Raw genomic sequence first — 72,089 nt, forward strand, 5'->3', positions numbered from 1 at the left:
AAATTACTTGTATTCGTGGTTTAGATGGTATTGTTGTGGACTATGGGATTTTCGATACCCCTATTTATAACCAAATACTTAATGTTATAACAAAATACTTAATGTTTACCTCTTCTATTTATGACCAAATAGTTAATTTTGACCTCTTGATATACCCTGACCTTGAATGTTGTCATAGACCTTAACCCTAACTTTAAACTTTTCCATGCACAAAATCCCCATGAAAGAAAATTTATAATAAAATACACTTGTATTTTTGACAAGTGTAAAACTAATATTTATCTCTTCTTAAAGGATTTAAATATGGATTTAAATCTCCTAACTTATAAGGAAAAATTATAATACCTCTATTACAACCCTTTTTACTCTTTATCTCTTCTTATAGGATTTAAATATGGATTTAAATCACCTAACATATAAGGATAAATTCTAATGCCTCTATTATGATATTTTTTACTTCCATATATAGGTTCACTATGGAGATACTACATTAAAAGAATAATATAACTAAAATCCATTAGGGATACTTTTAGTGAATCTTTAAAACTTGGTATAAATATATGCAAACCCTTATTAAAAGGAATAAAATGTTCCATGCCAATAGAAAGCAAGAACAATTATCTCACCTTTCTAAATTGGATCATAGAACATTTTCAAGGAAAAATTTAATTAATTAAACTGAAGAAAATAATACAATACCCTTGGAGGATTATCTTAAAGTTATTTAGGAATCCTTGACACCTTGGATATTATTTCAATGATTCCTATAGAGTGTTAAATCCTTGAGTTTTGGGTTTAAGCGGGTCATAATTATGAAATCTAAGGACATTGAAGGCTACAAAACTAAAAAATTTAAATAAAAGAGATTATCATGATCCCTCACATCTATAAGTTGATCTCTAAATTGTTGTCGATATTCCACTAGAATGGTCCATCACAATAGATTTGATAAAATAACTAAAATCTATATAATATAGGTTAAATTTTCTTTAGATTTTAGATCCTTTAATAGTTGATTTTCTACTTAAATGAATGAAATAACTTAAATGTGAGAAACAAAGAACATAAAGAAATGCACACACACCATCCACAATTAGTCACAAGTTTTATCTTGTGAAACCATTATAGTAGAAAATCCAACTAGAAGGTGAGGCTAATATACTCTCTTTTATCTGGGTTGGAAACATACAATTATAGAGGAAGAGGCACTCTTTATGGAGTTACCTAAGACCTGTAACCTATAAGGCTACTAAAAAACCTTAAAACCCTATGTTCTACTCTAAAACTTCTCTCTCATAGTTTCTCTACTCAACTATGGAACAAAGTACAATAGCACAAAATGGAATCCCTACTCCTTCTAGTTGCATGATATTTAACATAGGTTGATATCCAATTAAGGGTAAGGTTTGATTCCATCAACCCTTAACTAGAGTTATAATTTTGGACCTTTTAGAGTCTTCTTGAACGTCCACACATGGCTAAGTCCATTTGCATGAGTAATGGGGGTTAACATGGCATTCTCTCGTACCATGGGGATCAACAAAATCAGTCACATGACATTGCAAGATGAATTTAATTTTTACATTTGAACTCCAATTGACATGTGGGAAGGGAATTTGAGTGTAGATAAACATCTTTGGGCTCATTTCTAAAGTGAAAAAATTTTGACACCAAAAATTGCCACCTGATTCCTCAAAATGGGTCAAGAAGGTTTCAGATTCCAACTCTCAAAACAAGGACCCATCATTAAAATGGACCTACAAGCTTATTACTTTGACATTTTTCACTCTAAAAGTATCAACAATAATGAATAATAATATAATTATCAAATTCAAATCACATCTTTAGGGAGATTCTTTATTTTCCAAAATATTTATTGGATAATGTGAGGAAAATTTTCCTCTATCTTCTCCTTAGAGTACCTCTTTGCTTTTCGTAAAAGTTGTCCTTTCAACCCAATCTACCAAAGGTCATGTTACCCCTATCTTGTAGTTATGGAATATTTATGAAAAACTATATCCTCTACTAACTATGTCACATATGTTTCTAAGTCCTATGTGGAAGGTGGGACTCGCTAATATTCCTAATCTAACGTGAAAGTCTCATAGATTTTGATATTCTCAATATTCACTACTTAGTAAATGTGCATTTATGTGGGTATATTGATTCTATAGGCATTATTTCCCAACTTTTCTAATATCTCAAAAGGACCATACAACAAAGTATTAATCTTCTTATCAGGACCCTATAATATTTCCTTATTCAATTGTAACCAAAATCTATCTCCCACTGTAAATGAATTCTCTATTCTATGTTGATCACGGATGGCCTTATATTTTTCCTATGACTTCCTTTGTGTTTCATGTACTTACAAATGGATCTGCCCAATCTTCTCAATATTTTTTTATGTTATTAATGCATATCATATGAGGTCCTCCATCACTCCTCCTTTTTGTCCATATACAACATTGACCAAGCTTGAAGGTGGAAAATATCAAAAGAAAGTTACAGAATATGACTTACCAATAGAAGTGTGTATTTATTTATGATAAACATGTTGTATATAGATCATATTTTCACCGTAGGTCTTCAAATTCTTCTGATTGTGGCCCCTCCGAAGCTAAACCAAAGTCCTATTGACTACTTATGTATTCTAGTTGTTTGTGGTTGAATGTTGTATGCCTATACAAATTTGTGGCCATCTTTTATGATGAAATAGTCCAAAATTCACTAAGAAATATGGTGTCCCTATCTGAAATCATGCTCCTTGGTATCCCAAAGTGCAGCCAAACATGTTGAAAGAATTTTTTTGTTGCTTCTTATCCTTTGATGGTATTTTTACAAGGCATTAAGATTCACATCTTGTTGAACCTATCAATTGCCACAAGTAGGTAGTCATGTCCCTTTATTATTGTTGGTAAACCTCCCACAAATCCATGGAAATGATTTCTAAAGGTCTAGTGGATATTGGTAAGGGATGGTATAAACCTTACTTCATGGTATTGGGATAGTTAGTACAACAAAGTGTGCATATTGTAATGTATAGTGGTATATTTATTTCTTTCTAGGTCAATACACATACATTTATAAGTTGGAAACTATCTTACCAACACCAAACTATCTTCAAACCTCAGAGGTGTAAGCCTCTTTTATAGGATGTAGTTTTTCACTTTTAAGACCACAAATTTTGTCCAATCTGTAGAGTAACCCATTCAGGAGATGATAGTCTGTTATGTTGTCACTAAATTTTACATGACTCTAGCCCTATAGCTACCAAAACACCTCCTTGAAGTCCTCATAGTTTGTCTATTCCATTATGTATACACCATGGGTTAAAGGATCCATGTGCATCAAAGTTACCAAATCAATAATTTTGGATGTAGGTGGCCTTGAAAGCATGTCTGCCAACTTGTTTGTGCTTACCTTCTTATACACGATGACTAGATGAAACTGTTGCAAGAAACCCATCCACTTGTTATGTATGGTCTAATATTGTACCTTACTATGGGTCACCAGATATTATAACCATTGTGGATCTATGTGGATGATGGTCTCCTTTCCCATTAAATAGGGTTTATAATTTTTAACATCTTGTACCAGCGCAGAGCTCCTTGTTATAGGTAGGGTAGTTTAGAACTACCCCATGAAATACTTCAAAAGGATAACATACACACGTAACTCCTTACATCAAGATCACTCCTATGACAGAACTACTTGCATTTTTATCTTCTTTAGAGAACTTATGCAAGTTTGGTAGTGTGAGAACTAATGCTTTCTTAATTTTTATTTTATCTCACCCAAATACTTCTATTGGTTCTTCCGCAACTAGAACCCCTTGATGTTATGGTGTCAAGTGGATCGACTGTTGTTGAAAATCAAGCTATGAAAATTTCTAGGCATTGTAATACCCCAAAAAAACTTCTAATATTGGAGATAATTGTAGGAGCCAACCACTTCATGATGGTATACATATTTCATGATATTTATTTTAATCTCACTTGCACCAAACACATACCCCAAATACACAAAAAATCGACCAAAAAAATTCACGTTTTTTGAGGTTAACTAGCAGTTGGTGCTTTTTCAAAGTCTTTAACACCTACATAATATGTGAGAGATGCTCCTCCAAAGTAGACTATGAACCAATATATCATCCAAATAGACTATAACAAATTAATCTAGATATGAGTCTAATGCATCATTCATCTATCTCATGAACATAGCTAGTGCATTGCATAAATCAAATGGCATGACCAACTATTCATATAAAATTTTCTTGGTTTTGAAGGTGGTATTCCACATGTATTCTTCTTTCATTAAAACTTGGTTGTATCCCATTGAATTTGAGGTCCAAATTGTTGAAGTATTTTTCCTATTACAACCAATCTAGTAAATCATTAATCCTAGGTATAGGGTACCAATTCATGAGTGTAATATTGTTTAATGCTTTGTAGTCGATCAACATTCATGACATCATGTCCTTATTTCATATAATTATGATATGTGACCCAAAAGGTAAGGTGATTGGTAAAATGACACTCTACTCTAACAATTGTTGCAATTTATTCTTCACTTCATTTATTTCTAGAGCATATTGCCATATACAACCTGATTTTCGGCAAAAAAGAGTATAGAAATAGTTGGAATTTTTGCTCCAATTCCCTCTTCGATGGTATTCCTTTAGGCTCATGAAACACTCTTATGATAACTATACAAACTCCTCAAATCGATGCTTCTACTATTTAGAAAACCCCTTTAGGGATGCCCTTGTTCATATTGACTCATCATTGGACTGGTTTACTCTTAATAAAAGTAAAACATATTTCTTACTGGAACTAATTAGCTTATTAGCTTGTCTAGCACTTTCTAGTGATATCTTTAACTTGATTATGTGTGAATTTATGACATTGGGTTTCCATACTTGATTGAGTGGTATTCATTAGTTTTCCACATGAAGATTTCATCCCTCATATACATATAGGGTCTTCCAAGCCATTACTCTACATATGTCAAGGGGTACTATGTTCAATTCCACTTAATAAATATAATCAACGTGTATGACCAATTTAATCTTGCATTTCGTTTTTACCTTGATCTTTGCATCTTTTTTTACCCATCACAATGGATACGGGATAGGATGATCATGAACCTCAAATGTTATGAAACCAGATCACAAAAAGATAGAAAAGATAGATGAACACCTTAGAAATAAGCCTCTTCGAGGGGGAAACCTCCTTTAAATTACACAAATGAACAATTCTTGGATGATACAAATGACAAGACCTCCTTTCTATAAATAGGAGTCTAAGGGATCATAATATAATTAGAGCTGACATAACAATAATAATATAAAGGCACAATAATAACAATAGTGGGCTTCTATGGGGCACAATAATAAAAATATGGGGACTACATGGGCACAACAATATAATAAGGGGGTTGTACTAATAACAATAAGGGGTTACACTAGTAGTATAGGGACCTAACATGCCCCTCTCCTTCAAAAAGTGTTGTCCTCAATGCTTGAGTAGTTCTTGATGCTTCTATATAAATTCTTGTTCTCCCATGTGGAATCTTCAGCGGGTAAGTTCTTCCACTTGATGAGATACTATGAAATTGATCTATTTCATAGCTTTCAATTTCTCGGTTCTGTGACTACTTCAGGTTCCAATATGATTTTTCCTTCCTTGTCAAGTTCTCGCAATACTGTTTGAACTCGGATCTTCTGCAACTTTTGAATGAGTTCCCACTCCTTTGGGTATATGGATATATGTAAGGCCTGATGTTTGGAGGAACACTTCGTGGAATCAAATGAATAGCATGATCATGATCACGAATAGGTGGGACACCTTTAGGAGTCTCAAATACCTTGGAATGATTGTCCAAAACATTTTGGAGATCTGGAGAAATACATGATTTCAATGTGGGATCCTCTAGTGAACATAATTGCGCAATTACACCCCATTGTTCTTTATTTGGAAGCTTTGTCATGATGTTAGAGTTGATTACCTTCCAGGTTTTCCTTCGATACCCGTTAATTCAACTTCCTTTCCTTCCCAAAAAAATTTCAAGAAAAGTTCTTGAAAATTAAAAACTATCGTACCCAAAGATTGTAGCCATTGGAATCCTAGTAAAACATCAGCACCACCCATTGGAATGGAAAGCATTGGGCTATTCAATACATATTCTCCCATGGATAGCTTGATATTATGGCACTTTCCAGAGCAATTTATGGTTCCTCCACTTGCAACCATCACTTGACACTTTCGTGTTGGATATAGGAAGCAATTCAATTCCTTGGCTATCTTACAATCAATAAAATTATGGGTACTACCCGAATCAATCAACACTCTTACCCTTTTCTTCTTGATATGTCCTTCTATCTTGATAGTTTGGGGAGTGGTAATTTCTTCCAATGCATTACAAGATATGGTCGGATTGATTTCTTGAGACTTGATGTGATCTTTCAATTCTTAAATATTTTTCTTCTTGATATGTCCTTCTATATTGATAGTTTGAGGAGTGGTAATTCTATGAAATGCATTACAAGATATGGTTGGATTCATTTCTTCCTTCTTGATGTGATCTTTCACTTCTTGAACCTTTTTCTTCTTCATATGTCCTTCTATCTTGAGAGTTTGAGGAGTGGTAATTCTTGCCAATGCTTTACAAGATATGGTCGGATTCATTTCTTCTTTCTCTGGGGTTGGGTCCTAGCATATATCCTCTTCTTTTGATGTTTCTTGATCCGTTTCATCCTCCTCTTCATACTCTATGTAACATAATTTCTTCTCAGCAAACTTATGACCTTTAGTGCATTAGCTATCACAATTGTAACAAAGCCCTTTTTCTCTTTTTTCTTCCAATTTTTGTGGTGTAACCCTTGTAGGTTGTGGAAGGCTAGGAGAAGCAAAATTCCATCTTTATAGTTGCGAGGGGTAGAATTCCTTGTTGCCATAATTTTTCTTTCCATTTTTTTTGCTAACCTGAATGCCTTCTCTAATGAATCAGTTTCCCAAAGGCGAACATCATGTTGGATATTATCCTTTAAAGTCCCTATGAACACATCAATCTTATGCTCCTCTAGAATATTTTTTAACCTTATGTTCAATTTTTGGAACTCCTCAATGTGCTCCATTATTGAACACTTTTGTTTGAGACTTATCAATTGGCTAAAAAATGTGTTGCTTTTTGTATCCTCATAATGTGCTGTCAATTATTCCATAAAATTTGCCCAAGTGATAATTTGTTTATGAGAGCAAAGCCATTGATACCATACAAACTGATTTGGTTCCAAATATAAAGTTGCAATACGTACCTTTTGTGTGTTTTTCACATTATTGAGATCGAAAAATTGCTCCATCTATAATTTCCATGTTGCGGGATCCTTGCCATCAAACTTCCTCATATTGATTTTTGGAATATGGTGAGTCTTAGATCCAACATTAGAGTCTATGAAATCATGATTAACATTTATTTTGTTCTCATCATGAGTTTCCTTTACTACCCTTTCACCATTAGTAAGTATTTCTTGTAGAAAATTTGTCAAATCTGTCTTCAAATCTGCCATGCCTGTCTTCAAATCTGTCTTCAAATATATCTTCAAATCATCCATCTTAGCTTCCACGTCATTCATCTTAGCTTCTAAATCTTTCTTTAAACTATCCATCTTCGATTCTGTTACTTTTTGTGCGAGTGACATTTGTTGCACTTGGTCTCGTAATTTTGATATATCATGTTGCATTTCTTCCTCTTCTTCGTAAGTCATGCTAGAGCTTTCAGGTTGCTTACTAGGTGTTTGCATTTTCTTTCCTTGGGGCATCAGTTACCTATAATAATTCTCTACTATGCCCTTTGAATTCCTTCAAAATAGTTTTTCAAATCAAGCTTCAGCAAAAATTTAAAAAAATCTACACATCTTTTTTCACTTTGTAGGAGCTCGATATTGCCTCTGATGTATCTCTGTAATTTCGGATCATCCAGTTCTAAAATTGCAACCTACATTAGCCCTCTTTGTCCTCTTTCCAATGCCACTAGTCTGATCGAATTTAGATTCTCCAAGGCAAATTTATGCACACTCTCCCAAGATGAGCTGATTGTAGACCTTTTCAGAAGAGCGAACTTGTAGGAAGTGCCACGTGTCACTGTTTCGACCTTAGGATCTGAAAAATATACACAAGAAACTGCAGCCTGTCCTCTCTCTGTAACTTCTTATGAAATTTCAATCTAATGCTCAAAACAGAAGTTATGACTATTTTCCCCAGGTCACCTGTTTGGGATATAATTCAGGAGTCTTCAAAAATGCCAACTTCCTTAGATCATATCTCCACAAATATAGCGCAAAAAGATCTGAAATTTCGACCTATGGTTCAGAACCATTTCGGCCCAATTGGGTTTCTTTTAGCATCTGAGACATCGCAGAAAAAAATTTATAGCGCAAATGCCACGATGACCTGTTTGGAGCAGCGAAACCCTGGAATTCAAAGCTCTGATACCAAATGTTATGAAACCATCTCACAAAAAGATAGAAAAGATAGATGAACGTCTTAGAAATAAGCGTCTTCGAGGGGGCAACCTCCTTTACATTACACAAATGAACAATTCTTGTATGAAACAAATGACAAGACCTCCTTTCTATATATAGGAGTCTAAGGGGTCATAATATAATCAAAGCCGACATAACAATAATAATGTAAAGGAACAATAATAACAATAGTGGGCTTCTATGGGGCACAATAATAACAATATGGGGACTACATGGGCACAACAATATAATAAGGGGGTTCTACTAATAACAATAAGGGGTTACCCTAGTAGTATAGGGACCTAACACAACCACTTCATGATGGTATTCCTGACGATTATGGATACTCAAGTTCAACTCCTTCTACACTAATGTGCAAACAATATTCACGTCCACATTAGAGTTGTTTTTTACCCGATTGCTCAAATTTGTCATTAAAAGATTTTTTTTCATCCTTCTTGTGGTTCTTCAAGTTCAACTCTAGATGTAGCTTCCAACACTTTTATTCAATGTGACCATCAATGTTTTAATGGTTACAATGGTTACTATGATCCTTGAATTCATATGTACCAACTACAGTATTATTTTCCTTCCCCACTTTCCATTTTTTCCCCTCCTTGGAGGCTTCCTCGTGCTCTTTTTACTTGGAACCACTTGTCTACCTTTTTTGTTCCCTATGATTTCTAGAAAATATGCCTATACACATGTCTCATGCATTTTACTTGGCTTGAGAGGAATCACTTACTCTCATAGATGGCTATTTGGAACCCCTAAATATTGAATAATCCATCATGTTGGTCATTTTTATGAACTCAGTGATGTACTCTTGGACACTTGCCCTTGCCTCTTCTTGAAGTAGTGCCATTGGATCCATTGTTCCTTTACATACCCAAGAGGGTATAATTAGAAATTGATGAGGGTATTGAGGTTTTCCCACCTAGTTTCTTGCAAATCACCCTCTAGTGTAAGTGTTTCCATATACATTTATCACCAAGTTAAAGGATCGCCCTCTAACTTTAGTCTAGAAAATGAAATCTTTTTCTCTTCATCGATATTGTGAACATTTAAATAAACTTCTAGTTGTTACAACCATTGATTTAGTTGTAGTGCATGGATCTCACCTTGTTATGGCTTCATGTCTACTTATAGTTCCATCCTGAATAGGTATTTTGAAGGTGTAACAACACTCAAACTTGGAAGCTCCTTCTTGGACACTTTCCATGACTGAATTTGTAGGTTTTCCTTATCTCCCAATTTCCCCTCTAATATGACCTTTGAGTTATAACCTCCATCCTCTTAGAAGAATCTATGCTTCCTTTTAGAGCTACCATGAGGAGTCTCATATTTTGTTAATTTTGGTGACTTATGCTTCCAACCTCAAAAATATCTCTTCCATTGGATTATGAGGGTTATTATGAAAAGACTCGTCGACCATTGATAAGGTTCTATGACTTGCTTCTTAAACCAAATACTAAATCCCTACGACTTCCACAAAATAAACAAAAAAATACATTGGCACCAATACGATTTGTAAATTGATGTGAATATTTCACTATAATAGTTTGTCATAGCAAATTTGATAAAATAATTGAAATCATTACCATGAAGGTTAATTTTCCTTTAGATATGAAATTATTTAATAGTTTATTTTCTACTTAGATGAATAAAATATTTGAAATGTGAGAAATAGAGAAATATAAATAATTATGAACACAATACCCATAATAACACATGTTTTACCTTGGGAAACCCTTATTGGAGAAAACCAAACTAGAAGGTGATTCTACTCTACTCTGTTTTCTCTAGTATGTAAATATTCAAGTGCAAAGGATGATGTACTCTCTATAAAGTTATTTGAGACCTGTGGCCTACAATACAACTACATAACCTTAACCCCCTTGTTGAAAGGGTTGATTGACCTCATTGACTAGACTTGACAGTCACACCTAGTTGATTGTCTAAGTTTGAATGTAAGCCATTTGCCCACACAGACAGGTCAACCAACTAAGTTAGTTATACAATTACGAATTCCTTGTACTAAAGAAGTTTTTTTGTTGATCTCCCATTCATGTGTTATCTTCTCCTTTCTCTCATCTATGTGTGTATATGTATGTAATGTGTATAGTGCTATATATTACTTCATTGGTATATTATTGGTAACTACTCACAAAACCCCAGATTACAACATTGGTTTTATTGTGAGGCATGAGCGCAACTCAAGTGAGAGCCAAGTATCTTAACCAACTAGACTACAACATTGGCTCTACTATTAGAAGTTCTTGAACCCAAATATGAGAAAGCATGCAAACATAGTTATCTATCTTGGAGGATATTTGTGAGTGATGGGAGTGCAAAATTGAGAATTATATAAAGAAATACACAAGAAGAAATCAATTATGTTAGTAAAAGCAAGAACCCATTTAGTTATAGAGAAACACACGGGATTAACAGAGGTCATCCTTGAAGAAATTATAAAATATATTAACCATTCTAATAATGAATAGACTTATGGATGAGCAAAGGTTAATGCCAATGATCACCAACAAAGACCGAACAAATTTATACAAGTGGGTCTAGAAAATGTGCAACGATCACTATGAAGAGCAATTATTTGAAAGAAGAGTGTTCCTTAATAAAATCAAAAGAAGATTAAATGATGGTTCAAATGTATCATACATTCCCTTGTACGTAAATTCTTTCTAGACAAAGGGGTTGACCATAAAGTTGAATATTGACCATTGTTGAATCCTCTACTTGCAAACACCAATTGGGACAAGAGGCAACAAAATTGGTGTAAGTTTCTAAAAGCAAGTTATAAAAGCATGAGTGATTCTTGAGACTACTTCTTGAGTAAATAAATTTAGTAATTATTATTTCCATCATCGACGTTTCATAAGTTGTAATCAACGATGAAGGTGTCATCGATTCCTTAGTCAGATATGAAGGAATTGACCACATTGAAGAAGCATCATGCCAACATGAAGGATGAAATTGTTTAAAAGAGCATATAATCTTAAAGAAGAATGAAATAAAAAGGGTGCACATTGAATGTAGCATCATAACCCTTCATCCAACATTTAAAAAATTGAAAGGGGCAAAAGATAAAAGAAACAAGAGGAGATGTGTAACATAAGTAATCCCTAGGCATTAGAAAGAAATAAAATCTAGGAGTATCTAGTCAATGCATTGGAATTATTTAATGATGGCAAAGACCAAGTGAATTCTAGAGGGGATACCCTGACTCTTCCTGAGAGGAGTATTAGTTTATAGTTGGTCATCGTAGCAAATGATGCTTGTCAACTTGTAGATACTATTGAATGTATGGAAATAAATTACTCTGGCTCATCAATTATAGATCCATTTGGGCACATCAATCCCATCATCCATATCAGTTTTTTAGGGCTTATCAAACCCTAATTTTAGTTGCTACATGCCCTAAACAAGTCACCCCTTTGAATGCCTGCTTCCCAGATAGTTTCATGGCTTGAAGACATCCAGAAATAACCTCTAGAGGGACCAGCACAGGTAAGCCCTTGTAAGGGTTCACTGCAGAGTAGTTGAGTCCATTGCTAGGGTGCTCTGCAGAGCACTTAGGCTTCCTTTCACCTGCAGTGGGCGAGATTGAGATAAATTCACAAGGGTTTTGGGAATATTCTTATCTTTTGGAGTCATCTAGAAGGTTCCCTCACTTTTCAACTCCTATGAGCTGGAAAAGGGATGAGGAATGAGTTAAGGTGCACCCTATCCTCTCATACCTCCCTTCATGGAACTAATTCTAAGTATGGAAGGCCATTCAATGCCACCATTTATGAAAAAACCTCCTTCATCTTCCTATAAATTGACTACTGAGCCAAGTGATCAGGGGCTGGATTATGTTGAATTATAAGGAGATAATGTTTCTATGAGATTTGGCTTTGAAGCAAGTATTTTAATGCTACAAGTTTGTCATGATTTTAATGTGATGTGGATGGGATCCAAGCTGGAGGAATGGCTTTGAATCAGACACCAATGGTTGTAATTCCTTCTTCTATTCAATAAAGTGTTTGAACCTTTCTCCCATATGTTTGTATTGTTTCTATTAGCTTTGCTACATTCTTCAGCATTTGGAGGACCAAATACTAGCTTGGACATGTGTTTATGTAGAAAAAGGGAGCTTGCAGTGGTCAATTTCCTTCTCCTCCTTCATGTTTCGTATACTTCCATAGCCTCGCTGTCTCCATTTTACCTCTAAAAAACTGTGAAAGTCCATCTTCATTCGGCCCCCGAGTGCTAAGTTTGAATCGTCATATAACTGCAATCACCTGACCGTGTGATTTTCCCCGTCACCACAACCTTTTTCCCACGCATTAAACCCCATTTATTTCCCCGCCGTCCGATCATTTTCCGCGCGATCCGACAGCATTCGCACCTCCCCCGCCCGTAAGATGCCCACACATTAACCCACAGGAAAAGTGGTTTTACCCCCGTCCCGTCTGCCATGTGTCATCACCTGATTGTGATCGTGCACCTCTGTACAATTACCACTCACCTCAGAAAAGCGGTGTGGGCAATACTGCTTACCGTCCATCGTACCGTCCCCACTCATTGACCCTCGGGCATGTCCTCCGCCCGATCATCGTTGGATCTTCCCATCTAAGATCCAATGGCCTGTGATCGTCCCATTCTCGTATCTGCTGGTAGCCCCTACAAATCAATCTCTGCCGTCCATCTGCAAGATCTGACAACTAAAAATCATTTGTGCCTCTGTTTCCTCCCAACGCCTCCCACCGCGAGATCTCTGCCATCCGTCTATTCCATCCAATGGCCAATATTGCTCTCCTGACCAGATCATCCGTCTGCCATGTAGTCTTCCCGTCCTCGACCTGTACCACGCCCCCGAAGGGTAGAAGCGGCCATATATAAGTGTTTGGCGCATTTACTCCTCAACAACCGCTTTCAAGAGATAGAATGGCTGAGAAAGGAAAAGATCAGCCTCGAGCAGGTAAACACAATCAGTAGTTATGGAATGTTATCCCATACGACACTCCAATTACCTGAGATGACTGTAGAACACCAGAAAATGTCAAATTAATTCATTGAGGCAGTCAGATTGTAGCAGAAACCCATATCAGATAGTTAAAGTGGTTGGTGGACCATTATGACCCCTCCACGCATAGAATAGCAGAGCATTTTGTAATGAAACTCTATATATACCCAACAAACAGATGTAATGAGGGTTGATGGTTGTTGTTTTGATGTGAGGTTCAACTTCTAGAGGCTGTAACTACTGTGATACTTGCAGCATCTGGTCCTCATTTTCAGCTAATACAAGCTTCTTTTGCTGTTAATTTCTCACTTTCCATTTCTGCTCTGTTCTAGGTTGTGCCTATTATGAATTTTTCATGTGCTCTTGATGTTTAGCATCAGAGGGGTTGTCATCCCACCTCTATGTTAGAATCTAGTATGTATCATTGAATGTGTTACGCAGGTTTCTGTTTACTTAGTGCCAGGGAGCTGTGATCCTGTCTATGCATTAGGAAATAGATTTTCAGACCTCTTTACTGGTTGCAACCGGCCATCAAATGGTCTTGTGCATCTGCTGGTGTGGTCAGTATTCTCCATGTTCACCTAATCCTCAAACTATGAGTAATTGGTGGTCTAAAGCCTTGTAGTCTGGGGGTGTTCACCCATGTCTGGGGTTAAGCATAGTAGAAGTGGTTATCTGGCTTGAATAAGCATCATTCCTTCCATTCATCCATTTCCAACATTTTTTGAGTTTGTAATGTTCCTGAGCATCTCTGAGATACAACCTAGGAGAGTTTCTTGGGGTGATAACATTAATTGGCGCCGTTTCCAGGGAGAGGAGATTGAAGCTCAGCTTCCCTAGGAGAATGACACAGTTCCAAATTTTGATGATAGACAAAGTCTGGGAGCATTTCTAGTCGTAATCATCTATCTAGCGACTCCACTGGAGGAAGACCATCCTTTGGCGACTCCACATCATAGTCCTGGCTCATTTCATGAGACACACTCGAAGAAATCCTCAGAAATCACCAGTTGAACTAGTGCCTAACCCTGAGAAGACCATTAAACAGAAGAAAAAATCATAGAAAGGAGCATCAGAATCAGGTAAGCCCAAGAAATCTTATGTATCTCTAAGAGAAGATTAGAGTTGAAAGTATACAATTTGAAGATTTAGTGCCTAGTATTGCTAGTGAAGAAACACCTGCAGAGATTCATAAAGCTCCTCCTCCATTTAGTTCCCCTTTGGATCTTAGCCCAAAGAAAGCTTCCCATACAGTTCATCATATTCCTGTGTCTTTGTCATATGTTCCATTGTTTCCCACCATTCAATATGCCAGTATTCTCCCACATATCCTAGTCATGGCAGGCCAACAAGCTCCCACCAAGATGGAAAGAATCGTAGCTGCTAGATATGGGCCTTTAGTTTTTCCTGTTCCTTTGAATGCAATGCCTGCTGGAGAGTATCAGAAATACATGCCTAAGTTCACTGGTACAGAGGGGGTAACATCTAAAGAACATCTTGAAGCTTTTTATAGTTATGCTGATAACCTGGATACTAGTGAAGATCATGTATGGATGAGAGTTTTCGTCTAGAGCCTTGATGGTGAGGCTAGGAAGTGGTTCAAAGAATTACCCCATGGGTCCATAACAGGCATTGAAGCATTGGATGATGCATTTTTGAAGCACTGGGGAGATAAAAAAGACTTGCTATATTATCATACTGAGTTTGGTAACCTAAAGAGGGAAAATGGGGAATCATTGCCTAATTTTAATAAAAGATTCAATCATATGTATAGTAAGATACCAGCTGAGGTAAAGCCTACCCCCACCTCTACCAAACTCACTTATGCCAATGCTTTTGACTCTGATTTCTACCTATTGTTGAGAGAAAGGAGATGTGCCACTCTAGCTGATATGTAGGATGTAGCACTGGAGGTGGAATCCAATATTATGGCTACAGAAAAGCTAAAGATTCATGTTGACAGAAGGAGGCAGAGAGGTGAGGCTTCTTCTTCCTCTGCCTCATATTCAGAGCCTAAATTAGATAAAATGACTAGAATGATAGAGTCATTGGCTGCAAAGATATCTAAGTTGAAGGTTGAGCAAAACTCTGGAAAGACAAGGTAGCAGAACACATTTGCTCCTAGAAATCTGAATCCATTCAGAAGAGTAAATGAACAATCGCAAATCATTCAGAAGGGTAAAGAAACAAATGAAGAACAAAAAGTTAAAGCTCATTTTCAAAATGTAGTCATGGAAGAGGAGTAGTTTGAAGATGAGGATGAAATTCATTGCATGGAATATAAAGGCATCGCCACCTTTTTGACATTGGCTACATATGAAGAATCATTGCTACAGGAACAAGATAGTTAGGAGTGGGACAGAGAGGCTATTCTGCAGACTGGTGAACAGCAAAGATACAATCTGAGGTCAAATGCAAAAAATGTCAAAGAGAATCTTGCCCAAAGAGCTATTGTCCAAACAGAGTCACAGAATATCAGACAAAGAAGACCAGCAGCTAACACAGTCATCCTCAAAGCTCTAGTTCAAGAGGTAAGAGGTTCTGACAGATTACCTCCCTCTTTCAGCTTTGAATCAGAAGTCCAGAAGTTAAAAATATATGTGCCTCTGGTAGAGTTGGTAAAGAGTGAAGTGTTTAGAAAGCCTATCCTTGAAGCTCTTGAGCTGGAAACCACACAAACTTCCAATGACTCCATCAATTTGCAAGATGACAAGCCTGTAGTTGTGCTTAGCACTATGATCGAACCTGCTGATAATAATTCCCCATCATTTTATGTTTCATTGACCATTCATGACAAAATCCTCGACAATTGCCTGCTAGACACAGGGGCCAGCCACAATTTGATGCCTGAAGCTATCATGGAAGAGTTAGGCCTTGACATCACTAGACCATATCATGATTTATTCTCATTTGACTCAAGAAAGGTGAAATGTTTGGGATTGATCAAAGACCTGGCCATTACCCTAACTTCGCTACCCATGAAAAGTATGATGATGGATATTGTGGTAGTAGATGTCCCTCCCAAGTTTGGCATGCTACTGTCTAGGGGATGGATTAAGAGATTAGGTGGGACATTATAGAATGATCTATCTTATGCCACTGTCCCAGTTTTTGGAGGAGAAAGTAGGAGATCGTATAGAGAAGCACAGCTAGCATACATCATCAGTGATGAAAAGAATCCTTCTAATCATCCCATTTATGCTCTGGACACCGATTTTGGAGCATGTATCCTCCAAATAGAAGAATCTCAGAAGGCCTCAATGCATCTCAAGAAACCAACAAATCAGGCCGAGAAAGAGCAAGGAAGTCAGGTTTGGGAGATGTTCTTTGATGGTGCATGTTCCAGGGAGACTAGAGGAGCAGGGGTGGTGTTGGTATCTCCAGAGCAAGAAAACACACATCTGTCTTTCAAGCTGGCTTTTTAAGTCACAAACAATATAGCATATTATAAGGCTCTGCTATTGGGCCTTAATGCAGCTAAAGACAGAGGAATCAGGAACATAAAGGTGTTTGGGGATGCTGATTTGATCATTCAGCAAGTAAATAAAACATTTCAGGAAAAGCACCCAAGGCTGAAAGTGTACAGAGATGAGATATGGAGACTCACAGTTTCTTTTGATAATTTCTGTATTTCATATATCCCTAGAGCCAAACACCAACTTGTTGATTCCCTTACTGTGTCTGCTAGCATGTTTATCCCTCCCATGCCTCCCAGACTAGTTTATGAAGTCCAAATGAAATATAGGCCATCCTTGCCTGATAATGTCCAGCATTGGAAATTTTTTGAAGATGATGATGAAATAAATAGGTTTCTACAAGTCATTGATGAGTTTTCCGAAATGCAAATTGACCAAGAGAATGAAGCCTTGGAAGAATGTCCCCAATCCCAGCTTAGAAACAAAATTGGCAAAGATATCATTGTCCAGCTTCCCAGCAATTATATACCTAAGGGTTTAATTCCTTTAGAAAGACTGTTTGACCAGAATGATGTGCCTTACAAGGCTGCTCAAAAACAAGATCAATCTGCAGTCTGTAAGAATGATATAGGGAGTCCAGGTCAGCCTAGATACATAAATCTTTCTTCTCATCTGTCTGTTGATCAATGTTCTGAATACTACAATCTAATGAAGCAATTTACTGATGTGTTTGCCTGGGAATATAGTGACCTGAAAACCTATGATAAAAAGATTATTCAGCATAAAATCCCTCTGGAGAAAGATACCATTCCTTTCAAGCAGAAGCTGAGACCAATAAATCCTTTGCTCCTTCCCTTGATTGAAAGCGAAATTAAAAAGTTGCTAGCTGCCAAAATCATAGTACCTCTCAGATATTCAAAATGGGTAGAAAACTTGGTGGTAGTGAGGAAGAAAAGTGGAGAAATCAGATTGTGTGTTGATTTCAGAAACTTAAACAAATGCTCTAAGGAAGACAACTATCCTCTACCCAAGATGGAGCATTTGCTGCAAAAAGTCTCAAGAGCCAAAGTAATGTCTTTCTTGGATGGATTTTCAGGGTTTAATCAGATTGTTGTGCATCCAGATGACCAAGAGAAGACTGCATTCACCACTCCTTGGGGCACTTTTATGTATGCCAACGTGCCTTTTGGGTTAATGAATGTTGGAGCCTCCTTTCAGAGAGCTATGGATATAGCATTTGTGGGAGAGAAGGATAAATTTGTCCTCATCTACCTAGATGATATAACAGTATACTCCAGCAGCCATCAAGAGCATCTGCAACATTTGAAGAAGGTGTTCCTAAAGTGCAGAAGGTTTTGGATTTCAGTCAATCCTAAGAAGTCACAGTTTGCTTTAGAAGAAGGCAAGTTGTTGGGACATATCGTTTCTGTTGCAGGTGTCCGAATTGACCCAGAAAGTGTAAGAGCAATACAGACTTTGTCTGTCCCAAGATCAAAGAAAGATATCCAGTCCTTTCTAGGCAAAATTAGTTTTGTGAGGAGGTTTATACCAAATTTTGCAGAATTGGTGAAGCATATTACCTCCATGTTGAAGAAGGGGTTGGGAATGAAGTGGACCGATTCAACAAGAAAATCCTTTGAGTCCATTAAGAAGGCCATTATGGAGGCTCCCACTTTAATAACTCTGGATTACAACAAGGAGTTCCATATATTTTCTTTTGCCTCTAATGACACCCTTGTAGTAGTGTTATTGCAAGCAGATGAAGAAGGTTCAGAGCATCCAGTGGCATTTTTCAGCAAAAACTTAAGGGATGCTAAACTGAGGTATGATATTATTGAGAAACAAGTATATGCTCTTGTCAAATCTTTGAAAGCTTTCAGAGTCTACATTCTGCATTCCAAGATAATTGCATATGTATCCTCTGCTGCAATAAAAGATGTCTTAACAAAACCCTGATGCCGATGGAAGAAGGGCTAAATGGATTACAAAGTTAATTGAATTTAATATAGAACTGAAGCCCACCAAACTTGTCAGAGGTCAGGGTCTTGCCAAATTGCTAGCTGAAGAAAATTGCAGAACATTAGACATAAACCTCATGGGCTCAATTTTGGAAAGTGGTCAAACAAAAGAAATGGAAGAAACTGAACCAGAGAGAAAGCAGCGAGTGGCAGAAAATCTAGCTTCTTGTGATTGGTATTCTGCAATAATTAAATTCTTACTGAAGCTAGAAATCCCTCCAAGCTTTACTCAAAGTCAAGCCATAACTATTAAGCTTAGAGAAGCTAAATATTGCATTAATGAAAATATGCTCTATTGGAGGGACCCCTCTGGGATGCTTTTGAGGTGTCTGGATAAAGAATAGTCAATGAAAGTTATGCAGCAGTTTCATTACAGCATGTGTGGAGGACATCACTATTGGAAAACCACTGCCCATAAGATTCTTAGAGCTGGGTACTATTGGCCCATTTTATTTTCTGATGTATTTTCATTTGTTAAATCTTGTGACAGGTGCCAAAGATTTGAAGGGAGACAACAGTTGAAGTCCCTACCCTTAAAACCAATACATTCAAAAGGCCCTTTTTAGAGGTGGGGCTTGGACTTCATTGGAGAAATCAATCCACATTCTAGTGGCCAGCAGAGATGGATATTAGTAGCCACTGATTACTTTACTAAGTGGATTGAAGGAATCCCTACCAGGAAGGCTGATCATAATGTGGTCATCAAGTTTTTAACAGAGAATATCTTTACCAGGTTTGGTTGTCCACATAAATTAGTCACAGATAATGCAGCAGCCTTCAGGGCAAAAGAATTGGTGGAAATGTGTGACTAGATGGGCATTAAACTGGTTCATTCCACCTCATACTATCCTCAAGGAAATGGTATAGCAGAATCCTCTAATAAAAGCCTGATAAGAATAATTAAAAAGTTGTTGGAAGACAACAAAAAGAATTGGGATTCTAAGCTCAAGTATGCACTATGGGCTGACAGAGTGACCATTAAGAAATCCACAGGGAATTCTCCATTCAAGCTGGTATATGGCACGAAGGCTGTGTTCCCAATTCAGCTAACTCTCCCTGTGGCAAAGTTCCTGCAAGATGAATGTAATGAGGGAGAAGACATGGCAAAAAGGATCACTGATTTAGTAGAGGTACATCAAATCAGAGAACAGCTGGTTGAAAAGGCTGCAGCACATCAAAAAAAGATCAAGGAAGTCTTTGACAAAAAGGCAAAAAAAGATAATTTTTAGGTTGGAGACTTGGTTCTGAAGTGGGATGCACTAAAGGAAAAGAAAGGCAATCATGGCAAGTTTATGATTTCTCGACAGGGCCTTTTATCATTTCTCAGATTCAAGGGAACAACATCTTCATACTGAAAAGTATGGGAGGAGAAGCAGTTTTTGATGGCCCAGTCAATGGGCGTTTTCTAAAAATTTATGTGTTTTAAGGTCTTTTGGCCTTAAATTTCTAAATATTTTGTTTATCAGTTTAGTGTAAGCCAAGTAGACTCCATGCCCAATGGAACACTAGGAAATTTTGCTAATTTGTTTTTCACAAGAAAGGCATTGATCTCCAAGTTCTTGAGACCTCAATGGGAGGATCTCATCCCCAAAAGGAGCCAGAGTGTTAGCTCTGCTACATTCTTCAACATTTGGAGGACCAAATACTAACTTGGCCATGTGTTTATGCAGAAAAAGGGAGCTCGCAGCGGTCGATTTCCTACTCCTCCTTCATGTTTCGTATACTTCCATAGCCCCGCTGTCTCCATTTTCCTCGATTTTACCTCTAAAACACTGTGAAAGTCCATGTTCTTTCGGCCCCCAGGCACTAAGTTTGAATCATCATATAACCAAAATCACCTCACTGTGTGCTTTTCCCCATCACCACAGCCTTTTTCCCAAATGCTAAACCCTGTTTATTTCCTTGCCATCTGATCGTTTACCACGTGATCCGACGGTATTCGCACCTCCCGTGCCCGTAAGATGCCCGCACATTAACCCGCAGGAAAAGTGGTTTTATCCCTGTCCCGTCTTCCACGTGTCATCACCTAATTGTGATTGCACACCCCTGTATGATTACCGCTCACCTCCGAAAAGCAGTGCGGGCAATATCGCTTACCGCCCATTGTACCGTCCCCACTCGCTAACCCTCATGCATGTCCTCCGCCCGATCACCGTTGGATCTTCCCATCCGAGATCCAATGGCCTGTGATCATCCCACTCCCGTATCTCCCGGTAGCCCCTAGAAACCAATCTCCACCATCCATCTGCAAGATCCAACGGCTCATAATCATTTGTGCCTCTGTTTCCTCTCGACGCCTCCTGCCGAGAGATCTATGTTGTCCGTCTATTCCATCCAATGGCTAGTATTGCTCTCCTAACCAGATCATCCGTCCACTGTGCAGTCTTCCCGTCCTTGACCTGTACCATGCCCCCGAAGGATAGAAGTGGCCATCTATCAGTGTTTGGCGCATTTACTCCTCAACAACTGCTTTCAAGAGACAGAATGGCTGAGAAAGGAAAAGATTAGCCTCGAGAAAGTAAACAAAATCAACAATTATAGAATGTTATCCCGTACGACACTCTAGTTACCTAAGAGGACTCTAGAACACCAGAAAATGTCAAATTAATTCATTGAGGCAGTCAAATTGCAGCAGAAACCCATATTAGATAGTTAAAGTGGTTGGTGGACCATTATAACCCCTCCACGCATAGAATAGCACAACATTTTGTAATGAAACTCTATATATACCCAACAAACAGATGTAATGAGGGTTGGTGGTTGTTGTTTTGATGTAAGGTTCAACTTCTCGAGGCTGTAACTACTATGGTACTTGTAGTGTCTGGTCTTCATTTTCAGCTAATACAAGCTTCTTTTGCTGTTAATTGCTCACTTTCCATTTCTGCTTTGTTCTAGGCTGTGCCTGTTATGCATTTTTCATGTGCTCTTGATGTTTAGCATTAGAGGGGCTGTCATCCCACCTCTGTGTTAGAATCTAGTATGTATCATTGAATGTGTTACGCAGGTTTTCATTTACTTAGTGCTAGGGAGCTATCGTCATGTCTGTGCATTAAGAAATAGATTTGCAGACCTCTTTACTAGTTGCAGCCGGCCATCACATGGTCTTATGCATCTGCTGGTGTGGTCAGTATTCTCCATGTTCACCTAATCCTCAAACTATGAGTAATTGGTGGTCTAAAGCCTTGTATTCTATGGGTGTTCACCCATGTCTTTGGTTAAGAATAGTAGAAGTGGTGATCTGGCTTGAACAAGCATCATTCCTTCCATTCATCCATTTCCAACATTTTGTTGAGCTTGTAATGTTCCCAAGCATCTCTGAGATACAACCTAGGAGAGTTTCTTGGGCTGATAACAGTTTCATAATGCTTATATGTGCGAATTGTATCTGATTCTTTTCACTTATATTCAATAGATCGTGTTCTTTGATTGATTCTTTGTTTTCTGTTGTGTTTACAGGTACTTCTCAAGTGTACTTAGTATGGGAAGGAGCGATAGGATCGATACAAGGGAGATGAGAGGAAAGTGGAACTACAAGTAGGTCTTCTCATCTTCTCATATTATCTATTGCTTATAGGAAATTACTAAAGGTCTTTAAATTGTTGTTCTAGATACAGCTACTTATCTAGGGAATTAGTATTTATCCTTAGATACAAAATTCTCCAAAACAAATTGGCAATTCCACTAGGGAAGATCCTCTTTCCTAGTAGCTTATCCACCTCCTAGGACATCCTTGTAGACCCTACTTGTGTTCATTGATTGTATTTCAGCTCTTTTGCATTGAATTCTGGTCAAAAATTGAGGTTAGTGTAGAGCCTCTACTTTACACCTTATCATCCATCATTACCTACTGTTTTCATCACTTTCCTCTCTCTTTTGCCTCATTTTCCACCCAGATCATTACATTAGTTGTCATTAAGCATGATCAAGTGAGCTTTGCTAATGTGTGACTGTTTTGTTTAGATTTTGACCTATTTGCAGAGATTCCGCAGCTGTCTGGCAATTCCGCAGCCATTCAGCGATTCCGCAGCCATCTGATGATCCCGCAGCCATTTTGTTAAATTCAAGGTTCCACGTGCCATTTTGCAGAACGAGCCACATGGGCATGTTGGAATAAACGTGCTCGAGGTTCCTGTACCATCAGTTCAGCCAGCCACATCATCTGTACCTCCGGTCAAAGGGGGTCAAGTTACGGTCAAATAAAGGCAGCTTAACGTTGATGCGTAAGCTGTTAGGTTACGTCGGTGGAAAAGGTGACTTGTCCGTGTTTTGCAAGCCGTGGGGAACATGATCCAACGTTGGATTCATTGCCCATAACGACCAGGACCTCCAGCTCGACCATGAAGCATACGACGTGTTAAACTGCACTTTATTACGCATGACAATTAGTTATTTTCTGTTTTATGCTTTACGCATTAGGCCATCTTGCAGATGCCTATAAATACTTGCGTCTGCGTATGCTTATGTTAACTTTTTAGCTGCTGTAGTTTATGACTTTGTGAGAATTTTAGCACATTTCTGAACTCTGTTTTTATAGTGTTGTTCCAGCACCTTTGACTATGTATTTCTGCATATGAAGTAATGGAAACAGTGTTGTTCTGAAGTCTTAAAGCATCTGAGTTTTCTGTGGGTTGTATGGATGGAGGGCCCCTGTCCATGACTGCCCTTGTATAAGTATTTCATGTTTATACTTCTGCAATTTCTTTATTTCATATACAACATTTCCTTTTCTTGAGTTATGTACAGCTTGATTTCTTTTCATTGCTGCAGCCTTTATTTTCACTGATCAGATTTGTTTATTTGCAGGTTTTAACCCAGGATTGAGTGTGTTGTATTTGCTTTAATATCTAATGGTAGTTGCAGTTGTCTTATTCATAATGCTGCCCTTTTTACTCTGTTTTCTAGATTAGTTTTTAGCTTAGTTTTACAAGTTGTATGCTCACTAATTTATGGTCTCTTTATCATGAATGATTTATCTTTCAGAGAACAGAACACTAATGAATTGCAGCTTGTTTCTAAGTAGTCTTGGCTTGTAGCACTAATACTTTTTCCACTTGTTACACATAATCATATATATAGGAAGCAGTATGATGGAAAAAGCATAGTAGTGTTATAATTTGTCATTTAGAGTTTTTATCAATTCTTGGAGTTGTCTTTAGCTACTTCCTAATCGTGTTTTACACAGTACTATGTGGTAGAAGCAGGGAGTTAGGAAGAGATAACCATTATCATCAGTCCTTGAAGTGATTTTCTTATTTCTTTTATTTGCAGCAAGATGAATAGAGACTAATGCCATTAGAACGTGGTCATTTACTTTCAAGTCATTTCAAGTTATTCATTTCTTTCAAGTTCTTTTCCTTTACAAATTCAGCAAGTAATTAGAAATCATCAATCACACACTTTCACTCATCTAGAACTCACTTTACACACACTTTCACTCATCTGTCTATAATCATCACTCCATCTTAGGAAGATAAGTTAACCATAAACAACACCCCCAAACGACAAAAAGCTCTAAGAGGTTGCTTAAGTACATATAGTACACCTTCACTTCATCAGCTTACGAGCCCCGGGTTGACAATTAATACTAGCAATTTAGGAATACTAAATTGACTAAACATTTTGGCGCCGTTGCCGGGGAAGTGAAATTAAGTAGCCATATTCTTAGAAAAAAAAACATAAAATTTCAAGGAAAGAGGTTAATAACCTATCCAAGTATGCTCTCCTCTTGCACTTCAAAGTGATCTGGAGGATCAGAAAGGAGAAAGTTATTGATTTAGTAGTTTCTTGAGTATGCTCTCTTCTTGCACCTAGAGTGACCTGGAAGATCAGAAAAAGAACTATTAACTTGACTTGAAGATAAAATAATAATAAAAAAAAAAAATGACATGCATAGAGCTAGAGATTCTAGGGGAAGGTTTTTAGCTAGAGCTCGAAGTTCAATCTTTACAAGTCCATCTGCTTCAAGGGATAGACAAGAGACACCTCCCTTATCTCCAACCGAAACTCCTAGTCCTAGAATTCCTGGAATTCAAGAGCCTAGAGTTGACTCTCCTACACCTTCTATTGAGTTTGAACCAGGAAGAGACTCTTCCCTTTCTCCTACAGGAAGACCAATTGTAATTGAGGAAGTAGAATCACCTGAAGAAGAAGGAGAAATCTCTTCTCATTCACCCTTTGTAGAGGAACCAGAAGATTTTGAAATCCCTAGGAGAACCATCATGGCCGAGGAAGAAGGAGGTGGTAGAGGTAGAGTAGGAGGAGGAAACAATAATAATAATGGAGGAGGCAGAGGTCCCTTTGGAGGAGGAAATAGAGATGGGGATAACTCATTTGGATTTCCCATTGTTAATGAGGATTCCCGAGCCACTATGAAAAACATATCACCATCCGTCCTCCCAAATTTCCATGGGTTAAGAACTGAGGACCCTGAAACATTCTTGTTTGAATTTGAAGTTGTGTGTCGAACCTATGACTATCTGGATGATACTCAGAAACTCAAGCTGTTCCCCTCAACATTAAAAGATCAAGCTTTGAAATGGTTCATGGGGTTACTTACTCAATCCATTAGGTCTTGGGATGAAATGAAACAAACCTTTTTGGATAGATATCAGGACTATTGTACGCCTACTAATCACAAAGATGAGGTATTTAAAATTATCCAAAGAGAAGATGAAAGTTTGGAAGATTTGCTTGAAAGATTTCAATATAACTTAAAAAGAGCAAAAATGAGTACTTTGGATGAAGAGACCTTAAAAGCCCTCTTATTAAAAGCCATTAGGGATGAATGGATAGATATCTTAAATATGATGGGGAAAGGGGATATTTCTCAACTTTCACTCAATGATATAGCAGAACTCTGTATCCATCTCTCAAGGGGCAAATCAAAAACTCAAAAAGGGCCTAGAGATCCCTCTCTCCTTAGAGCAAATAAATCTGCAACAGGATCAGTAAGTAGGGCTGAAATTGGCAATATGCTTGATGAATTCAAAACTGATATCTTAGGGAGTCTTAGTGAACAAATAGATACCCCTAAGATTCAAAATAAACAAAAAGCAGAAGCTGAGGCTTTAGCTATCTTTTGCCCGAAATGTAGAAAGAAGCATGCTTTAAGGGAATGTCCCTTAGAAGCAAATGTTGTAGAAATATGTGCAATTTGCTCAGAAACTCATGAGACCAAGGATTGTCCTTCAATTCCTGGCCTCAAAGCAGTCTTTCAAGAGGATCCAAACACACTTGAATCTCTCTGTCTTGTTGCAAGGAGACCTTGGCAAGGGCAGCAAAATCAAGGGTTTAACAACTCTATGAATTTTCAGCCCCAACCAAATTGGAATCCTTGGCAACAGACTTGGTCTCAACCTCAGAATGCTTTTCAAGCATGGGTACAAAGCATGCAGAATCCTTATGGGAGACTTGCTCAATTCTATCAATATCCTCCATCATTTCAGAATCAGCAAGCCCCACAACTTCCAAATCAAGGTCAACAATTATCATTGCCATACCCTCAACAACAACAAACTCCTCCACAAAATCAAAATTCTCAACTCACCCAGCAGAAGTCAAATCAACTTCCCTCTCAGCCATTACCGAATCCAAATAATAGGAACCCTCAAAATGCTTATGTGATGGAAGGTCAACCATTCCCTACCTATATGGTTGTTCCTCTTAATGAAGTACAACTCAGATCAGGTAGAATCTTAGATCAACCTTCCACAAGTGTTCAAGAACCAAGCATTTCTGAGAAAGAATCTCTCAAAGTCAATAAAGGTTCTGAAGTATCACTTCAAACCCAAAATATCCAAAAAGAAAAAGAATCAACCTCTACAACTCCCATAGTTGAGAAACCTACATCTTTAGCTACACCTCCTTTTCCTGAAAGACTACAAATTGACAAAGGAGTGGAAAAGCAAATTTGGTTGCCTGACTATAGTTTTCTAGATGAATTGAAGAATGTCTGTATCAAGATTCCCTTGTTACAAGCCATTAAAGAAATTCCCATTCTCGCAAAGACAATAAAGGAGTTGAGTTTGAAGAAAACAGTAAAAAGAACCAGAGATACCAAAAGGATACACCTAGTTGGAAAAATTGCAGACATTATGATGGGCAAAATTACCATGCAAAAGTATGTGGATCCCGGTAGTCCTATTGTCAAAACTCATATTAATGGGGTTGAAATCCCAAATACTTTAATTGACTTAGGAGCCGCTATCAACATCATGAGTAGACAGACCATGGATCAGTTAAAGCTTCCTAACCTTCTCTTTACACCTACTTTGCTGCAACTTGCAGATAGATCAATCATTAAACCTGATGGTGTATTGGAAGACATTCCAGTCTCTCTAGATTCTTGGGAATATCCAGTTGATTTTATGATTTTAACTCCCAAGAACAATCTAGGAGGACATCCTCTTATCTTAGGAAGACCTTGGCTAGCAACAGCTGATGCTTTCATCAGTTGCAGGTCTGGGGACATGTATATATCAGATGGTAATTCCACCAAGAAATTCAACTTGTATCCCCCAGCAAAAGCTATAACAGAAATAGGAGAAGATGAATGGGTAGAGGATGAATATACTATACAACCTGTTTTGACCATCTCTGAGATTAGTGAGGACAGTCAAATTCTAAATACTTTAGAAATTTTTGAAGTATCTTTAGAATATGACTCTGAACATTTCCAGATAGATGCAGACATTGAATATCTCTCCTCTAGACAGATGTCTCTCTTCTCAATGGAAGAGTTTGGTAGTTCTACAATTGAAATCCTTCCAGGAAAAACTTTGAACATTAACAGAAACTTGGAAAGATCACAACAAGAAGAGCTGACCAAACTTTTGCAAAAGCATTCTACATCATTTGCATGGGAATACACTGACATGAAAGGAATTGATCCTAAGACTTGTATTCATCACATCTACATTGAAGAAAACAGCAGACCTATTAGGCAACCACAAAGACGGATGAATCCAAACCTTAGGGAAATTGTGAAAGAAGAACTTCAGAAATTGCTCAAGGTAAACTTCATTTACCCCATTTCAGATAGCCAGTGGGTTTCTCCCTTGGTTATAGTGCCCAAAAAGAATGGTAAATGGAGAGTTTGCATTGATTATCGAGAATTGAACAAGGCAACCTTAAAGGATCATTTTCCTCTACCTTTTATTGATCAGGTACTAGATACTTTAGCAGGTAAAACGTATTTCTCATTCTTGGATGGATTTAGTGGGTATAACCAAATTCAGGTAGCACCTGAAGATCAAGACAAAACCACATTTACTTGTCCTTGGGGAACTTTTGCCTACCGAGTACTTCCTTTTGGATTGTGCAATGCACCTGCTACATTTCAAAGGGCTGTACTAGGAATCTTTTCAGACCTAATTCATGATTGTGTAGAGGTTTACATGGACAATTTCACAGTTTATGGTAATACATTTGAAGAAGCTTTGGAAAATTTGGAAAAGGTACTGGTAAGATGTAAGGAAACAAATCTTTCTTTAAGTCATGAAAAATGTTTTATGATGTTTACTGAAGGGATTGTTTTAGGACATCATATTTCAGGAGATGGGATTAAGGTTGATAGATCTAAAGTAGAAGTCATCTCTAAGTTACCTATTCCAAATTGCCAGAAGGATCTTAGAAGTTTTCTTGGGTTTACTGGGTATTACAGAAGATTTATTGAAAACTTCACTAGAATAGCATCTCCTCTTTTCAAATTGCTTACTAAGGACTGTGAGTTCAAATGGGATCCTGAGTGTCAATCTGCTTTTGAAGCTTTAAAGACTAGAATATCTGAAGCACCCATCTTAAGGGGGCCAAACTGGAAACTCCCTTTCCACATTTCTACTGATGCTTCAGATACAGCTCTAGGAGCTGTTTTGGGACAAAAGGATTTGATCCCTTATGCCATTTATTACACCAGTAAAAATTTGACTCCTACTGAGTTAAATTATACTGTTACAGAAAAAGAGTTCTTAGCTGTGGTACATGCGATTAATAAGTTTAGACACTACATAACCGGCTATGAAACCTTTGTCCATACTGATCACTCTGCCATAAGATATTTAATGAACAAACCTGTCACTAATGGTAGAGTTACAAGATGGCTTTTACTTTTGCAAGAATTTAACATTACTGTGTTAGATAGACCTGGAAAGCAAAACACAGTAGCTGATTTCTTGTCTAGAATCCAAAACACTAATGAAGATTCTCCAGTAGAAGATAAGTTTCCAGATGAATACTTGTTTGCAGTAACTACCAAGACTCCTTGGTATGCAGATATGGCTAATTATCTAGTTACAGGGAAGCTACCTCTACACTTATTTCCTAATGAGAAAAGGAAAATCATTCGGGAGAGTTCACATTATTCTTGGATTTCTAATGAATTGTTCAAAACAGGGCCAGATTGTATAATCAGAAGGTGTGTTCGGGAAGATGAAATGCCTGACATCCTTAAGGCATGTCGTGATGAACCATGCGGCGGGCACTTTGCGGACAAGAGGACAACCTATAAAATCCTTTCTCTAGGATATTATTGGCCTTCTCTCTTTAAAGATGCAAAGCAGTATGTTAAAAGGTGTGACAGCTGCCAAAGAGTTGGGAAACCAACTCCTTCAAATGAAATGCCTCTACAGCCTCAGGTATGCATCGAACCCTTTGAGAAATGGGCTCTAGATTTCGTTGGACCAATTAATCCACCATCAAAGCAAAAGAAGTATATACTGGTTTGTACTGATTATGTTACTAAGTGGGTAGAAGCAAAAGCATTACCTTCTGCCACTGAAAATTCAGTTGTTCAATTTCTTTTTGAGGATATTTTCACTCGTTTTGGTGTCCCAAGGGAAATTGTGACAGATCAAGGCAGCCAGTTTACATCTAAATTGATGGAGAAACTGATGGAGGAATATAAGATCAAGCACAAAACATCTACTCCATACCATCCACAATCAAATGGTCAAGTGGAATCTACCAATAAAGTTCTTGAAGGCATCATCACCAAGACTGTTCATCTTCATAGAAGAGATTGGGCGGAAAGGCTCTCTGAAGCCTTATGGGCCTATAGAACCACATGGAAGAACACCACAGGACATTCTCCCTATGAACTTGTTTATGGGAAGGAAGTCCTGCTTCCTATTGAGTTCCAAATCAAGACCTTCAAGATGGCAGTCCAATTGGGAATGAGCCTCTCAGAAGCCCAAAAGCACAGAATGGACCAACTGAATGAGCTAGATGAAATGAGACAAGATGCAATTTTAAGGACCGATCTAGTTCAGCACCAAAGATCTAAGTGGCATGATCGTCATATCAAAGAAAGAAAGTTTCAGAAAGGAGATTGGGCTCTATTGTTTGATTCAAAGTTCAAAGACTTCAAAGGAAAGTTTCAAACTCATTGGCTTGGGCCATATGAGATTCATGAAGTCTTTAGCAATGGAGCAGTTCGAGTGAAAACTATTGATGAATTCCATACTCCTCTTATTGTAAATGGCCATCGCTTGAAGATCTATCAAAAGCCATTTTCAAAAGAAGAGTTTGTCAGATTGTTTAAAGAAGATTCTGCAATCAGGTTGGTGGAGAAGGATTCTTCTCCTCCATCAGCCTAAAGCTTTGGTTTTTGAAAAAAAAAAAAGAAAAAAAAAGAGAAAAAAAAAAAGGAAAAAAAGAAAAGAAAAAAAAAAAAAAAATGTATAGGCCTGAAAACCAGTCTCTGATTGGCAGTCCTATACAGAAAATTTGAGGTGAAAATCAGGGCCACCTGACACCTCATATTTTCTAAAAGAAAAAAATCTCCTTCTTCCCTTATTTCATCTCATTTCATCATCACCACCATTTCATCCACCATTTCATTCATTTTCACTTCACTTCATTTTTTTCATTCATCCACCAATCCACTACATTCCATTCCATCAATAAAGTCATTTTTAGATAGTTAAAGTTGTTTTTGTGCAGTCGGGGGTTCCTACTGCAGATTCCGCAGCTGTTTGACGATTCTGCAGCCATTCAGCCATTCCGCAGCCCTCTGCACCTGCATAAAAAAAAAAAAAAAAACACAGTCTGTTTGAAATTTCTTTACAGCTCAGTAGTCATCAATAATAAATGGAAACTAGTCATGCAACAACCATAAATCAATGAAGGGTTAGTGGCAAATCATCAAAGGCAAATCCAAGCGGGAATCTGAGGTATGGTTTAAATCCTAAACTTACGGTTATTTCATTATGCAAAGTTTTCTAGGTTATGTTTCTTGCCACTAAATGTAATGATTACCAGTCATACGACCATATACCCACGTATCTCCCAACTCTATCTGTCCTTGATTACCACGATTTTGAATTCCACTTGCGGCTGCTTCTCTCATTAAGGTCTCGTACCTAAGTGACGTAGCCTAATGTACTACGTCTCTACATGACATAATCCCGCAGCCAAGTGTAACTCTAAAACCGAAACCTAAGGACATAGCCGTTTCCATTCATTATTCCATAACCCTTCTACCCTCATACGCTCATATCATTTCACTTCCGCTATTTCATTCCATTTACGTTGTGCTCACTACGCTGCTGCCATTAACCATACTCTGTTTTTCCTCTCCGCTAATTCTAATCACCAGTGGAGGTCTGTTACGGCCGTATCCAGAGCTAAAGCCATAATCCACTATGTTAAGGCCGTAAATCCACTGAGTCAAGGCCATTTTGAAGCCGTGTTCCAAAACAAAGCCGTGAATTTTCTGTGTAAGGCCCTTGTTGAAGCCGTATTCCAAAACAGAGCCGTGAATTTACTGTGTAAAGCCATTCTTAGAGTCGTGTTCTAGAACAGAGCCGTGAATTGACTGTGTAAGGCCGTTTTGAAGCCGTGTTTAGAACAGAGCCGTAAGAGCCAATGGGGAAACTCTTAAGGGCAGAACCAGAAGGTTCAAAGTTTCTGGAGGGATATCCTCAGGTTAAAGAAGCATTGCAAAAGGCAAATTGGTTACAATGCATCCAGAAGTTCAGAGGCTACCATAAGGAGGTTACGAAGGCCTTTGCATGGTCCTTCAGAGAAAAATATAATCACGTGGAGATAGGGGATTTACAGTTCACAGTTACTGAGAGCAGCATAGCACAAGCTACCTCACTTCCACAGACTGGAGAAAGGTGGTTTAAGAACCGGTCAGTTCAAGATCAACAGTGGAAACAAATCTTAAAGAACCCAGGTATGGATACCAGTATCTTTACAAAAGGGATTCCTGTTTCTTATGTTAAGGAGGAATGGACAATTTTACTCTTATTAGTGCATAAATTTTTCACTTGTGAGGGAAGATTTGGGGTCTTATATGTTTACCATGCAAAGGTTATGATGCATTTTCTAGGAGATGATATTAACCTCCCATACTTTCTGCTTTCAAGTCTTAAGAAAATGTGTGCAATTGTTCAAAGGAACCCCAGAAATATTGAAGCACATCTATATCATCACGGTCTTGTTAAATTGCTAGTTGAGGAACAATTGAAATCAAAAAGAGACACATGGGAGAGGTTTCTCATAAGAAATCATTTTCAAGAATTAGGAGAAACTTCTGGAGGGTCCCCTCAAGTACCAAAAAGAAGTAGGAGAAAAAGAGGAGAGGGGGTTAACCAAGAAACTATTGCCCAAACAGAAACTATTGTTCCTAATACCACTATTCCTGAAACAATTGCCCAAGAGGAAACTGTTCAAGAACAGTTTGATGAGGAAACTGATATACAGCATCCTGAACAGGAAATTGATCCTGGATTTACTGAAGATGATGACCAAGCAGCCCAAGGAATTATCACTGAAACTCTTTCAGAACTTGCTCAAGAAATTGCTCAGAAAAGAAAAGAAGGTAGGAAGAAACAAAAGCAAGATAAAGGTAAATCTGTAGTCCAAGAAACTTACCTCACTCCTGAGAATTCTAGTGAGGAAGACACTCAGCCCTTAGCTCAAAGAATGGCCAAACTCCATGAAACCGCCCTCTCTAAAAAGGTGGAAAAACAGAAGCAAAAAGTGCAAAAAGAAAAAACAGAGTACTACCACGGTGAGGAGGAGCAGGAGAATACAAGATAGAGCAGGGGCCACAAAAGTTAAAAAGTCACTTGTCATTGACTTGAGCACACCTGAAAAGGTGGCTACAAGTCCTCCACACGCTGAGCATGATGAGACTAGTCCTCCACGTGAGGAAAGTCCTTTTGAACATGAACTTGAGCATGAACATGGATCTGAATTTGATTATGAACCAAGTCCCAAAAAGTCACCTGAGGTTGACCCGGATCAGCAAAAAGTGTATAATTATCTGGAGACATTGGAGCAAGCAGCTGCTGGCCCAAGCAATGCTCAACCTTTGGAGCAACAAGTCCATTCCTTAAAACAGGAAATTTTTGAGATTGAGGTTCTAAATCGCCATATTGTGCAAGAAAATGAAAAGTTGAAAGAGCAAGCCAAAGTAGATAAGATGATTCATGATAACACCATGTTACATTTGGGCCTGTGGCAAAGAAATAACAAAAAGTTAAGGAAGAAGTGCAAAAGGCTAAGCAGAGCCTTGATCAACCTAAAGTTCAGATGTTTAGTAAAGAAGCCAAAGGTCAATGTGTCTACACAGAGAAAGAAGAGAAGATTGGATGTCTTGGCAGAGGCATCACAGCAGGTTGATTAATCAGTGTTTTTGCATGAGGACATGCAATGCCCTCGTAGTGGGGGTATGTAGAGCCTCTACTTTACACCTTATCATCCATCATTACCTACTGTTTTCATCACTTTCCTCTCTCTTTTGCCTCATTTTCCACCCAGATCATTACATTAGTTGTCATTAAGCATGATCAAGTGAGCTTTGCTAATGTGTGACTGTTTTGTTTAGATTTTGACCTATTTGCAGAGATTCCGCAGCTGTCTGGCAATTCCGCAGCCATCTGATGATCCCGCAGCCATTTTGTTAAATTCAAGGTTCCACGTGCCATTTTGCAGAACGAGCCACATGGGCATGTTGGAATAAACGTGCTCGAGGTTCCTGTGCCATCAGTTCAGCCAGCCACGTCATCTGTACCTCCAGTCAAAGGGGGTCAAGTTACGGTCAAATAAAGGCAGCTTAACGTTGATGCGTAAGCTGTTAGGTTACGTCGGTGGAAAAGGTGACTTGTCCGTGTTTTGCAAGCCGTGGGGAACATGATCCAACGTTGGATTCATTGCCCATAACGACCAGGACCTCCAGCTCGACCATGAAGCATATGACGTGTTAAACTACACTTTATTACGCATGACAATTAGTTATTTTCTGTTTTATGCTTTACGCATTAGGCCATCTTGCAGATGCCTATAAATACTTGCGTCTGCATAAGCTTATGTTAACTTTTTAGCTGCTGTAGTTTATGACTTTGTGAGAATTTTAGCACATTTCTGAACTCTGTTTTTATAGTGCTGTTCGAGCACCTTTGACTATGTATTTCTGCATATGAAGTAATGGAAACAGTGTTGTTCTGAAGTCTTAAAGCATCTGAGTTTTCTGTGGGTTGTATGGATGGAGGGCCCCTGTCCATGACTGCCCTTGTATAAGTATTTCATGTTTATACTTCTGCAATTTCTTTATTTCATATACAACATTTCCTTTTCTTGAGTTATGTACAGCTTGATTTCTTTTCATTGCTGCAGCCTTTATTTTCACTGATCAGATTTGTTTATTTGCAGGTTTTAACCCGGGATTGAGTGTGTTGTATTTGCTTTAATATCTAATGGTAGTTGCAGTTGTCTTATTCATAATGCTGCCCTTTTTACTCTGTTTTCTAGATTAGTTTTTAGCTTAGTTTTACAAGTTGTATGCTCACTAATTTATAGTCTCTTTATCATGAATGATTTATCTTTCAGAGAATAGAACACTAATGAATTGCAGCTTGTTTCTAAGTAGTCTTGGCTTGTAGCACTAATACTTTTTCCACTTGTTACACATAATCATATATATAGGAAGCAGTATGATGGAAAAAGCATAGTAGTGTTATAATTTGTCATTTAGAGTTTTTATCAATTCTTGGATTTGTCTTTAGCTACTTCCTAATCATGTTTTACACAGTACTATGTGGTAGAAGCAGGGAGTTAGGAAGAGATAACCATTATCATCAGTCCTTGAAGTGATTTTCTTATTTCTTTTATTTGCAGCAAGATGAATAGAGACTAATGCCATTAGAACGTGGTCATTTACTTTCAAGTCATTTCAAGTTATTCATTTCTTTCAAGTTCTTTTCCTTTACAAATTCAGCAAGTAATTAGAAATCATCAATCACACACTTTCACTCATCTAGAACTCACTTTACACACACTTTCACTCATCTGTCTATAATCATCACTCCATCTTAGGAAGATAAGTTAACCATAAACAACACCCCCAAACGACAAAAAGCTCTAAGAGGTTGCTTAAGTACATATAGTACACCTTCACTTCATCAGCTTACGAGCCCCGGGTTGACAATTAATACTAGCAATTTAGGAATACTAAATTGACTAAACAGTTAGATGAATCTTGAGTGGCCTCTCAGGAATCAGTGCAGGCTTGGTTAGGGGACAGTGCTCTGCAGAGCACCCTTAAGTGAGAGACAGTGCTCTGCAACATAGTTAGGAGCTCTTTGATCTATTTTGATCCACCTTAAGGGAAATTTTCACCTTTGGATTGAGTTTTTACCAACTTTCCTCTATTTGATTGCTTTTTGATTGATAAATGAATGTTATGTCTCAGAGAACAAGTTTCTATCTCCTTGTCTAGCCCTACTTTGATTTGATTGAATAATGTTTCTTTACTATTTTCTTTGTCATTATCAATCTATAGTCAAAGTTAGAATATAGTTTATTAATCTTCATTCAAAAGTAAGTGTCGTAAAGTATTCTTTTCCTTCGAAATAGAACTGTCATAAAAGTCTTCGTTCTTATAAAAGATTGATTGATTGTATGTGCATATTTCCTTTTGTTCATATTCACATTAACGGATTCGAAAAGTAAAACTTGCATTGTTCATATTGTAGTTTGTGAATGCTTGAAAGGAATAGCTAGGGAATTTCATTAGATGTGCTCTTTGCTCTTTGTCAAAGATATGATTGCTTTATCCCTACTAGCTAAGGTTTCTATTGTTCAATTGAATGAAAATAATGCTTATCATATTTGTTGAATTTTAGGAATTGCAAACATACATCACGTGGTGAACCTTGAAACGAAAATTCTAAAGAAGATCAAATTAAAATTTATTTGAATTTACCTATTGGAGCATTGTCACCTAACGAAAAACATCTAGTGGTTCTAGGCTAGAGACATGTTCCAGTGTCGTAAAACAAAGCAGTTGTCCCTAACTTGTCTGCAATACATCCCGAGTGTGATACCTCATTCCACATACGTGAGTATATTGTAGCTCGTCCACATACCTTCTAGTATATAGGGTGGTGTTATAGTTCGTAAAGTATATGGGAATGCTCTCACTATGCAATTTTGCATTAGACAACACTTATACGAATTGGGCCTCCACATACTTTCGGTTATATATGGGAGGACAACACTAGGTTGCTATCCATCCTTAGGTAACCGAGTCAACCACCTTGTACACTGTGATACACCGAACACAACATTCGAGGTGATTTCCTACCTGTACTTCCCTGTTCGCTGGGAGGTATTCTGCAGTTCACAGTTGCTTGGTAAACCTTTTGCCTAGATTATCCCTCTTTCATTTTGTTATGTTACTTCGATTAAAATAAAATTAATTGACTGTAGATAAAATCCTCCATGCTCACTCCTTAGTTGATTTTAGGTTGATTCATGTGGCAAGAAATTCAGAGTCCACCAATCATGGAATTCCTTTTGATTGGAATCCTAGTCCTTTCCCTCCTTTTGGAAATATTGGTGCTCCTTATATGGCTACATTATCCCTATTAGGACTTACCATTGGTTTTCCAGTATGGTTGTTTTCAACCTCCTTGGTTCAAAATGTCGTGATTTCTCTGCAATCTATTACACCTCCAACTAGAAAAAATCAACCTCCATTTGATCCTAAAGTTGACCCTTTGCCTTCTTCCTCGTTTGTTTCTTCCTCATTTGTTTCTTCCTCCCCTTCTTCCTCTTTGCCTGATGAAAGTATTGGTACTAGTAACCAGGTGGTTAAGAAGAAGAAGAAGAAGAAGAAGCAAATTCAGCAGAGGGGAAACCATGCAACCATTGCTTTGAATGCAACATCTGATGAGAAAGCATCCATCAAGAGTCACAGAGTTCGATATCCATGCAAATTTTTTGCAGGAAACCATCTTCTTCGAAATTGTCCTAATATTCCCTAGATCTTAGAAGAATGGTCTTCCCATTCACATCATCCTCTGTCATCAACTTCTGGAGATCATGTTGGTGACACACCATCAACTAGTGGTTGTAAAGCTCATGGAAAGAAGGGAAAAGTCAAGTTTCCCTGTAGGTTATGTAAAGGGAATCACCCTATTCACCTTTGTCCCTATCTGGATGAAGCCAAAAAAGTGTTGGATAACCATCTTGTGTCACTGCAGCAACTTCCATTTGGTTATAGGAGACTCTCCCTTAATTCTTCACTAGTTGATGAATTGACTCTCAAATCAACCATTGGTTAAACCCAATCTCTCTGAAAGTGAATCCTATGAGTCTATGCTTGACCAAAATCAACAGGTCAAGGAAACAGTTGACCCGATTTCACCTTCAGTTAATCGTACCTTTCCCGAAGAGAGTGAATATGATACCACTCAGGTTCTCTTAATTTCTTCAAATTTGAATGAGCTTAGAGGCAACCCTCCTATTCCATCAAGACAAGAGGAAAATAATCCCATTCTATTAACCTAAGGGGTTAATTCTCCCATTTCTACGGTACCCCCTCCAAGTAGTCAGGTCACTTCCTTTGATTGGAATCGATTAGAAGGATTTTGTCTTCCTTCTTATGTGCCTTTCCAGATCATAGTACAGGTTTGTAATATGATTGTATCTAGCACTTTTATAGATGAAGGTGCATCAGTGAGTATCCTTTCCTCCACTACTTGGCAAGTCCTCGGTTCACCGCTGCTTGTGCTTATTACCCAGAATCCATTGGCTTTTAATAGAGGAACCAGTCAACCATTAGAGATCCTTCCTCAGTTTCCTCAGTTTCCTCAGTTTCCGCAGTGCACCAAAGGATTCCAGTATAACTTTGCTCAGTATTTATGCAAGGAGTTTCTAGAGAATTGTAGGGATGCCCAAGATGAGGGGAAGGTGTTCCATTACGCCTGTTTGCTTCTATTGATAGCACCGGTGGCTTGGAGGATACCTGAGGAAAGTCAATTTCCTCCACAGGACTCAGACCTCCCAAACGCAGTGAAATTCGCTTCACTTTGGGCTGCCAAGGACCCTACACACATCACAGAGGAAAAGACTAGGTTTACTCTCCTTCCATCAAAATCAAGCTTCTTCTGACCCTATAGAAGTCTGGCTTGGAACCCTTGGGGTCTCTTTCCAGATGAGTAGTGACAATAGGTAGTACCTTCACCTCTAATTGTGTATATAGCACAGTCACCTTGAAGTTTGTACGAACCCCAGGTTGATAAGTAAAGCTGATAGCCCTCAGAGTTGCAACATTCTTGCTGCAATACTTAGGCTCATTAGTATGTATCTACCCACCCAGGTAAAGGGGTTTTTAGTCCGTAGAGAATCAATGTTCATCCAACAGGATTTGTCAATGTTCTGATTCTGCTCCTCTAAGTCATGGGTCATAAACGTAGCTGCAGACAATGTAGCCACCATGCGCTTCAAAGTTTGAGATTTTGTTCTTGAGCCATTCTATAGCTCCGAGAATGTTCAGGAGATGGATCACCCTCGCTTCATTCTTTATGCATCCACCCAATGATATACTAGTTAAACGTACTAAAAATAGGCATCAAATTTTCTATAGAAGAGGAGATGCAAACTTCGGTGGCTCATTGTAGCATGGACAGTGTAACCCTTGTGGAGTAAGTACTTGACGAGCGAGGAGCCCACGAAACCTGAACCTCCTGCCACATAGAAAGTGGTTGCTTGACGACCTTTACAATTGATGGTTTCAGCTGCCATTTTGAGGAGTAATGGGTGCCTCCCTTTTCCTTCCAATATTATTTTTTGCAACACAAAGGATGCAAGATAGAGTTTTCGTGTACCTTTACAATAATCAGAATGCAAGCGCCTTCCCTATTAATCTGTGTAAGGTTTATTTCACCACATCTACGCTTGTAAATTGTGGACACCAAGTGTTCGGTCAGGTTGATACATGTGAATAAAAGTTCTTCGGGGTGAACTATAATTATTTATAATATTTTATATAACAATTATTGTTGGTAGAACACAAACAATCCAAATATGAAAACTCATAACCACATTTACCAGTGTGGTTGATATACAATGATAGGTGTATACTAAGCATATATACAACCACATTTTCCAATGTGGTTGATATAGGTCGATAGGCTATATCAACCACATTAATAATTATTATGTGTATTTTTTTTAAAACCAACTATAATTATTATGTGTATTTGTTTAAATACCAACTATATAAATAATAACAACCATATTCTTATATATTTATGATTATTATATTAATATTATAATAATAATATTATTATATAAATATTATATTAATACAATAATATAATTATTATTATATTATTATAATAATAATATAATAGTTATTACATTAATGTTAATATTAATATTATTATTATTATTATTATTTTATTATATTATTATTATTATATTATAATAATAATATTAACTCTTAATAATATTAGTAATATTAATTAATGATAATAATTTTCATAACAATAATTATTTTCATAAATGTGGCTCATATACTCATAAGGCTTCATTTCTATCTATGACACAAATCATTGCAAATAATAATAATAATAATAATAATAATAATAATAATAGATTTTTATTATTTTTTATAAATTGTAAATAAATATTACTTATTTTATTAAAAAACATTAAATTTTATTTTTTTTGAAAAAATATAAATATTTTTATTTTATTTTATTTTATTTGATAAGTTATAATAATAATAATAACTTACTAATAAAAATAAATACACAATAATCAAAAAGTTAATTATTGTTAAACAATAATAATATTTTTTTTAATTAAATATTATTAAATAATATTGATATGAATATTAATTAAATAAATAAAAATAGTAATAATTAATTCATATTTACATAATAATAATTATTAATAATAATTAATTCTTTGTCACAATGTGACGTTGGACCATGGTTGACCATGGTGTATTTTCATATTGAGATAATCTTTGTCACAAAGCGACATTTGAGCATGGTTGACTATGGTTCACTACGTTTGACCCAAAGGAATATCAAATTATTGAGATTAATACAAAAACCCAATATTGACCATGGTTGGCCATGATTGACCATGGTTGACCATGTTTGATTCTATAAAACATGCTTGACCATGAGAAACTTTCGGTGACCATGGTTGACAATGGTTGTCCACGATTTTTACATGGAGGCAATTTTTTTCACAGTGTGACATCCCACCATGGTTGGTTATGGTTGACCATCGTTGACCATGATTGATATTATAAACCCAAGTTAATAATAACCCCAAGGGATTGATATTATAAACCTACAGGAAAAATAAACCCAAGGGATTAATACTAAAATACTAAAACCCCATGATTGACCATGGTTCACAATAGTTCACCATGATTGATATTATGAACCTAAGTGAATAATATTAAACCCAAGGTGACTAATATTATAAACCCAAGGTATAAAAACCCTAAGATAAATATTAAAAATACTAAAATAAACATGATTCATCACAATTGATTTTCAAATTGAGACAATCCTGATCACAATGCGACATTGGACCATGGTTGACCATGGTTGATTATGGTTAACCATTGTTGAATAATATTAAACCCTAGGAATATGAACAAGTAGATAAATAAACCCAATGGATTTATATTATAAACCTAAAGGAGTAATAAACCTAAGGGATAACAATTATAAACTCAAGGTATATTAAACCTAACATCGATATTATAAACCCAAAAATAAACATGGTTAACTATGGTTGATTTCCAAATAGAGAAAATCCTTGACACAATGCAACGTTGGACCATGGTCAACATTGTTGACCATGATTGATTTTCATATCAAGACAATCTTTGTGGGATGCAACGTTAGACCATGGTTGACCATGCTTGATTTCGATATTCCAACCTTGTTTGACCATCGTTGAACATGGTTAGTTATGATTGACCATGGTTGAAAATGACTAATATTATAAACCCAACATATATAAACCCTAAGATAAATATTATAGACACTAAATTAAACATGCTTGAGCATCATTGATTTTCATATTGAGACAATCTTATCACAATTCCATGTTGGAACATGGCTAACCATGGTTGACATCATAATAAACCATGGTTGACCAGGGAATAATAAGCCCAACCGATTGATATTATAAACCCAAAGGAAAAATAAACCTAAGGGATTAATACTAAAACCCCAAGGGATTATGAACCTAAGGGCATAATATCAAACCAAGGGAGTAATATTATAAACCCAAGGTATAAAAACCCTAAGATAAATATTAAAAATACTAAAATAAACATGGTTGCGCATGATTGATTTTCATATTGAGGAAATCCTTCTCACAATGCGACATTGGACCATGGTTGACTATTGTTGAATAATATTAAACCCTAGGAATATGAATGCTTGCATCAATAAACCTAAGGGATTTATATTATAAACCTAAGGGAATAATAAGCCTAAGGTATAAAAATTATAAACCCAAGGTATATAAACCCTAACATGAATTTTATAAACCCTAAAATAAACATGGTTGACCATTGTTGATTTCCATAGAGAGACAATCATTGTCACAATGCAATGTTGGACCATGGTTAACCATGGTTGACCGTGATCGATTTTCATATCGAGAAAATCTTTGTGAGAACACAACCTTGGACCATGGTTGATCATGGTCAATTTCCATATCCATATGGTTTGACCATGGTTGAACATGGTTGGCTATGTGTTGGGACAGGGTCCCCTAAGGGTAAATTTTGGGGAAAATGCCCAAGTTTTAGTTATGCAAAGTGTAAAATCTCCGCAAGATGTGGTCGCGAAGCGTGTCGATAGTAAGTGTCATAAAGGGATTTTCCCTTCTTTTATGTAAGTTGTGTCATCTTGTATAGACTTATCCATGGTCCGCATACCATGGGATTGTATAAAAATGAGAGTCTTAGAGAGTCTACAACAGTAGATAGTTCAAGTTGATGAATGTAAGGGGTCATTAGAAGTGAAGAGTGAAGAGTCTTCGAGTAGAAGAGAGGCTCTGCAACTATTTGCATAGAGGCCTAGGGTAGAGTCTGCAGTTGTGTGCGTGGACCCCTGTAGCTACATGCGCAAGGTAGTCTTGAGTCTGTAAGAAAATCTAAAGTATCAATAAAAAGCTTATTCTAGAAATATCTGTGTTTTATCCATTTACTTTTGTTATGAATGAATGTGTTTATGATGTGATGAATATTGGGTTTATGATTTAATACTGTATTGATGATCGATTCTGCATGGTTTACATTGTTATATGAACACAAGTAATAATATATGTTTACACGAAGAATATCTTAATACATGTTAATGATATCAGATACTTAAGCTGATCTCGGTAATAACAGACTTAGGAGTAATTACAAAAGCGTGTAAGTGGTGGATTTACCTATTTAGGGTCCATAAAAGATAGTCTTAGACCTTCGCGAAGGGCTAGAGGTTGATAACAGAAAGTTATATTGATAAGCCTTAAAGGCTTATCAATTTGCACGAAGGAAGGTTTAGGGCATAAAATGACATCATAATCATCTCTAGGTGTAGAAACTTGGTTCCAACACCCCCCCCATACTGCTTTAGGTGAGACTTCAATCCGTGCTCCGTAGATTGATGTGGAAAGGGCCAGTAGTGCAGGGATATGTTTGGAAAACTTAACTCTGAACTTGGGTCAAGACCCACTAAGCCAAAAAATGGTTCTATTTCCAGGACTCGGATCTGCATAAAGAGATGTGCGATGTCGCATCACTGGAATCCAGCAAAGAAATAAATTGAAGACTAGTTCGATAGAAAGATCAACGAATTCATGGCGCAAGAAAATAGGAATCCGCGGTTGACGAAAGAACAGTGGTTGGACAGATATCTGTACACAGAGATCCAAAAAAATTTCTTATGTTCCTTCTCAAACGAGCTATACGAGAGGATCGCTAAATTAGCGGACGGACAAGGAAGGTGGAGGCTTGACAGTCCAATAGTGCAGACCCTGGAGATAGTGCAGAGATTGGAAGCTTTTGAAGATAAGATCGTGCGCGTTGTTGATCACTGGATTGATTATGTCATCAAAGGATCTATGACATAGTTCGTGGTCGATACTTCGTGTCAGCTACAACGAAGCAAAGCGATGCTTGTTCAAAGGACTACGAGGTAAGTATTTGAGATCTTTGAATACTTGGATGAAAATTCTCTTGTGTGAAAAGAGGGTTATGAAATTACCTTGATGTTTGGAGCTATGTGAAGTGGAAATTTATTGAGGGATAGAATGGGAACAAGGCCTAAATATAGCCCACTGATTGAGCGTCCTCTGAGCAACGATGAAGGAGAAGAACAGGCTTCCTTGCAGAGTGTTGTCTAGTTAGTAAGGCAAAGGTTCCCACAAATACCCCATCTGCTCACACCACCCCCATATTCACCTCCACTGCATACACCTTTGCCCACACCACCACCACCTCTGCCACCATTCAATATGGAGAATATAGTGAAGTTTCTCATTTTCAAGGGCTTGGAAAATGAGGACCTAGACCAATTTTGGTTCGTTGTGAAGGCTGTGTGGCAAGCTTAGAATATTACAGATGATCAGATGAAGAAATAAAAGTTGGTTACTGCTTTATAGGAGCACACGCTAACATGGTACATTAAGTACTACACTAAAAACCTGACAACTGTGTTGGCAGATATTTAGACTACGTTGAATACGAAATTTAGTAGGCCCAAGTCTAAAGCGCAATCGATCGTTGGATTCAAGGAAATCATGATGAAGCCTAGTGAGACACCCTAGGAGCTGGATGAGACACTGAAGTGAAAGATACGTGAAGCTAACATGAATCTTACAGATGGACAGCACCACGAATGGTTTCTGGCTTTAGTTTTGCTGCATCTAAGCATTTCTTTATCACAACAAAAGATTGGGACCCAGGCGGAGGCCCTAGACATTGCGATGAGATTTCATGTGACACTAATTCAAGATGCTGCTTTGGGAGTTCAACAGATTCACGCAGAGTTACGGAACCTTTACCTAGAATTTGAAAGTCTGATGAAGGATAGAGCGGCTCGGCCATAGGTGCGCGAAGAAGTTTGGCGTTTGAAATGTAAGAGTCAAGGGAATGGTAAATATCATTTCCTTGTCTTCGCAAATTATTTCACATGAGGAGGGTCGATGCCTCTGAGGCTAGAAGGTCAAGCAGGTCCAAGTACAAGGCCCGTGCTATGGTGTGTTATTTGTCAGGTAGCTGGAAAACATGTGATATATAATTGTCACTTGCTACAGAAATTTGTGCAGATGCTGCAACAGCTCTTCTATATATTCTACAAATCAGTGGGTCATGATGAGCATAACTTCTGTAGTTATGAGCTGACGATGGAAAGAAAGCCTGCATATTGGATGTAGACAGAAACTCGACCTCTGAATCAAGGTGCTGGGGGAACATGAGTAGGATATCAGGGGCACGGACGAGCCCAGGGTGGAGGGGGACCTCCGAGGGGTCTGAGACAAGTTATTTGCAACAATTGTGGAGGGCCAGGACACTACCCACGAGAATGTGTGAACCCGATGCACTTGTCGTGCCAATGTTGTACTCAATTTGACCATGCAACAGAAGATTTTCCTGTGTTAATAGCTAAGATGTGTGAAAATGGGACGCAACCTCAGCAACCTACCCAGAACCTACAGATGATGAGGGTTGAACCCCGCGAAGAGGATCCTAATGTGAATATAATGTTGTGAAGTGGAATGATGACTAGCGAAGATAAGAGAAAGAATCTTGAAGAAAGTGAATGGATCCACAAAGCTCAAGAGGAGGTTGGCTTTGATCTAGAGCATGCAAAAGACACCTTCATGGAAGCAAAGAAAAGCTTTGCTGAGGCTTCTACCTCAAGAAGTCAAGATAAGCAGTCTGAAGAAATGGACCCATCCATTCTTACTACCCTTTTGGAGACATGTATGAAGCTGCTACATGATAGCAAGGTAGTGAAAGGATTATAGGAGTTGATCAATAAGTGTGATGGTAAAGAAAATGCTCCTAAGGGACCATGCGTGGTTAGGAAAATTGGTAAGCATAAGGCAAGAACAGGGTGTGAGATGAGGCTCACCGTGCAAATAGGAGAGTATGAAAAGGACCAAGTTATTCTGGATTTTGGGTCAGATGCAAACCTTTTTCCGAAACAGACATGGCAGAGAATAGGGAGACATGTGTTGCAGTGGTATCTGATCCAATTGAGGATGATGAATCAACAAAACATTATCCCCATGGGAATATTGCAAGGAGTGACAGTAGATGTTGCAGGCACGAGTGCGTTCGCTGATTTCGAAGCAATAAAGATTGTTGATGATATCAATCCCTACCCCACGCTCCTTGGGATCGACTGGGCTATTGACACGAATGGGGTGGTCAATTTGAAGAAGTGAAAAATGTCCTTTGATAGGAAATCACTCCACGTAGTAGTACCTTTTGATCCTGCAGAAGGACTGCGCTATACTAAACCGGTCCGCGATTATGAAAGTGACGATGATTTGGACCAAATTTATAAGATAACGGTGCAAGATCAAGATTAGGTGAATTCAACAACTGATGTACGTATTGCATGGGACTACGAAAGCTCCTGCACATCAGATTCGGATGAGGAATTGGAACACTAGCAAAATTGATTGCACGAAGTGTCTACGCTACCCTGTAACATGATGACTAAATCCCTACGTTATGTATCATCGGAGGTAAAGAGTTTTCCTTATTATGATGGTGTAACTATCTTTGATAAATTTTTGGATGAATTTGAAAGGTAATTACCTGAGAAGAATCACTTCCAAGCAATGGATTTGGTGTTGTGCGCTACGCCCACAAGATAGTGGGGTATGCATAAAGATAATTTTTATGGATGGCATGAATACAGAAGAATGATGAGGGTGTAGTTTGGTCATCCAAAGGTGCGCTTATCAGATAAATATGATGGGAGGAGTGATTTTCGTGATCACTTAGCAAAATGGATTGATGCTTATGGAGAATAACCGCAACCAGAGTGGGTTTGTAGGTTTTAACCCTATATAGAAATTACCTGCATACGAATTCTAAAACACAGAAAATAAACAATGCGAGAGCATAACACATAAAACACATATACACAGAGATTTCCCCTGGATCCCAAAACCAGGACTACTAGCTTGTTTTTTCATTATGCTCCTCTCAATGTTACAATACATATTTATACATGCCGAAGCATCCAATACCATGGACCGAAAACCATCGCATCCAAAACCATGTGCGAAAAATCATGCACAAAACCATAGGTAGGTCCGCCCACAAAGTGGCGTTACCTGCACCCCTCAAACCCCCTGTGACCCCCCTGCTAAGCAATCGACGCAACGAATGGGGTGCTATGCCCCCCTTCTAACCCCTCGGTTAACTATGTGGGTTAGTCGTGGAAAGAATATTACACAACCCAACAGGGTGCATCTATTCTATCACACTTTAGATGTAATACCAACGAATTGGTACCTGGAAACAGAGCTCTGCCATCGCATGGATGAATGGGATATTTTGAGACAGGGATTCTTAATGACATTCAACTTTGAATATGGATTCGAGTGTATTGATGAAGCATTGTAGGAGGTCAAGGAAGCAATCTTCAGAATCTCGCAAGATCCCTTGGATTTGATTCAAGCAGATTGGACCACCCAGTTGCGTAGTGATACAACGTGACTGTTGAAGAAGAAGAGGAGGATCCAAGGAACATTAATGTCCCAGAGACAAAAGGTCACCGCTAAGTTGAGGAGCCGTAGATAGAGAATCCAGGTATCACCACGCCATCGAAAACTAGACAAGCGAACATTGGAACAGAGACAGAGTTGAAGTTTGCGAAGATAGGGGACTATTGGGATGATGCTAAGATCGATAAGGTTGCTGAGTTTCTCCACGAGCACCTGGATTTGTTCCCTATAAAGCTTTCAAATTTGAAGGGGATAATAGGAAATTTAGGAGTGATGGAGATAACATTGAAATAAAATGTGAAGCCTATGAAATAGAGGCCATATCGCCTTAATTCGAAGTACAAGGAAAAGATCTGCTTGGAGATGGACAAGATGTTGACAGCAGGTATTATTGAACCAAGGGAAGAGTCTGATTGGATAAGTCCTACGTTAGTTTAGGAAAAGAAGCAGAAGGATGAAATAATAATATGCGTCGATCACAGGAAGTTGAATGAAGCATGCGTACATGATCCTTTTCCAACTCTATTCACCGATGAAGTGTTGGATAATGTAGGAGGATAGGAAGCATATTCATTTACTGATGGGTTATCTAGATATCATCAAATAAATATCGCTCCAGAATATAGGAGTAAGACAACCTTCGTGACCTAATGGGGATGCTTTCAGTATATGGTAATGCCTTTTGGACTTAAGAATACGCCTGCAATCTTTTCGCACGTAGTCATTGCGGCATTCGAAGAGTTCATTCACAAGTTTTTGGAAGTATACTTTGATGATTGGATAATGTTTGGGTTGGTCAAATGCCATGTAGCTAGTTTTCACTTGATGCTGGATATGTACCGAAGGTAACAGATCGTGCTAAACTTGAAGAAGTGTCTATTTTGCATCCCTTTTGGAATCTTGTTGGGTCATGTAGTGTGCAGATAGGAATTAATGGTGGACCTAGCTAAGATCATTGTTATAATCAAATTGGAGTCACTAATAAGTGTTAAACATCTACACACAACACTGGGTCATACTGGTTATTACCGAAATTTAATCAAGAGTTATGCCCAGATTACCGTGCCGATGGAAATCTGTTGAAGAAGGACACTACATTCTGTTCGAATGAGGAATGTCAGCGGAGCTTGGATGTGTTAAAGGAGAAGATGGTCACTGCACCGATCCTAGTCTTCCCATATTGGAAGAAGGATTTCATGTGCGTGTTTATGCATCATGTATCACATTGGGCATTGTCCTGACGTAGACCGGTGAAGGAGAATTGGATCACTTGATCACCTTTGCAAGCAGGAAGTTGTCAAAGGCTGAAAGAACTATTCGACGGTGGAGAGAAAAGGGTTGGCTATAGTGTACGTGCTCCAGAAGTTCAACCATTACTTGCTAGGTTGACACTTTAATATGTATACAGACCATTCTGCATTAAAGTACCTGATCAATAAACCTGTATTGGGGGGGAAATGTGCAGATGGTTGTTGTTGTTTCAAGAGCATGATTTTGAGGTCATTGTGAAGCCATGAAGATTGAATGCTGGACCAGATCATCTGTCGTGCATTGAAACATGAGAGGAGCCTACTAATATGGAGGAAGGGCTACCTGATGCATATCTCTTTACAGTGCGCGTGGCAGACAATCATTTTAGAGACATCATCCACTTCCTATCTATGGTAATGGATCTAGAAGGATACATGATTCAACAAAAGAAGGAATTGGTCATGTGCACGATAGATTTTATTATTATTGCAGGTCACTTTTATAAAATGGAACTGGATGAGATATTGCGTCGATATGTGCCTGATTTTGAATGGAGCGACATCCTAGATGAAGCTCATGGAGGTGTTTTCGGAGGCCATTATGCAGGAAAAGCGACAACACAAAAGATTTTACGCGCTTGGTTGTGGTGGCCAATAGTGCATAAGGATTCCAAATCATATTGTAGGGAGTTTGATGCATGTGAGAGGATGGGCAGGCCATCATGGAGGGATGAGATGCCTCTGAATCGCAACTATCATTGGAGTCATTTGAGAAATGGGCAATTGATTTTGTAGGGCTGATTCAGCCTCCAGGAAAGCAGATGGGTGCACAGTACATCATCACTGCGACTTAGTATTTCACCATATGGGCAAGATCACAACTAGTGAAAGATTATATAGGGGCAACATTAGTGAAGTTCCTATTTGAATATGTGCTCACCAGGTTTGGTTGCCCAAAGGTTTTGATGAGTGATCACAGTATGCACTTCCTTAATGAAATGATCAACAAGCTGAAGGAAGAGTTCTAAGTGTATCATCAAAATAGCATGCCATATCATCCTCAAGCCAATGGTATGGTGGAAGAATTTAATAAGATATTGGAGAATGTGCTGACAAAAGTTTGCAATGCACAGAGGAATGACTGGGACGTTCACATAATAGTCGTGCTATGGTCGTATATAACTACTTGTAAGACGCTGACGAGCTAGACACCGTTTAGGTTGGTCTATGGTGTAGAGGCTATGATGCATATGGATTATGTTGTGCCTAGCCTATGCATAGCGACATTCACAGGAATGGTGGACCACGGAGCCTTACAAGAGTGGATCGCGTGGCTGACAGAGATGGAGGAAGATAGATTCTTGGCTGGATTCCATCAACAAGTTCAGAAGGAGTGCAAAAAGGCATGGCATGATTGACACATAAAACTACGCATCTTCAAGGTAAATGATTTAGTTTTATTATATAATAGCAAGTTTGATAAATTTCTAGGAAAATTTCAGATGCATTGGCTGGGGCCGTATGTGATCAAAGAGATTATACCGATGGCGGAGCAGTTCAACTTGTGAAATTGAATGGAGATCAATTTCTCGGAAAGGTAAATGGCAGTCAATTGAAGTCATACATCGAGGATCTGGCCAGTTGACTATATGACGGTAGTACAGTCTTAGCACTCCATGTAGCTGCAAGGAGGCACGAGACTATAAAATACACTACCCGGGTTATAGAGATGCGCGATGAGGGGTCTACACGGAATAGAACGGTGTCACAGTATCAGCAGACACGCAAAGGGAGCTTTGCTATAGGATAAGAGACTGCACAACGTAGCCAGAAAGTGACCGTTACTATCACTGTTCATGATTTGACTATCAGAACACGGTTAAGAGGAGCGGGCGGGCGATATTTAAGGCATTTAAGGCTTAAATAAATTGTGAAATATTTGGAAATCTGTCTCTAATATCGCATTTATGAACGGATTTTAGGGGTAATGATCGAATTTCAATTCGAAATTTCCTATAAATTATTGATGGTCATCCACCAAAAAACACTTTTCATTCTGAGAATTTTTTAGTGTTGTTGTCTATTGCGTGAGCTCTTTGCGAATTTTCTTGCAAGCCCTATGTCTGAGTCTAATTAGAAATTCATTAACAGCGTCATGTCTACAACAACTAAGACCGCTAGTACTGGGGGCGATGTTGCCTCTAAGGGCACTGCCCCTAAGGTCGTGGGTATAGAGGTTCCCGCAGTGGTGTCTAAGGTGATGAGGTATTTTAGGCTGAAGCCTACTCTGCCGAGAGAGACTCCCAAGCCAAAGAAGGATAAAGAGAAGAAGGCGCTACTGGTATGTGAATTTCCAAGGAAGTATGTAGCCACACAAGCTTAGTGGAAAGAAAAGCCAACCACCTAGGAGAAAGGAAAACTGGTAGACCTGGAGGCCAATGAGGGTGCATAAGACATAGATGTTGAGGGGGTAGACCCCATTTCAAAGCTGTCGGAGTACATCCCTCCACACCAAGGAAAGGTGAAGGTCCCAAAGGACGCAGATGAGGGACAGTTCCTCCTAACCACACCCCTTCTGCCAGAAAAAATCACTTTTGAAGGTTCGTGCTTGGCGCACATCCCACATCTAAAACTTGAAGATTGGGATTCGGGAGACGTTGAGCGGTTTCCCCATCTAGCTACTGATACCTTCATGAATCGAGTATTCTACAAGGAGTCTGGTGTCACCACGTTGGAGCCGGTGGAATGGATTCGTGGGGTAAATAAGGTAGGCTTGTTGAACCTCCTATGGGTGCGTCACTACCACTGTGCTCCTATAAATTTGACAGTCATTAAGCAGTTGTTGTGCCTTTTGCATGACGGCTGCTTGTGGTTGACTGAGCTGATACCAATCACTGATATGCTGGTCCATAGGATCACATTACTCCCTCATTCAGGACTGAATTCGGCAAAGGCATTTGGTGGCAAGATGGGCGAGTGCAACCTTGCCAAGAAGATGAAGGGCAAGTTCAAACTTGTTAAGAAAGTGTGTGGGTATTCTATTTCCAGTATTACTGACCTCGCAGTAAAGGTGGCCACCTAAATTTTGGCTGACAAAGTGATGAGGAAGTGTCGCACGGACGAGGTGTCAACACCAGCGGTTTCATTAGCGTATCAGTACGCGGAGGGCATACAGTTCAACTAGGTGTGCTAATGGTGTAGCGAGTTCCCCACGAACTGCAAGGAGACACAAGACCAAAGCAAGACATTTCGTTATTCATGGTTATTAATGTCAATTTTTTTGGTCGCATGAGAGTTGCCAAAGGACAGCCAGTTTCCTACGATTCAAATAGATTTACCAAAAGCAACAAAGTTTGCTTCGCTATGGGCCACAAAGTACATTGTGCGTGTTCGAGAAACTAAAGTTTTTTGGGTATTAATGGAGATGAGCATTCATATGGCCATCAAACAAACACCGCATTTGTTGCCAACTGTTTTTGAGTAGTTATCGGGGTATGCAAAGTTCAAAGCAGATTTGCACCATGTTTACATCTGGACACTAAAGGATCCAGAACAGAAGTGGTATGATCTCCCCCACTTGGCTACGAATGATGCCATTGCAGAGGTCCTCAAGCGATGTCCATCTTATTGACACACACCATCGGATTTCGTTGCCAAGACTAGCAAGTCCGTGAGAAAGTAGAAGGATGAAGTGGCCCGACTGAAGGTGCAACAGTTGGTAGAAAAGAGGAAGAAGGAGACTGAGGAGAAGGCCCATGTAGAAGTAGAGCACCGCACAAAGGAACAAGCAGATTAGGAAGAGTGCAGCTATAACAGAAGTCAAAAATATCCTTCGCCCCAAACAAAGGTAGAAGAACAGTCAGAACATGGTGGCAAAGATCTTGAGAGCACTCCTTTTCAAGTAAAGTGACATAGGGAACAGGAAAAGGAGGGACAGTGAAAGAATACCAAAGCCTCCAAATCATCGCTAGATCCAATCACCTTGACAAAGGGTGACTTGGACGATATTGGAGATAAGGTAAGGGATACGACAGTGGAGTTGCTGCAACAGTTTGAGTAGCAGTAGAAGCATGCACTAAGTTCCATACAAATGGGTCTACGTGAGTTGTAGGTCCAAACAACTAGACTGCAGGCAGGTGTAGGGCAGAGTAGCACGACATCAACTAGTTTGGCGTCAGGGACCACTCAAGCCATAGAGTTGGTTCGATCCTTGGATCTCCGAGCAGTCGCACTTCTAGATGGAGCTCTGAGCATGGAGGCAAAAGCTGACAAGGCTACTTTTAGTGCTTTAAATAATATTGGTTTGAACTTGGCTGCGCTCCCTAGTGAATTCCTTCACATGCTACAAGCAGGTGTGATTGAAGAGCTTAAGGCCCGAGAGAAATGCATGTTGAGCATGATCACTGAGTAGAAATTCAATAACAAATAGATACTTTTGAGAAGACAATCGCTCTAGAAGCATGGAAGAAGGTTCAGGAGAATAATGAGCAAACCGCAGTCGTGGTAGCCAAAGCATGCAGAACCATTCCAGAACTGTGTATCCCAGAAGAAGTGTCAATGGAGGCCAAGATTAGAAAATTGGCTGCAAGTGTTCACGATGCAAGGACAGAGATGGCCAAGGTTTAGTTTGAATTGGACCTTAAAATCACAGAGCTTGAGTTGAAGTCACAGCCTTCAACTCCACCAGAGGTTAGAGAACAGTGCGAGGTAGTTGCAAAGTATGCAGTCGCAACAGTAGATGCTGCGGTGGCAGACTGCATCGTGCTCTTTGAGTAGTCTATGGGGGACGTTACGACTTTGAATGAGGATCCTAACATGTAGAGGTTGAACACAGAGGCCCGAGAATTGCAAAAATAATATGATGAAGCAAGAGCGAAGGCATGAGTCGTCTCTATATCACAGTGATTGGCTAAGCTGCATGAGGCAAAGAAGTTGCTCAAGTAAGTGGAGGTAGCGCAGCGCAAAGAAGCAGTCCTAAAGGCCATATTGGAGCCTTGGTGGGACGAGGCCTATGTCATCTCTGCCACCATTGAAGAGAGGTTGACAGGACTACAAAGGAAACCACAGAAGGTAAAAGAAGGGAGTGTATGGCTAGCAACAGAGAAGTTGGTCGAGCAGCTCAAGTAGGCAGGCACTTAGAGCGCGGCTGAGGTTGCAGTGGTGCAAGTCAAGTTGGGAGGTCTCCACAGTAAGATCTCCACACCAACAGAGTGACTCACGAGCGAGTCATGATAGTTGTGTTGGGGGCTAGTTGGGACAGGGTCCCCTAAGGGTCAATTTTGGGGCAAAAGCCCCAGTTTTGGGGTAGAAAGCCCAAGTTTTTGTTATGTGAAGTGTAAAGTCTCTGCAAAATGTGGTCGTGGAGCACGTAGATATTAACTGTCATAAAGGGATTTCCCTTTCTTTTATTTAAGTTGTGTCGGCTTGTATAGACCTACCCATGGTCTGTAGACCATGGGATTGTATAAAAAGGAGAGTCTTAGAGAGCCTAAGGAAGTAGATACTTGAAATTAATGAATGTAAGGGGTCATTAGAAGTGAAGAGCGAAGAGTCTTAGAGTATAAGAGAGGTTCTACAGTTGTGTGCATAGAGGCCTAAAGTAGAGTCCGTAGCTATGCGCGCAGACCCCTATAACTGAGTGTGTAGGGTAGACTTGAGTCTGTAAGCAAATCTAAAGTATGAATAAAGAGATTATTCTGGAAATATATGTGCTTTGTCCATTTACTTATGTTATGAATGAATGCGTTTATGTTGTGATGAATATTGGGTTTATGATTTAATACTTTATTGATGCGCGATTTTGCATGGTTTACATTGTTATATGAACGCAAGTAATAATATTTGTTTACGTGAAGAATATCTTAATACATGTTAAAGATATCATATACTTAAGCTGATATGGGTAATAACAGACTTAGGAGAAATTACAGGGGTGTGTAAGTGGTGGATTTACATGTTTAGGGTCCACGAAAGACAGTCATAGACCTTTGGGAAGGGCTGGAGGTTGATAATAGGAAGTTATATCAATAAGCCTTAAGGGCTTATCGATCTGCACGAAGGAAGGTTTAGGGCATAAAACGACATCATAATCATCTTTGGGTGTAGAAACTTGGTTCCAGCACCCCCTATAATGCTTCGGGTGAGACTTCAGTCTGCGCTCCACGGATTGGTGCCGAAAGGGCGAGTAGTGTAGGGATTTGTTTGGCAAACTTAATGTTGAACCTGGGTCAGGACCCACTAAGCCAACACTATGATTGACCATGGTTTACCATTATTAATATTATGAACCTAATGGATTGATATTACAAACCCAGGGGAATAACAAACCGAAGGAATTAATACTAAAACCTGAAGGGATTATGAACCCAAGAGAATCAGATTAAACCCAAGGGACTAATATTATAAACCCAACGTATATAAGCCCTAAGATAAATTTTATAAACACTAAAGTAAACATGATTGACCATGGTTAATTTTCATATTGAGACAATCCTTGTCACAATGCCATGTTGGACCATGATTGACCATGGTTAATTTTCATATCGAGACAATATTTGTCACAATGCTACGTTGGACGATGGTTGATCATGGTTGATTTTCATATCAAGACAATTTTTGTCACAACACAACGTTCAAACATGTTTGAACACAATTGACAATGGTTGACAATGTTTGATTCTATAAAACATGGTTGACCATGATTGTCCATGATTGTGAATGATTTTTATATGGAGACAAATTTTGTCATAATGCGAGATTGGACCATGATTGACTACAGTTGACCATGGTTAGTTATGGTTGACCATGGTTGACCATGATTGATATTATCAATCCAAGTTAATAATAAACCGAAGGGATTGATATTATGAACCCTAGGGATTAATACTAAAACCCCAAGGGATTATGAACCGAAGGGAATAATATTAAACCCAAGGGACTAATATTATAAACCCAACATTGGTAAACCCTAATATAAATATTATAAACACTCAAATAAACATGGTTTTTTTCATGGTGAGACAACCCTTGTCACAATGCGACATTCAACCCTCGTTGACCATGGTTAGCTATGATTGAAAATGGTTAACCATGATTGATATTATAAACCTAAGGGAATAATAAACCCAAGGGATTGATATTATAAACCCAAGGGATTAATACTAAAACCCCAAGGAATTATGAACCTAGGGGAATAATATTAAACCCAAGGGACTAATATTATAAAGCCAACGTATATAAACCCTAAGATAAATATTATAAACATTAAAATAATCATGATTGACCATCATTGATTTTCATATTCAGACAATCATTATCACAATTCCTTGTTGGACCATGGTTGACCATGGTTGACATCATAATAAACCATGGTTGACTGGGGAATAATAAACCCAAGCGATTGATATTATAAACCCAAAGGAACAATACACCCAAGGGATCAATACTAAAAACCCATGGGTTTATGAACCTAAGGGAATAATATTAAACCTAAGGAAATAATATTATAAACCCAAGGTATATAAACCCTAAGTGGAGAAAATTTTTGTCATAATGCGAGATTGAACCATCATTGACCACAGTTGACCATGGTTGGTTATGGTTGACCATGGTTGACTATGATTGATTATACACCCAAGGGATTGATATTATGAACCCAAGGTAAACATAAACCCAAGGGATTAATAGTAGAAGCCCAAGGGACTATGAACCCAAGGGAATATTATTAAACCCAAGGGACTAATATTATAAACCAAACATTGGTAAACCCAAATATAAATATTACAAACACTAAAAAAAAACATGGTTTATTTTCATAATGAGACAATCCTTGTCACAATGTGACACTCAACCATGGTTGGTTGTGATTGACAATGGTTGACCATGATTGATATTATAAACCTAAGGGAATAATAAACCCAAGGGAATAATATTAAACCTAGGGGACTAATATTATAAACCCAACACTTATAAACCCTAAGATAAATATTAAAAACACTAAAATAAACATGATTGACCATCATTGATTGTAATATTGAGATAATCCTTATCACAATTCCATGTTGGAATCTGGTTGACCATTGTTGACATCATAATAAACCATGGTTGACCGGGGAATAATAAACCCAAGTGATTGATATTATAAACCCAAAGGAACAATAAACCCAAGGGATTAATACTAAAAACCCAAGGGATTATGAACCTAAGGGAATAATATTAAACCCAAGGGACTAATATTATAAACCCAAGGTATATAAACCCTAAGTGGAGACAATTTTTGTCATAATGTGAGATTGGAGTTTCAATGACCATAGTTGACCATGGTTGGTTATGGTTGACTATGGTTGACAATGATTGATATTATAAAGCCAAGTTAATAATAAACCCAAGGGATTGATATTATGAACCCAAGGTAAACATAAACCCAAGGGATTAATACTAAAACCCCAAGGGACTATGAACCCAAGGGAATAATATTAAACCAAGGGGACTAATATTATAAACTGAACATTGGTAAATCCAAATATAAATATTACAAACACTAAAATAAACATGGCTTATTTTCATGGTGAGACAATCATTTTCATAATGCGACATTCAACCATGGTTGGCTATGAGTAACAATGATTGATTGTATTGGCAATATTTAACCACATTTGATTAAAATAATTAAAATGTAAATATTATTAATGTTATTTATTAATATTAATATGAATACACTTTATATTAAGAATATTAATGTTAATATCTTTAATATTCTTAAAATGAATAGAATTTTCAAATTTTATTTTTTATTAATAATTTTATTGTCAATTAAAGAAAATATTATTATTCTTATTTATATATATTAATACTATTTTTCTTTGGAATTAAAATATCCATTCAATTTATTTTTAATTCCTCTTCATACTATGTTACTACTTGAAAAGACATAAAAGCTAGGACAAAGAAAAATTCTATGATGCTTTATCCATTCTAGGTTTCTCTGAATTTGAGATTGTTTTACATATTTTCAATATGTAAATCTTGGCTGTCAATATTTTCAATTAATATTTTTTTTGAATCGAGTAAAGAATATAACCTAAAATTGGAATACCCTATTTAGTTTATGTTTTATTAGTTTTAATTAATTTTATTAAAAAATATAATTATAAATTATAAAATTTCTAAAATTTTTATTTTATAAAGTTTTTTCAAAATATTTAATTATTTTTTTATGTTAAATCATATTTTGCATTAAAAATACCATTCAAATAGTTTTAACAAAAATAGTATCATAACCAAATGTTTACACCCCATAATAATTGATGCTTTCCTTTTGCATATGAATGTAAAAGAAAAGTGAAAGGCAAGAAAGTAAGATAAAGAGACATTCTTGGCTACTTCAAAGCCTAGCTTTCCCTTATCACTGTTGTCATTTGTATGTGAGCTTTAGAAAGATTTCATTTATCAAATCTCAAAATGACAAAAAAATTGGGAAATAAATTTGTGGCACAAAAGACCATTGATATAAGATTTGACATGTGTTGATGATATAGAGAGGTCTAAGTGTTCAAAATATTTTTTTATTTTAAAGTAAATGATTGTGAATGATTTTTATATGGAGACAAATTTTTTCATAATGCGAGATCGGATCATGATTGACCATAGTTTACCATGGTTGGTTATGGTTGAACATAGTTGACCATGGTTGAACATGATTGATATTTCTATATTCAAGCTTCAGTGATCCATAATGAATTAAACAAAGTCTTTCGGTAGAAATCACATGAGATAATTTTTTGGCTAACGCGTTTCGAACCAACAAGTGCGGTTCATCATCAGGACGAGATGATGAACCACACTTGTTGGTTCGAAACGCATCGACCAAAAAATTCTCTCTTGTGATTTCTACAGAAAGACTTTGTTTAGATAATTGATATTATAAACCCAAGTTAATAATAAACCCAAGGGATTGATATTATGAACCCAAGGGAAACATAAACCGAAGGGATTAATACTAAAACCCCAAGGGATTATGAACCCAAGGGAATAATATTAAACCCAAGGGACTAATATTATAAACCCAACATTGCTAAACCGTAATATAAATATTATAAAAACTAAAATAAACATGGTTTATTTTCATGGTGAGGCAATCCTTGTCACAATGCGACATTCAACCATGGTTGACCATAGTTGGCTATGATTGACAATAATTAACCATGATTGATATTATAAACCTAAAGGAATAATAAACCCAAGGGATTGATATTATAAACCCAAAGGAATAATAAACCCAAGGGATTAATACTAAAACCCAAAAGGATTATGAACCCAAGGGAATATTATTAAAGCCAAGGGACCAATATTATAAATCCAATGTATATAAACCCTAAGATAAATATTATAAAAACAAAAATAAAAATGTTTGACCATCATTGATTGTCATATTGAGACAGTCCTTATCAAAATTCCATGTTGGACCATGGTTGACATCATAATAAATGATGGTTGACTAGGGAATAATAAACCCAATCAATCGATATTATAAACCCAAAAGAAAAACAAAACCAAGGGATTAATACTAAAAACCCAAGGGATTATGAACCCAAGGGAATAATATTAAACCCAAGGGACTAATATTATAAACATAAGGTATATAAACCCTAAATGGAGATAATTTTTGTCATAATGCAATATCGAACCATCATTGACCACAGTTGACCATGGTTGATTATGGTTGACCATGATTGATATTATAAACCTGAGTTAATAATAACCCAAGGGATTGATATTATGAACCCAAGGATTAATACTAAAACCCCAAGGGACTATGAACTCAAGGTAATAATATTAAACCCAAGGGACTAATATTATAAACCGGACATTGGTGAACCCAAATATAAATATTACAAACACTAAAATAAACATGGTTTATTTTCATAGTGAGATAATCCTTGTCACAATGAGACATTCAACCATGGTTTTCTATGATTGAGAATGGTTGATCATGATTGATATTATAAACTTAAGGAAATAATCAACCCAATGGATTGATATTATAAACCCAAAGTAATAATAAACCCAACGGATTAATACTAAAACCCCAAGGGATTATGAAGCCAAGGGAATAATATTAAACCCAAGGGACTAATATTATAAACCTAACATATATAAACCCTAAGATAAATATTATAAACACTAAAATAAAATGATTGACCATCATTGATTGTAATATTGAGAGAATCCTTATCACAATTCCATCTTGGACTGTGGTTGACCATAGTTGACATCATAATAAACCATGGCTGACTGGGGAATAATAAAGTCAAGCGATTGATATTATAAACCCAAAGGAACAATAAACCCCAAGGGATTAATACTAAAAACCCAAGGGATTATGAACCTAAGGGAATAATATTAAACCCAAGGGACTAATATTATAAACCCAAGGTATATAAACCGTAAGAGGAGACAATTTTTGTCATAATGCGAGATGAGACCATCATTGACCACAGTTGACCATGGTTGGCTATGGTTGACTATTGTTGACTATGATTGATATTATAGAGGCAAGTTAATAATAAACCCAAAGAATTGATATTATGAAGCCAAGGGAAACATAAAACCAAGGGATTAATACTAAAACCTCAAATGCCTATGAACCCAAGAGAATAATATTAAACCAAAGGGACTAATATTATAAACCGAGCATTGGTAAACCCAAATATAAATATTACAAACCCTAAAATAAACATGGTTTATTTTCATGGTGAGAAAATCCTTGTCACAATGCGACATTCGACCATGATTGACTATGAGTAACAATGATTGATAGTATTGACAATATTTGACAACATTTGATTAAAATAATTAAAATGTAAATAGTATTAATGTTATTTATTAATATTAATATTAATACACTTTATATTAAAAATATTAATGTTAATATCTTTAATATTGTTAAAATGAATAGAATTTTAAAATTTTAATTTTTATTAATAATTTTATTGTCAATTAAAAATAATATTATTATTCTTATTTATATATATTAATACTATTTTTCATTGGAATTAAAATATTCATTTCATTTATTTTTAATTCCTCTTTGTACTATGTTACTACTTGAAAGGAGATAAAAGTTAAGACAAAGAAAATTTCTATTATGCTTTATTCGTTCTTGGTTTCTCTGAATTTGAGAATGTTTTACATATTTTCAACATGTATATCTTGGTCATTAATATTTTCACTTTTTTTTTTTTAAATCCAGTAAAGAATATAACCTAAAATTGGAATACTAGATTTAGTTATTTTTATTAGTTTTAATTAATTTTATTAAAAATTATTATTTTAAATTATAAAATTTCTAAAATTTAAATTTTATAAAAAAAAATTCAAAATATTAAATTATTCTTTTTATTTTAAAGCATTTGTTATATTAAAAATACCATTCAAATAGCTCGAACAGAAATAGTATTATAAAAAAAAAAAAAAAAAAAAAAAAAACAAACGAAATGTTTACGTCCCATAATAATTGATGGTTCATTTTTGCTTACTAATATAAAAGAAAATGTAAACGAAGGAATGCAAGACAAAGATATATTCTTGGCTTTCTCAAAGCCTAGCTTTCCCTTATCCGTTCTATCATTTTTGTGTGAACTTCACAAGGATTGCATTTATCAAATCTCAAAATGACAAAAAAAATTCGGAAATAAATATGTGCACAAAAGACCAATGATATAAGATTTGATACATGTTGATGATATAGAGATTTATAAGGGTTGTAAATATTTTTTATTTTTTTTAGTAAAAACAAATATAATAATTAAAAAAAAATTAATATAAATATATATATATATATCCTAGTCATCAATATTTTCGCTTTGTATTTTTAATAAAATTTATGAAAAATATATCTTACAATTGAAATAATAAATTTAGTTGATCTTTTAGTTGTTATGATTGTTTATATTATATATAGTCATATTGATTGAAAAAAAAATAAAGGCATTGAATTTCTTTTAATTTCTTTCATTATAACGATAGTGAAACCATTAAATTATGGAAGTACTTTTATAACAAGAAATTTTATGATATTTAAGAGTATATTTTTCCCTAATACTTTTACATTTATAGACAAAGACAAATGATGAGTAATGTCTGCTAAAGTTTCTATGGACAAAGTCAAATATTGAATCATCCATTCACTTAGCATTATAAATTGAAGATGCATTTAATTTAGCAATTGACTAATCAGTTTGAAGTTAATTCAAAATTTTCTACCTCTACTTTTATGAACAATATTCTCCATATAATTAATTTCTTGTTGTTATTCTCAATATGCATGTGTGAAAATTGCTAATTTGAATTATGGAGTTAATATAATTTGAATGTGTTAAAAATATTTTTAGTGAAAAGATTTTGGAAACATTGAATGGGGAAGAATAAGTTCAAATTATTTGAAATCACAAAGATTTAATTTTGAAACACTAACTTTATACTTAAAATAAACATTTTATAAGGCTTATCTTTTTGAACTCTTTAATTTGAATTGGGAAGAAGAATTTCAAATTATTCTAAATCACAAAGCCTGAATTTTGAAAGGTTAACCTTACACTGATAATAAACACTTTATAAGGTTCATCTTTTTGAACTCTTTCATTTCAATAGCATGGATGTTAGAAGAATCTCTAAGTCATTTCAAATCACATTAATTTTGAAATAATGAGGGGAAACTCTCTTTGAATACTCTCATTTACAATTAACTAAAACAAATTGCAATTTTATTTTTTCATATCGAAGATGAATCAAACTTTATAGTTGAAAACAAAAACCAATAATGAGTGGGACCTCTCTTTGAATGCTCTTTTCTACAATTAATTAAAACAAATTGTAATTTTTTTATTTTATATTGGAAATCAATTAAACTTCATAGTTCAAAACATTTTAAAAAAATCAATATGTTGAATATGAAAGAAGAAAATCGTAATATTGAATTTATTTGTACATTTTAAATAAGATTTTTTTGTATATCATCCAAAAATTAAAATTAAAAAGATAAACCAATTAAACTACTGAAATAATAATATCAAATCATTTTATGAGAATTTTCTAAGTCAATATTGTAATTCGAACATTATAAAAGTATATTTTACATTTGAAACAAAATCTATCATAAGTTATAAATAGAAAAATCATTATCAATGGTTTGTTTGTGTGTACATAGATTTTGATTTTTTTAAATATTAAATCATCATTTTTATTCTCTTAAGGAATAACAACTAAGTTTAGAATAATAAATGTGACCATCTAGCATTGAGTAAAGATAGAAAATTAAATCACCCAAGAGCCTAGGGTATGTCTAAATAATCTAGACAAAGATTGCATGTATCAACTATTCAATTTTAAGATAATTTGTAGAAACTTTACATGACTTGTACAAACTTTACATCACTCTCATGAGACTTTAGAACCCATATATCAAATAAGTAAAAACCATGGTCATTTGGTGTTGGGAAAACTTGTATGAATTTAATTGGTCAAAAATCCACTTTAATGTAGGAAGATTTGAACATTCTTATATATGTCTCAAATAGTATAGCATTCATCCAGGTTTTGATATACTCAAAGTCTCACAGTTGAATGCTCCTTTATTAAAAAAAACCGAAAATTTCACAAAAAAAAATCAATATTTATTTATTATCAAATGAACATGTAATGAAAAGGAAACCTTTGTTCTATGATTGTTTTTCTGCATATCTTCATCATTGATGTTCCCTAATTTACCTGCAAATTGAAGAGTTGCATGCTTAAATCCAAATTGAAGAGATTATCTTGCAGAATTCTTCCAAACTTTTAACCTCACTCAACCAACCATTCAACACATTGAAATTTATTGGTAAACAACAATAAAATTTTTGTGAAACTCTAGTTACAATTTGAAAAATCTGTCCCTAAGGTTAACCTAAATCTGGTAACTAGTATGTAATCTATTGAAAAAAATATGAATTCCTAAAAAGTTTATATTCAATTAATTTGTAAAAAACATTCTCAAACAAACCTCAAAAAACTAAAGACAAATTAACAATAACCACCCCATTTACTTTTGCAAAAGCTAAAGCAAGGCTTACTGTTCTAGTTTGACATTACCAGTTTAAACCTAATAATATCGTTGTCGTCTAGACTATTAATTGCACACCTTTCAGTGATAATTATGCAGGCATCTGAAAAATCCACCTATTTGGAAAGAAAATGAACTAATATGCTAAAGCAAGGCTTACTGTTCTAGTTTGACATTACTAGTTTAGAACTATTAATATCCCTGCCATCAAGTCTATTACTTGCACGCCTTTCAGTGATAATTCTGAAAGCATCTAAAAAACCGCTTATTTGGAATGAAAATGAACTAATAGACTCTGTGGATATGCTTCCATGAGAAGGGGAGCTAGTTAGATCTCAATACTATTAAAATTTACTCACTAAATCTACAAAGAGTTTTGGGATCCATTACATTATAAATAAATATCTCCGAGTCAATTGAATAAGCATGACATGTAAAGAGAAATTTACTCACTAAATCTACAAAGAGGTTTGGGATCCATTACATTATAAATAAATATCTCCGAGTCAATTGAATAAGCATGACATGTAAAGAGAAATTGATTCGAAGAAATATGAGGAATAGAAACCATCTCCTTGTACGGTGAAAAAGAGCATGACTTGCAGGAGAAATTGAAGAGGAGTCATTACATTAGAAATTGAACCAGATTCATCACTGTGAAAAAGAGCATGACGTGAAGGAGAAATTGAAGAGGAGTCGTTACATCAGAAATTGAACCGGATTCATTACTGTGAAAAAGAGCATGGCTTGAAGGAGAAATTAAAGAGTGGTTACATGAGAAATTGAACAAGATTCGTTACCAGAATGTAGGGTCGGAAACCTTTTCATTATACTTCCACATTGTTGCGGTTTATTCTTCCAGTTTTAATAATGCATAATTTTCAGAATTTAAAATAGCCATGTATCTTTTCACATGCACATTTCACATTAATTTTTTAAAATTATAAACCCTAATCATCTTAAGTGGAAATAAATACTAGCCACAGTAATTTTTTAATGATCATTTGGTAAAAATTTAATTGAAGTAGGGTGTAAATACTTGATTTAAATATGCAAGGAGGTTATTACTTTCAATTTCAATCATTAATGGACTGGCTAGGACGAGAAAATATTGGCATTTTTCAACTTGTACCATCCACAGTAATTTTTTAATGATCATTTGGTAAAAATTTAATTGAAGTAGGGTTTAAATACTTGATTTAGATATGCAAGGAGGTTATTACTTTCAATTTCAATCATTAATGGATTGGCAATATATTGGCATTTTTCAACCTGTACCATCACATAAAAAAGATTAATTAACAAAATGATTAAAATGCCCAATTCCCATAGGAAGGATGCCTATCAATGTAATTATTTATAATATTTTATATAATAATTATTGTTTGGTACAACACAAACAATCCAAACATGAAAATTCATAATTTTACATAATTCTTCTAAAATTTTATTGAAATTTAGTTCAAGTTTATTATTAAATCAAGAAGTATTTAATAAAATACTAAAAACACAATAAAATTTACTCACTTAGGAAAGAAATCTAAGTTATTGGTACTAATGATGTTTTTATGTAAAATTTGACAACTCACAAGAGACCAATATATATTAAATTAGTTTTTAGAGATTTTTTTTGTTAATTTACATAAAACACTATTTTTTTTAATAATATTTTTATTTTTATTGGTTTAACCTAACTTCACAATTTTGATATGCTAATTTTTTATTAATGTCTCTCACACACAAACATAAGTTATCTATACAAAAAAATATATATGTGAATTAAAAAAATATTTTAGTCTTATTATTGTTATTTAGTACTTTTGAATATAGAGATGTGTTAATTTTTTATTTATATCATACACAATTAAATTATATAAATTTATAAATAGTTATAAAAAAAGTGTAGCATTTCAATAACATATATAGTATGAGTGGGCCTAATGGTTAAGAGCAGAGGGGTAGAGTATGCATGTCTTCTTGGACTTAACAGTCAAATTGCTATGTAGAGGTGGATCCCTTGTCCTACAAATTGGGAGTCTCATATACACCAATTTAGTTTCTCCATGACCTTAAAATTAATAATAATAATAATAAGATGTTATTTTTGATATATATATATATATATATATATATATAAACTATTATTATAAAAATGTAATATTTCAATTACAATTTTGTGTACATGAGAGAGATATAATTTATACAACAATTTTTGGAATTATATATATTTTAATTTTCAAATTTTTTTAGTGCGTTGAATTTAGAATCAAATTTTATTTTTTTTTTATCAAAGTTTAAAGTTGTCAAACTTAAACATGAATACATGTGTTTGTCTCCATTGCTTTGAGGATGATCTTTATTCATTTAATCACTACTGTTAAAACGCTTTTGCTATTTAGAAATTGAGTTTAATTTTCTCTTACCAAATTATTAAATTATATTATTAATATTTTTACTTAAAAAATATCAATAACAAATTAATTTGCAATAGACTCATTACAAAACATTTTCTTTAATAAAAAAAAAAAATCAAAACCAATGAGAATTTCTTGTTTTAACTAAATAAAATTGAATATAATTCTATTTTTAAAAATTTAAATAAAAAAATTATCAATAAATTTGAAAAAAATATATAAAAAAATTACAAACGAAATTGAAATTGGCTGGAAAATAAACTCTTAAAAATATTGGTGATGGAGTTCATACTGTTAACAAATAAGTACATTCTCAACTAATTTGGAAAAATTACACATATTTCCTTCCTATGGTGTAACCATGTAGATAACCCCAATTTGTTAATATGTTGAATTTATTTATAATTTATATGTTTTAAAATGTATTTTGATGTTAAAAAGTCTACTAATTTTTTTTAAATTTTAAGAAATTTAATTTATTTATATATTTAAATAATATATTTTAAAGAATAAAAATCCCAATTTAATTTATTTATATATTTAAATAATATATTTTAAATAATAAAAATCTCATAATTTAATAGATATAGCTCATTTAATTCAATACTTTGTGGTTGTTTAGATAACTTTCTTCTTATCGATAGCTTTGAAAATAAAATAAACTGATGAGAGATTTTAAAACAATAATGTATTGTTTTTTTAGATTTTTTAATATGCTAAATATGTTTGTATACTTAAAAATGTATTTAAATAATAAAATTTAATAAGTCATTAAATTATCAGGAAAAAAAAAATTAAATAAATCTCACTTTTAATAGGTTAAACATGTTATCACTTTTAAAAATAAAATTAAACAATAATTTATTAAAATCAATAATATTAATGAAGAGTTTTAATCTAATTTTTTCTAGTTAATTTTGTTATTATGATTATAAATTTTAATTGGGAAATATGAGCCATTCAGTTTTCTTTTAAATATTTTAAGATTCAAAACTTTTTAATATATTACATAATATATTTGGTAAATCTACTAATATATTATATAATATATTTTATTACAATTTGGTGTGTAACCTTAAAATTAGATAATAATAATAATAATATATATATATATATATATATATAGATATCAATTGCTTAAGCTAATTTTATGTATGACAATAATAACTTGGAAGAAGTGTATTCTTAGAAGTACCTAGGAATTGATATTCATCACAAGCTCAACTGGAACCATAGCATTGAGAAAAGGATTAATGGGGGTGGAAAGCTTATTTTGGTCTTGAAAATAATTGTAAAACAGCAAACCTCGTAATGTGGGATAAAAATAAGTTCCTCTTGGAAACTTTAGTCACTCCTGTTATCTTATATGGATGTGAGGTTTGGGGTTGCAGCATCTCCAGAGAATCATGGAGAAAGATTGAGCAAATCCAGAAGAATTTTGTAACTTATAACCTGAAAATTAAAAGTAATACACCCTATCCTATTCTCCTTATAGAAGCAGGTCTTTCCCCTATTGAGAGCCTAGCTATGATTAGGTTTCTATTGTACAAGCACAAACTCAATAACATAGACGATCATAGACTTCCTAAACTAGCTTTAAATTCCAAACAAAACCACCTAAAGCTCAATCGGGGTGGCATAAAGACACAATGGCCTGGTTAAACTATTAGGAGATCAACGAGAATGATGCATTGCAAAACATTAATAACATTAAAGATATTGTTACTTTTAAGTTCAAAGGCTCAATTGGGGGTGGCATAAAGACACAAGGGTCTGGTTAAACTATTGGGAGATGAAAGAGAATGATGCATTGCAAAACATTAATAACATTAAAGATATTGTTACTTCTAAGTTCAAAGAAAAAATGTGGTGTGAGAAAGATTTAGCAGCTAAAAGAAAATTAAGTTATTATAAGAAGGTCATCAACCCCACCCTAGAAGATCAAAAGTATCTCTCTATTTTAACTAGCTCAAAGAAGAAAATTAATATAGAAAAGATTAAAACGCATTCTCATGAGCTCCATAGTGAAACATGTCGTTGGGCAGTTCTTAAAACACCATGGATGGAAAGGATCTGCCATATATGTGAGAATAGGAACATCAAGGATGAAAACCACTTCCTTTTAGAGTGACCCATGTACAACCACATTAGATCTGAGTTTCACAATCTTTGTTACAATACCGACCTTCCTAGCCTTTTACAATGTCAAAATTATAGTGAGCTCGAGAGGCTTCTCTCCAAGCTTTTTGAGCATAGGAGTAAAATCTTAAATCAAAATAAATAATTTGTTTCTTTAGGTAGGATAGACCAATGTTTGGTCTCACCGTCATCATGATCATTATTTATACAACAATTTTTAGAATTATATATATTTTAATTTTCAAATTTTTTTAGTATGTTGAATTTAGAATTAAATTTTATTTTTTTATCAAAGTTTAAAGTTGTGAAACTTAAACATTAATACATGTGTTTTTGTCTATTCCTTTGAGGATTATCTTAATTGGTTGAGTCTATATTATTAAAGTATTTTTACTATTTAAAAATTGAGCTCAATTTTCCCTTACTATATTATTAAATTATATTATTAATATTTTTACTAGAAAATATGAATAATAAATTACCTAATGATTTGAAATAAACTCATTGCAAAACATTTTCTTTAACAAAAATATTTGTGAAGGAAAAACAAAATCAAAACCAATAAAATTGCTTGTTTTAACTAAATAAAATTGAATATAATTTTATTTTTAAAATATAAATAAAAAATTTATATATAAATTTGAAAAAAAAATATAAAAAAGTTACAAAGAAAATTGAAATTCGTTGAAAAGAAAACTTTTAAAAATATTGGTGATGGAGTTCACATAACAAATAAGTACATTCTCAAGTAATTTAGAAAAATTACACATATTTCCTTCCTATGGTGTAACCATGTGGATAACCCCAATTGGCTAATATATTGAATTTATTTATAATTTATATATTTTAAAATGTATTAAGATGTTAAAAATTCTACGGTATATGTTTTTTTAGATTTTAGGATATTTAATTTATTTTTATATTTAAAAAATATATTTTAAATAATCGAAAAACAATAATTTAATAGATATAGTTCATTTAATTCAGTGCTTTGTAGTTGTTTAGATAAATTTTTTCTATATTCATAGTTTTGGAGAAAATAAATAAAATTATGAAAAATTTAAAAACAATAATATGTTGTTTTTTTAGATTTTTTAATATGTTGAATTTTTTTATATACTTGAATATGTATTTAAATAATAAAATTTCTTAAATCATAAAATTTTATAAATCATTAAATTCTCTAGAAAAACAAAAAAAAACTGAAATTTATTATTTTATAATATATATCTAACTTTTAACATGTTAAATATGTTATCACTCCTCAAAATAAAATTAAACAACTATTTATTAAAATCAATAATATTGATGAAGAATTTTAGTCTAATTCTTCTATTTTTTTCTAGTTAATTTTGTTACGAAGATTATGATTTTTAATTGTGAAATTCAAGCCATTCAATTTTCTTAAAAGATTTCAAGAGGCTAAATCTATTAATATATCACATAATATATTTGCTGAATCTATTAATATATTACATAATATATTTTATCACAATTCTTTCACAGTAATATTATTAATTAAATACCCAAAAAAACAAAGATAAAATAATTAAACAATAATCTGATCCTATTCTTAGTTCTGGTTCAGCTCAGGACTGTGATTAGTGTGACAACTAGATCAGACTGTCCAGTTGTATAAAAAGAGTCATTAGCTGTCTCAAATTCGTCAATTTGATATTTTTATAAAAATAGAGATATATATTCAAATCTACTCTCCCTTTGTGAGATACCCTAAACACACCGCGGTCTTATTGCCATCGCTGAACACACATCCCTTTTTGTTTAATGGACAGTGGACTTCCCTAATTAATTATTAAGCAATCCCTTGGTCTTTCCGTATTCCACACCCTCATCGTAGATTTAATCAATGCCAAATTTGTAGGAGAAACCACTCTCCACCAATTTCTTCAACGGAATGTTCACCTTTGGGATCTCTGGCCCATCCCCAAACCTGGACGTATACACACAAATATTCAATTGCTCAGTACTGGTATATACCTACATATGTAGACAATAGAAGGCGATACAATACTGATAATGATGGTAGGTACTGTGATGGGCGGATGGTAAGCCCCAACTGTATTAAGTATAATTTGTACCAAGTAATGATCCTTGAATAAGATTCATAAACAATAAGAAGTATATTGAAGACTTTTAGTACCTATCAACCCATATATGTAAATATATATACTATGAATATCCGTAAAAAGAGTGTTAATGGGGCTGGCTGGAACAATAAACAGTTGAGAACAAATACTGCATCACTAAGTTCCTAACCAGTGAGATTATTCACCATTTTGGAAAATAAGAATATATTTAATTAAAGAAAGACCTTGCAGCAAACAAGAAAAATTGAATAAGAGTTATATTCATGTTTATAATAAAAACGTCATACACAAGAAAAAAAACTTTAGAAATTTCGAACTCATAGTTACCAATTAACTTAGACAATACCAAGAAGGAGAGTGGAAGGAGGGATTCAACCTCATTAGAGAATTCAAATCTTGGTTTAGCTATGGGCTATCAAGAAAAGTAATCTGGACATACGGACAGATAGGCAGAGACCCTCAAGGAACTGAAGAAAATGATGGGTCAGTGTTGGAACCTGTGAACCATGAAGAAAGAAAAGATGTCTCCACAAAATTGATGAGGTTTGAAAAGTTATGATAGAAACAAACGTGAAATCCAATTTCAGAATGAGTGACTCCTTTAGGAGCAATAAATCTAAATATAAGAACAATGGACTAAGGATCAAAAGTAATTACCTGTAATGAAGTCAGTGTAGTCACTGATCTAGGAGGATATCGATGGCCACCCGCCTATTCCACTTGGCCCACACCATTGTTTTTTTCAATTTCCTTAATTGTAGGACAATTTACTATTTTTGGAATTTTTTTGGGTCTTGAACTTTTGGAGCCGTTTTGAGGCCCTAAACAATGTTTTTTTGAAAAATGAAAAAACAATAGTCTTTGACTCATGTTTCTAGTCAAAAGTTGTAGTCCTCAGATAGATTTTTCTAATGAGGTATTGTGCGCATCAAATGAAGATCATATGCTAAAGTTATGACCCCGAGAAGTTGATGCACCAATTTACCCAAAAGGGTCCCATAGTTTTGGCGCTTCATCTCCTAGGCTAAGGTTTTTGGATGTTTATGATTTTCCATTATTTCTTAATAATAAATAGGCCTTCGAGCATCATTATAACACAGTTCACAGCGATGTAGCTGCCACATCTCTTCTCATAGATAAACTACCATCACCCGAGCTAGTTTATTTCCTTTTTTGTATGTAAATATATTTTAGTTCTTTGATATTATTGAAATGAAGTTTTATTTCTACTGCATCGCTATGTATGTGTATTTCAGTATTTTGTTGCGTTCCTCCATAAGTATGCATTAATGGTATCAAAGCGGTCTTCTCTTTCTATGTTTTTCTTTGCATGTCCCCAACAAGTTTAGGGTATAAAGAGTTAGGGCTCAAATTGGTTCAACCTTTGCAAGACGAGCCTCACAAACCCCGACAGTCTCCCATGGCGAAAGAAAAGAAATATGAGGGGGTAGGTGTTATCGGGAAATCTAGTGTCCACTCAGAGCTGCTAGTCCCACTAAGACTGGTAGCTATCTTAGAAACAAGCAAACTAAAACTACTTTCGTTTCCCTTTATGAGAAGTAGATAAGAGTGGAATGAAGGACACCAACCTCAGTCTTGCGCTTGGTTCCTTGCTTGATTCCTCTCCCTTCTGACAGATCCTTGCTGCTTCTCCTTCGTCTACCCAGCTTCAAAGAGCACCTATGGAATCAAAGCAGCATAATAATATCGAAGAACAGAGATCTACAATCATAAACAATATAGGACCAGATGTATATTGACCACACAAATGCATATATCATCAAACATACAAGAATGTGGAGGAAAACTTGAATAGCTTTATTAATATCAAGAATAAGCAAAGAGGATTACAACCAATTGTTCTGACCCAGCATCACCCTCCAGCATGAAAGCCCTTCTTTCACCTCATGAAAAGCTTAGATCACCCAACACTATGATATTCCAACAAGAAACCAACAACACTTCCTTACAAGATACAAAATTCCAGCCTCTGGATCTCTGGGATGAGAGATCCATATATAGATGATTGCAGGGGGGTGAGTCAGCTTCTGGGATTTTGATTAGTGTCCTATCTCTGATA

This window comes from Pinus tabuliformis, chromosome J (genome assembly GCF_031772625.1).
Source record: "Pinus tabuliformis cultivar Carrire ecotype Pingquan chromosome J, CPIR1, whole genome shotgun sequence".
NCBI lineage: Eukaryota > Viridiplantae > Streptophyta > Pinopsida > Pinales > Pinaceae > Pinus > Pinus tabuliformis.